At 38.2% G+C, this 60,948-nt stretch overlaps 1 protein-coding gene across 2 annotated transcripts; it reads left to right on the top strand.

Annotated features, from left to right (window-relative positions):
- Positions 1 to 874: 874 nt before the first annotated feature.
- Positions 875 to 41,973, top strand: WASHC3 (WASH complex subunit 3). Of its 2 annotated transcripts, none has more exons than XM_037068076.1 (7): positions 875 to 1,040; positions 1,587 to 1,685; positions 8,319 to 8,384; positions 10,142 to 10,249; positions 13,965 to 14,072; positions 33,910 to 33,974; positions 40,632 to 41,973. In XM_037068076.1, exons 1-7 carry the CDS (start codon positions 990 to 992, stop codon positions 40,714 to 40,716), a joined length of 582 nt encoding a protein of 193 aa, XP_036923971.1. In that variant the 5' UTR covers positions 875 to 989; the 3' UTR covers positions 40,717 to 41,973. The 2 variants fall into 2 exon arrangements, with proteins under 2 accessions (XP_036923971.1, XP_036923970.1); XM_037068075.1 differs by having other exon boundaries at positions 13,962 to 14,072; positions 40,632 to 40,880.
- The last annotated feature ends 18,975 nt before the right edge of the window (positions 41,974 to 60,948 follow it).

The raw sequence follows: 60,948 nt of genomic DNA, 5'->3' as shown, positions 1-60,948 counted from the left end.
ATCCCAGGGCCTGCTGAAAAGCTACCTTCTCCGGTTCTCTCATCAGATTTAGGAGCACCTTTTATCTACACTGCCAGTGCACCTTGCATCTCTGTGGGTGTGCACTCACATTTGTACGCATGCGCACACCTTTCTCGGTATTATTTGCACATCTTCCTAGATGGGGCACTTACAGGCTGTACGTCTGCCCTGGACTATAAACTTCCTGAAGACAGAGACTATTTTCTTCATCTTTTCAGGACTAAGCATCTTCCTTGGTACCTGGTAGAAGTTCAGCTTTTGGTTTGGTGACTTGTCCTACATCAAATAGCTGGTAGATGGCACAGTCAAAATCTACCAAGATGTTCAAATTCCAGATGCAAAGTTCTTTCCAGGTGTGCGTTGCGCCTTTTTCATGATCTAAGTGGATATCATTTCCATCAGTTTTCTGCCTCCCAAGTAGCATTTGACATTTTATTTCATGTTTTAAAGACTTTTGGAAACAAGTCTTATTTGCTTCTTGAGGACATAAAGCACGGAAGTTTTAATGAGAGTCAATCTTTGTGTTCCCCACGGGCCTAGCAGAGTATCTGGTATTTAGCAATAGGAAAATATATATTTCATTAACAAATGACCTATCTGATTAACGCATGAATTACTTATACAACAGACAGCTAACCAAGGATAACCACAAACGGACCACAATTTGCTACTTTTCCTTTTTGCTACATTTGAAAGATTTTACTGCTAGAACTGCAGCATCACTCCACCTTGAGCCCCTTCGTCGGACCTTACGATCTGAACCTAGAACTACCAATCCCAGAATGCTGTGCGATGGGAGGGGCTCTCCGATAACCGCCGCCTGATTGGTTAGCAGAGGCGTTTCCTTCCGGTGGGAAGGGCCCAAGAGGCGGGGACTTGGGGAGACATCAAACGTTAATACGGAGTTGGATGGGACCCATTGGGAAGGGGTTTGTGGGTGATCCTTGGGTACCCCGCCCGCTGAGGAGATGGATGAGGACGGGCTTCCTCTCATGGGGTCAGGCATAGACCTGACCAAGGTTTGTAAACGAAGGACTAGGACTTCCGGTGAAATGGGAGGAGGATGGTGAAGGGACGCAGGTTTCCAGGGAGACCCGGTCTCCCCATCCCCTGCCCTATCTCTGACCCGGGGCTTCTCTTCTGCCGGCCGCGGGTGGGAGAGCCTCAATAGTTCCCCGTGAAAAGGGGACTCTCCAGAGCTGTTTAAAGGCTCAGTGTGCCTCTCTGAGCCTTCGCTTCCCGTGTCACGAGTCTGCCTGCTCAAGGGTGACTCACTGGCGACTGGGACTGGTAGCTCCCTCTAGCACTACCTCCTTTATTGGGCCCGGAAGTTTTTTTGTGTGTTTATGTGTGTTGTGTTTCCCGGCAGTTCTTACTTGTGAATCTAGAGCCCGTTCTGGAATCATCTTTAGACCCCCCACCCCCACCGTTTAGGAAAACAAGTGCTCTTCAAAGTACATCAGTGGGACTCATCACACAGCAAAACGCCCATTGTTACTAATATCAAAGGGATTGTACACTGTAAGTTCCTCCTGTACGAATTACGTATTTCTTTTACATAACAGGTGCCAGCTATTCAACAGAAAAGAACGGTGGCATTTCTAAACCAGTTTGTGGTGCACACTATACAGTTCCTCAACCGCTTTTCTACAGTTTGTGAGGAGGTAGGTTCTGTGACAGTGATTTAATGAGCAGCCTAGAAATCACTTTGCACTTTTGAAGGCAGCAAATGAGTAAAACAAGAATTACACAGTCCATTCCCGTAACCATGACCTTGTCCCTCAGTTATTATGTTAACAAACTTTAAATCCTCCTTGATTCTGTTCCATCAATCCTGTACCCTACCTCTGCTGAATTTTCCAGAGGACTTTGTGAAATATTTCAGGAAGTCTTACTGAAATTAAAGAAAAGAAGGAATTCCAAAATATCACAGTTGAAAGCATTTTTTATTTTCAAATCGGCTGTTTCTCTTACCCCAAAGATTTACATTTTTAGGTACACACTGTTTTAGTTTATATTAAAATTATGCATTCCTTGATCAGAAAAATGTTAAAGAAGGTAGCCTAGAAACAACATTGGCATCAAATATCATTATGAAAATAAAAATACTGTCTGCAAAAAATGACTTGTGAAGGGAGGATTAAGTAGCCAATTAAAGATTAAGTGCCAGATCCAGGGATCTCCGTCTTTAAAAAAATAAAGGCAAAGAGAAAGTGGGGAGAAAAATGGGTTGAAATTGGGCTTAAGAAAGGAGAAAGAGGTAAGATTAGATAATTCACAGGTGAGCAAATTAAATAAACACTATCCTGTTTGTTCTGCATCATGTTTAGTATAACTATAGCCTTAGCAAGTAGATTTTTTGTTAGATGTGTTACCATTATTGTGTGGAGACAAGAAAACTGTTTTTACTTGTAGATTCCCGCTGCTGTTTTTGACTAGTTATGAAATCTCTTCTGTCTTCCAAGCATAAAGGAAGTGAAATGATGGAGTAAGATACTCAAGTCAGCATATTTTATCTAACAGGCCCGGAGACTAGGAGCTTGCTTCCCTGGGTTTTGTCTTGCTATGCTGCCTCTCTGAGTGGGATACGGCATTGACTGACTAAAAAGCAGTTAGCCAAGGATTTACTCCTTCATTTTTTATGTCAGGGTAAGGTGGAGAAGTATCTGGAGAGAGGCTATTCCAGGATTGTCAACATAGAGGAGCAAATACTCCATCCATGTACTTCTCATCACCAGTTAAAAAATAAAACCAAAAACAACCAGCAAACACACCTAAGAAAGCAACCTGATTGAGCTGCTCTGGGCCAGTGATAGTCCCTCACCTCTAGTGGTGCCTGACAATTTTCACTTCTTGAGGAGTGAGTGCTATTTACAATAATCATCTCTTATCTAATGACTGGTTATGAATTATCAGAGCCTCATGATTCATTCTTTTCTCCCTTTCTGTTCCTCTTCAACTTCCCCTCAACTGTTTTGACTATTTCACTATTCCCTAGTTCTTCCTTGAACTCTAGACACAAAACTGGAACAAAAAGTCATGAACTTTAAATGCTTATTGCCTTTTTCTTCCTAATGATAATCTAGTTTGACTGTAACTCATTTTTTACAATCCATATTTCAGCAGTTTGGATGTAGTTGTGGGATATTTGGTGTAATGACAAAAACTAATATTTATTTTGTGCTTATTCTGTGCTAGGCATTGTTGTAAATGCTTTATATGTATTTAATCATCACGGCCCAGCATTTTGGTAGAGGTTCAGATTCCTCTTTTTTAGAAATATACCAACCAAGATGTAGAGAGCTTTAAATCGTTTGCTTAGTCATCCATTCACTCATTCAACATGTATCTGAGTGCATAGTATTTATAGCTGTAGTAGCTGCTCTCATTTTCCCATACACAGCCAGAAGTAGCAGCGCTGGGATTCCAACTCTGATCTATTAACTGGAAAAAGCAAATATGTCTCACTATTCTGTTATATTTAACTGGAAGTGAACTGGGGTAGGGGAAGGACTGGTTCTTTTTTTTTTTTATTGTTGTTGTTTTTGTTTATCACATAACCTGGTTTGAACTAAACTGAAACTGTAGCAACTTCAGTGACTGCTAAACCAAACCTAACATTAAATTTCAAATAAATTGTTCGGGGCACTCATCATCACTAAACTGGTTTTTAGACTTCTCTCAAGAGTACTCTAAATAACAAAGAGAAAAGTAAAGATTAACTTGACTTTTTAAAAGCTTTCTGGGTACCAGGCTGCTTTTTAACTTTAATGACTGGAACCAGAAGAGGAGAGAAGTTAGAACACAGAAAGGAAAGTAGTTGAATCAGACCCAACTTACAGAGTTCCTTAGGGTCATCTCTTCTTCCTTCATAAATCCCCAGTAAGCATTTCTATTCTGGCCCTAATCAGCAAAATGTTACAGAGACTGCAAATTTAAATGGGAGAGGGGGGCACAGTGCAGTTCTATGCATATTGCAGAAAAAACTCAGCAGAAATTGAGCCTTATAGTGAATTGTAAAGTCAGAGGTACACTATTAACAGGGCAGTCAGGTGTGTTATTCTTACACCTAGAATACTGGGTTTTTAATCATTTAAAAAATACTTTAAAATCTTAAGTACAGGCAAAAGTGCTTAGAATTTGCACATAATCTAAAAAACTTTACAGTGCTTATCTTCTGCATTCAATTTTTAAGCCTGTCATTGGGTTTAATCTTCAAATAATGTTGTGCTTCAAATCCTTTTTACTACCATATGTTTACAGCTGCGTTTACAGTGGCTGGGCTTACATGTCAGATGAAGCTTAATGAAACAAGCAGTACCTTCCCTTCTGGATTCTAGGTCCATCCCTATTGTCACACATGACAATATTTCTTCTGTTTTTATGGCTGAGTAGTATTCCACTGTGTGTGTGTGTGTGTGTGTGTGTGTGTGTGTGTGCGCGCGCACACCGTATCTTCTTTATCCACTCATCCACTGATGGACTCTTAGGTTGTTTCCATGTCTTGAATGTTGTAAATAATACTGCAGTTAACATAGGGATGCATATATCTTTTCGAATTAATGCTTTTATATTCTTTGGATAAGTACCCAGAAGTGGAGTTGCTGGACCATATGGGTAGTTCTAGTCTTAATTTTTTAGGGAACCTCCCTATTGTTTTTCGTAGTTGCACCAGTTTACATTCTCACCATCAGTGGATGAGGGATCCCTTTTCTCCCCCTTCCCCCCAACACTTGCTATTTGTCTTTTGGATGATGGCCATTCTCACAGGTATGAAGTGATATCTTATTGTGGTTTTGATTTTAATTTCCCTAATGAGTGATGTTGAACATTTTTATGAGAAATTATAGATTTTTTACTAAATTACATGTTTGCAGATTTGTTTTTTCAGATTTGTTCCCCCCTTATCTATAGGGGATACCTTCTAAGACCCCAGTGGGTACCTGAAACTGTGGATAATACTGAACCCTACTGTGTTTTCCCTGCACATACATAGTTTTGCACTTACAGGAGGCCATTCATGGCTTCTTGGCGTGCAAATTGCCAACATCACTACTCTTGTCCTTCGGAGCCATTTTAACTAGAATAAGGATGACTTGGGCACAAGCACTGAGATACCATGACAGTCAGTATGATAAGCGAGACAGCCACTAACTGGCGAGCCGTCAGGTCGCATAGCCAGCGTGGACACGCCAGGCAGAGGGATGATTCGCATCCTGGGAAGGACAGCACAAGGTTTCCTCACGCTGCTTAGCATGGTGTGCAATTGAAAACTTGGGAATTGTTTGTTTCTGGAATTTTCCCTTTAATGTTTCAGACCATGGTTCACCATGGGTGACTAAAACTACAGATAAGGGGGACAACTGTACTTCACAATTATGGTTATTAGATTAGGTATCAAGGATGCTCAGATACGTTACTATAAATTAAAATATATTGATGTTTATCAGTGTCTTCCATGTCTTGATGAATAAATTATATAATCTTGTTTTATTTTTTTAAAAAAGGTCATATCATTTTGGTGACTTTTTAATAAAGTAGATGGAAGTAGGTAAAATGACTGCCAAAGCCAAAGATTGACATACTACACGAATCTGCATCCAAAAAAACAATGAGAGTTATTGCTTCAGAAAATATAGTCATCCCTCAGTATCCACAGAGGATCTGTTTAGGACCTGCACAGACACCAGTATCTGGGGAGCCTTGAGTCCCTTATGTAAAATGGTGTTGTATTTGCAAATAACCTACACACATCCTCCTTTATACTTTAAATTATCTCTAGATTACTTAAACTACCTAATGCAAGGTAAATGCTCTGTAAATAGTGGTTATACTGTATTGTTTAGGCAATAATGACAAGAACAAAAGTTGGTGCATATTTAGTACAGACACAAGCATTGTAGTCCTAACTAATACTTAGTGAATGTCAGCAACGGCAGGACTTTTTTCTTCCTTAATAATTCTGGTTGTTGGTTGTTTGAGTCTGAGGATGCAGAAGCTGCAGACATGGAGGGCTAACTCTGTAACCGTTCTGCCCAAGCCTCTTTGATCTTCCTTATCAACAAATAATTTTCCAAATGAACATTTTCATTCTTATTTCCTACTTACTAAGATTTGTATTTCAATCCTTAGCCTACCCTGTATGATTCACTGAGTACTCATTGAAGGAAGGGCTATTTAGTTTTATGATCTAAGCCTAAAAAAATGTAATACCAATTTTTAAATATGAATCATTGACAACTCATTGAAGAACAGTATAGTTTTATGATCTAACCCTGAAAAGAATTGAATGCCAATTTTTAAATAATTCCAGCTAAACAGAAGATGTTTTAGGAAAACATTTGATCAGAAAAATTTAATTCCCCGTGTTTAGCGCAGAATCATCTTCATCATAGTAAGAAATGATTACTGTGGTCATTGATTAGCTTTGAATACCAAAAATTTTGTCTATGAAATACTTGGGAATTTCCATCTTTTTTCATTAGTAAGCTTTGTTTTTTAGAGCAGTCTTAGGTAGCAACACTGAGCAGAAAGTACTGAGTTGCCATACGTTCCCTGACCCCTGGCCTCCCCGTGCACAAACCTTCCTACTGTCGGTGCCCCCGTCAGTGGGTACGGTTGTTAACGTTCATTTTTGCCAGTCCACGTGAACACATCATCAACTATGGCATCACATTTTAACAGTGCAAAGTTCTTTCAAAAATAGTATCTGGAGTTGCAGTATTTGAGTTCAGAATATTCTACTGGTTTGAAGACTTAGTTTTCTCAGCTTGAAAGTTGTCATAATAATAGTTCCTACTTTATACATTTGGTGTGAGATTTCAAATGGTATATAAGTAAGTGCTCAAATGTTTACAATGGTGATAATGGCTTAGAATACATACTTATATAAAATATGTTAAAACATAAAGATTAATTTTTAATTCATCTTTTTGTTTCTTTGTTGTGTTCATTTACTGTCATAAAACCAATGTATGAATTTTAAAATAACTTAGAAATTACATTCAGTTTACAAATTAATTCAGTGTAGGATTTCTGCAATTAATAAGCTTCTCTAGTGAAATGAAAGATTGACTCAGCTGGCCAAACTTTAATTTTCATGATTTTCAGGAAAACACCTATAATTTGGAGAGGAACCTATCTGTATGATGTTTTATAAACCTGTATTACACTTACATAAAAGCCTTCTATGAACAAATCCTAGAAATCAAATCCTAGACTTAGCTTTGAGTGCTATGATAATTTATTTCCAAATTACAACTTTGTAGATACCAAGACGCTCATCTTAAAAATAGTGTTTTGTGAAGAAGCACTAACTACTTTGTGCTGGCTTTCTGGGTTTTTTTTCTCTTTCTAAATGTGGGCAAAATGACCATTTCTTGGCATGTTAAAATCTGCTTATGATTTGGGATCTTGATAATATCCCAGAAAGCAGTCAAAATGCAGCATATCTGCTAGTTGTGAATTGGCCAACTGACACAGTAGACACTGTGTCACTAACTATAATAGTGTTTAGAATTAGGGAGCTTTAAATGAATGTTCTCATGGATTGTGTTTTGTGATGTTACTTTACTGTGGCAATGATAGATGATAGATAGGTAGATAGATAGATAGATAGATAATTGTACAAAGTAACTGGAGCGTAGTAAGCCTTTGGTCTAGTTTATCTGAGATTTTGATGGTAGATTGCATCCTTTTGCTTTTTTAGAACTCTGATTTTTTTTGTTTGTTTTAATTCTCACCAACATGAACTGCTCACTTTTCAACTTCATCTCCTTTTACTTTTCAAACTTGAAAAGTTTAAATTTAGGACTAATGGTATATATTTACCTGTTTAAGTAACTTATAAAGGCAGATACTGTTCCAGGCTACCTTGTGTTAATTTTTATTCTTGTTTTCTGTGAGGAATTTCTTCATTCATCAACAAATAATTATTAGGCTCCTATTAAGTATCAAGTACTGTTCTGGGCACTGGGGTTGCGGCAGTGAACAGAAACTCTGTCCTAGGATAAGTTTTCATTCTGATCCCCAGTATTGATTATGGCTCTGATAATGAGTTTGATAAGGCTAGAAATGTACTTCTTATCTGTGAGTACAGTTTTATAAAAAATGTGAAGCATGCTGATGAAAATAATAGAATGCTTGAGTTCCTATTCCCATTCATGTAAATAAGAAAGTAGTATAGTAGAAAATGAGAAATACTTAAACCATAGTTTTTATTATTTTCAATTCTACCCTATTTATTCTAATAGTCTATTTTAATCAGAATTTATTCTTTTGTTTCCAATGTTTTCCAGAAACTGGCAGACCTTTCCCTTCGTATCCAACAAATTGAAACAACACTCAATATTTTAGATGCAAAGGTTTGTATCTTAAGTAATTTAGAATATCAACTTTGCTGTATACTTATCAATCAACTGTCTCAGTTACACTTAACTTTCATTGCATTTGGGAATGGAATAAACTCGGCTCCTGTATCCTGAGGTAATAAAGTGTTTTTTACTTGTTTTTTTAAATTCATTATAATTTAAAAAAGGAAAGACACTCATGAACTTGAGTCTGTTTAAAAATACTCATGGGATGAGATTTCTTTCATTAGCCTAGTCAGAAGCATAATATGAGTAACATGTTAACAAATCGAGCTGTTACATGGTTTACTTCATTTGATGGAAAATTATCAGTTATGTTAATAATAATTATTTGATAACACAGTAAAAATTATATAACTTGAGATGTCCCCAGAGCAGAATTTGGAGTTAATACCAGCCATTTTGTATTTGCAAATATATTAAATACTAATAAAATATATGCATTTTGATGTCAGAAATTACAAAAGATAACTAGTAAAAATTCAATGTTTTGATTTGAAAGCTTGCAGATTTGGGGTTTTTTCTTCTGTCTGTAGAGTAATAAAGACACTAGTGTATTTTTGTGACTTTGTCCTTTTATCAAAAAAATTAACCTGAAAAAATACTAAGTATTTATGAGGAAGTAAAATGACTGATATCTTTAGTGTAAGGATCAGGATGTCTAGTTTGTACTTTTTTGTCTTCTTGTAGACTTCAGTCACTATATTTCTCTCAGAACAGTTCTATGACTTAGAAAATTTAGGATACCTGGCCTTGAACATGTTCAAGAAACTCTAGCTGCCATACCCACTCAAAACTGCTTGGGCCCTCGCCACTGTGCTGAGTACTGTCCTCAGTCAACAGTTCCCAATGAAAATCACTGCTTCAGCTCTCATTACCAGTGGTCTTTTCATTATTCTTTATTATGATTATGTGTCTTTTTTTCATGTTTGGGGAATTCTTGAGTCAGAGCCCAAGGTCACAAGTAAAGTTCCTATATGGACAAGTTAACCTTAATTATTTCCATGGTCAGAGTTAATCTCCAAAATTAACCAAACATTTGACAAATGTTTATCATTGATACCAAGAGGAAATCAGAAAAGAGGGTTTGCATGGATCTCATGCCTCCGGCATGAAATGCTTGACAGCTGACAGCATGCCTGTTTTTTTGTGCATGAAAAATAACACCTTATCGTAACATTGAAAGATAAATGTTTAAAGAAAGAAAAGAGTCAGCTGTGTCAGACATTAAAAGGTGAAGACGAAAGTTTTGTCATTTCTCAAATAATTGAAAATTGAAATGTGCTACCGAGTACTTTTTAAACAATGTTTAGTAATGATCTTTGTACAGCTTCTTTGTGAGGTAAGGATTTTTTATCCCCACTCTACAAGTGAGAACATCCAGGCATAACGGAGATTTATACAAGGTCACGTGGCTTATGACCTAACCCAGGCACTGACTCCAAAGCCTACGCTCTCATTCCTTACACTAGGATTTCTTATATTTTCAAAGTAATTCCTGGTTTAAAAAAAAGTTATAAGCTAAATTAGACTTGTGAAAATTGTTCAAGAATACTTTATTTATTAATGACTTTCCCTTTTTAAGTGGTTGGTGGCATGGAGAATTTCACGCACCCAAAATGAGATTTTATAAACTTGTTTCTACAGGCTTAAAAACATAAGAGAACTATTTAAAACACACACCTGGAAACTTAGAGTGTTGAAGTACCTAATATTATCCTCATATACCGAAGTGAATTTTCTTTTCTCAGTTATCATCTATCCCAGGCCTAGATGATGTCACATGTGAAGTATGCCCCATAAGTGTCACCAGTATCACAAATGAATCGCGTGCTGAAGCCACTTCAGAGCAGTCGCAGGTAAGTGTTTGAGTTCCAAGAACCAGGAGCAGATCTTCTGGTTGCAGCGGACAGGCCTGTGCAGCCTGTTGGGTGGAAGAAGTTAAATAAAGTATACAACTTTGCATAGTAACGTTTTAAAACCTTAAGGTAGGAAATGAAGTTTGAAAGAAATTACCTGGGTTTTTTTAGTATTTTGAAGGGGTTCCCAAAGTTAATATTTTCTTTGCCTGTGACAAAGCAACTTGATTTATACAGGACTAGAAAAAATCTTGAATATAATTATTTCCTTCAAGTCCACTATGGAAATTTTTTCTAAGTTCTTATAAGAAATGTTCTTTTTAAATGTTTAAAAACTTTCAAACATAAACAATAATAAAATAGTACAAGGAATGTCCAGGTACCCATTACCCAGAGTCCCCAGTTAAGATCCTGTGGCCATTGCCTTCATCTCTATTTTATCACCTGCTATAGTGAACCCCAGGCATCATGTCATTTCATCCCTGTGTAATTGATGGCGCATCTGAAATGTTCTGACATTTTCTTGCATAAGCTCAATGCCTTTGTCATACACAATATAATTGACAAGTAATTCCATGGCATCATGTAACTTCTTGTTACTCAACCTTTGCTCCAAGGACCAGCAGCACAATCATCACCTGGGGGCTGATTAGAAATATCAGGCTCCACCCCAGACTTGCTGGACCAGAATCTACATTTTAACAAGTTCCCTAGGTGATTAGTAGGCTCTTGAAATTGGAGAGATACTGATCAAAGAAATACCAGCTATCTGTGTTTTGGATTATACATTTGGGTCTCAAGCCTTAATGTCCATTTGTTCTCTCTATAAGTTTAAATTATGTATTTTTATTTCAAGAAATTAAAATTGAGAATAATTTCTAGTGCATTTTACTAGAGACTATTAAACTTGGTGTTTCATTATTTAGAGGTATTAAAATTCAAAATAAAATCATCCCAAACTTGGTGTTCTACCAGTACTGAACAAGTAGACTTCCTGTCTGTATGGAATTCTGCATTTGCACCTGGAGGTACTTTTCACATGATATTTTTTAGGTCATTGTTGCATTGACCATGGTGATAACAACTAACATATAAAGGGTGCTTATGTGAACCAGGCATACTTCTAAATGCTTTCCATAAATTGACTCATTTAATCCTCACAACAGCCCTACAAAGTAAATTCTGTCATCGTTTCTGCTTTACAGATGTGTCAGTTAAGGTACACAGAGGATAAGGTACACAGAGGATGTTTGCTATGGGTCAAACAGTGAGTGTGAGAGCTAGAATTTTACCTCGGGCAATCTGGTGCCAAACGTCGTAGCTCTTACCTGCGGCACTATCACCACCTCTGTCACCTCTCCTGAATTCGTTACGTGTGTCGCACCCATGTGGTATGAGGCACTGTAGGACGAGCCATATATTTGGGTAGATCAGAGATTTTTGTAATGAATTAGATGACCATTTACTTAACAATGAGATACTAGAAAATATAACATCCATTTCATTAATATAGGACATTCTATTGTGAGGGCCATTGGAATATGTATAATGTGCAAGAGGAAATCCAGATGTTGTTGGCTTTATAGGCCCTTTCCATTAAATATGGACTACCCTTTTTCTAAAACAAGATATATATAAATTTAAGAAGTGTCTGCACTCTACCTAGAAGAGTGGATACTAGCTGACATGTTTCTATAAAGTTTTAAGTGTATTTGTGTAACTTGGAATATTAATTTTTCCAGGTAGTGTTATTATGAATGCCATCTATAATATGCCTTTTAAAACTAATGCAGTTGTATTTGTCCTGCCTATGTAAGGTCTCAAAAAAATTATTATGAGTGATCACAGCTAAATTTTCTAAAATTCAGAATAACCCGATATATCTCTGGCAATTTTATTTTAAAATTGTACATTAATTCATTTGGAGGATTTATGAAGTTCTCTTGGCTTCCTGAGTTTTAAAATGTGGTAAAGTTGTATATTGATTAGTTTAATAAAATAACTGTTTATCATGTTCTTAATATCAAATCAACCTATTTCTTCTCCATCGTTACTAATTGGTATATTTTTGTAAAATACTTTGAAATGGACTTAAGTATTGCTTAATACAGCATTTCCATTGGCATTACAGTCAACTTATCAGATAAAGGATAATAATGCACTTTTTCTTAATCATCCATTCATTGTGATTTCTATATATGAGTCAAAGATCCAAGCTTTGCATACTGGTTTTTCTGCAACTTTAATTTCATGGTTTACATTTCATCATTACTTACAATAGAACATCCAGTTGTGCAGATGCAAATAAAAGGAAGGACAGTTGAGAGATACGATAGAGGATTTATTGGGTCATTCAAATAGCAAAGGTGTAAGACCTGACATAATTAAACCTTGTTGAGGTCTTGATTATCAGGCAAAAGTGAATGGCTACATTTTGAGATCCAGAGAGCCTGCATGTAATTATCATTAGTCCGGTGTACTTTTGTATGAGCTTATTATTCATAACTTTTTTTGAAAAACATATTTGGGTCTTGTCTGCATTTTTTTTAGTGCATTTTTTATTTAATTAAATGTTTGGGGCTTTTTGTATTTATTTTACAGGTGAATACATACACACATACACGCACATACTCCTTTTTGTGCGCTTAATGTGACAGTAGGATCCTGAAGAATTTGTGGATGTTTCATTTGCTTCAGAGTGTTTGACAGATTTAATTTATATTTGAATTATCTGAGGGAAAACTGTAATATATAATTCACATTTACATTTTTAAAACTGAATATTTAAAGATAATTCTTGATTTGTCTACATTTCAGCATAGATATGTGGACATGAATTGATTTCATCCTGTTGAAATTAATATTAATATACAAATAATGAGTGAGGACTCACAGAAGTAAACATATTCTAAATGTTTAGTGTGATAGCAAAGTCAAGAGCTGGGTAGACAGTCCTAGCTTTGCACTTCGGGCAGGGCTGCGGTGTGGACAGGTTCCGGTTAGCACAGCTCCCTGAGAGCCGTCTGCACGAGGAAGGCATTTCTCTCCGAGAGACCGTTCCCCAGTATCCTTCACTGTAGTAGTAGTCAGTATTTCCTCTTAACCACTCTGTGGAGAACGTTACCGTTGATAATTCCATCAGTGGCTGAAATACACAAAACCAGATCATTTTGTTTGAAAAATGAGGTTTTTCTTCCTCATTTTTCTAAGCATTGTTTTCTAAGATGTTAGAGTGGCCATATCAATTTAGAAAAAGATTATTTTGTAAATGAGGACTTCAATGGTGTAGATGATAGACACTTAGAAAATCGATTCATTGTGCATTAGAGTCAAATAGTAGACAAATTGAATAGTTTTATTAGCTTTATTAGAAGTTTTATTAAAATAATATGTCCACTGATAATTCATCTTTTTTTATAAGCTCCCTTGGGAAAGTAAAGCAGAATTCTTATATTTTTTAATTCCATAAATATATTTGCATTTTTAAGGAACATAATAGTGTTATTAAGTGTAGCTTCCTCTAATTATATTTAAATATTTATAAATATTTTGAATCATACATCTTATAATTAAACTGTTGGTATTTAAATTGAGAAATATGATTTTTTTCTGATACTGATTGCTTTAGAATTATTTTAAAAATCCCTTTAAAGTAACATGATGGACCCCTTTTGTGAATTGTCTAAAGATTTACACAAAATACTCTCTACAGCAGAACAGTTTACAAGACTCTGGACCACAGGAAAGTGAAGTAACAGCAGAAAATATCTTAACTGTAGCCAAGGATCCAAGATATGCCAGATATCTCAAAATGGTTCAAGTGGTAAGCGGATTTGGTCTGTCTTCTCTGTCAAGCAGCCTTGTTTGAAATTCTGAACCCTGGAGGTTTCGTTGTTATTTTTCAACCTGAAGAACTGCTAAACTGAGCGACCAATTTTGTACTCTCTTACTTCTTTCCTATGTTCAATTCATGCCCTGGAAAAAAGTAACCAAAAGTCAGACCTTTCTAATTAAAGTTGTTCTCACACTTCAAACTAGAAGTTTAATAGAGATTTACATAAAGTTTCTTGCTTTATACAGTTATCATTACAAATCTAGGATGTAGCAATGGAGGAATGAAAGTGGATTCTTCATATGGCTTTAGCTTAATTCCCATATGCTAGCACAAAAAATTTTTTGTATATTTTTATTCTGAGTTTTATCTATCAAAGGTTCGGTTCTTTGAAAACAGCATAAATCATCCTTTATGTCTGGTGTGGCTCAGTTGGTTGGAGCATGGTCCCATAAACTGAAAAGTCATAGGTTCGATCCCTGGTCAAGACATATACAAGAGGCAACTGATTGATGCCTGATTGATGTTTCTCTTGTGTCATTATTTCTCTCCCTCCATCTCTTCCTTCCTTCTCCTCTCTCCAAAATCAATAAGCATGTCTAAAAGCATAAACATGCTTTTAGCCATATAACATAATGATTTTAGTTTATTATGTGATTTTAGAATTTACATTTTTTGTAGGAAATTATCACATGGTATGATGCCATGGTATGATCTGCAGCTGTATATAACAGCAGAAGCTAGTTTCTTTCTATTCCTGTAAAGGTCCTATTGCAGTGGGTGAAGGAGCTAGCAGCCCATTGTTTTTCTGTTCATTAAAAAAGTGATGTTTTTGTACCATTCCACTATCAGGCAAAGGAAGTGCTGATACTAAACAAGTTCTCTTTTTCCATCGATGCATTCTTTACCAGCAAAATAATTTAAACAAATAGTATATGGCAACCAGAAAGAGTAGCTTGGCTCCTTTAGAAGCTGCAGTGTTGACAGTGGGAGGAGAGTGTCAAAGCAGTGGGCGCGTTGCTTCCAGAATTCTGCTTCCAGAATTCTTCATTATCAGTCAAAACCCAGAACTCTGTCTAGTCTGTAGAAAAAACTGAACCAGACTTTGGGACAAGAATGTACAAAGTTCTTTTATTGTAATAATAAAGCAGAGCTAGTTTGGTATGAATCATGATAAATAAGTTTTTAAAGCTAGAACCCAGGAAAGCTTGAGCTGAGCTTAAAATATAGGCTGTTAAAAACTGTGTTTGACTCTTTCAAACAAAAGAGGAAAGGTTTCAGAGTGACTCTGGGAGCCTTTTTATTTAGTCTCTTCTTGTATAATATATGTAAAATATGAAATAGGAACATCAACTTCTATACAAATGCCCAGACATCTTTGATAAAAGACTATATCTTAGGGTAACTGTTAGATTCTTAATGCATTTATTACTTCTGATTTTACAAGAATTTTTAAAACTCTTATTTTTTTCTGTATAAATCCACTGTTCATTTATTCCACAAATATTTATTAAACACTTACTTTGAGGTGCTATAGTAGGTATCATCTATATCTATTTAGACAACTAAGGTTTCCAGACACCACTTAAAATTATTTTTATTCATTATTTAGGCTGATTCCATTGTATTTCAGAATTACATTTATTATATGTATGTGTGTGTGTTTATTTATTTATTTATTTATTTATTTAAACTACTCCCTAAATATTCATTCTTCTGTTCGTATGGCCTTCTATCTCACTAGGAGTAAAAACCAAATTCCTTCACAGGCCCATGAAATCCCGTACAGTTTAGCTCTCCCCTGCTACCTTTTTGATCTTTTAATCTTTGCTTATTCAGCTCAGCCCTGCTAGCCTTCTTGGTGTCCCTGGAGTAAATAAATGGACAGTGTCCTCTCCCAAGGCCTTTGTGTGAGCTGTTCTCTCTGCCTCAAACACTTCCCAGGGATCTGCATGGTGCACTCCTTCACTTCCTTCGAATCTTTACTCGTGTATCACCTTTTCTCTGGCCTCATTCCTTTTACCCCTCACCTGCTTCATTTTTCTTCATATAACCTCCCAATAATATGTGAAATGCTACTAGTCTTACACACTGTGTTTGCATGTCTCCCTCAACTGGAATATAAACTCTGTGATGGTGGAGGGTTATTCAGGGGCTGCACCATTCCCAGTTCCTGGAACAATACCTGACACGTAAGTGTTTACCAGTGAATGAACATGCCTGTTTTTCACTACACCATTTTTCTCTACACCTTTTGCTGGGTTTGGGTGACAAATTTCTGTTTTTTACACTAACCCAGTGGTTTTTTTGTCAAATACAAGTTCCTAGTCCCTACTCTACTAAATTAAAATCTCTGATGTTGGGACTTCAAGCAAGAGCACACATATTTTTTTTTAAAGTCCTTCTGATTAGGAAGTGCTTAAAATATTTCAACCTATGTTAAACATCATTAAAAAGTTTTATTTAGAAACATTTAAGAAAGAAATAATTATTAATTTTTAAAGAAATCCTATAGAAGTACTTCAGCTTCAGCCCATTCTTTTTGCTTGGTATCACTGAGTATGAGTAGGGACTTAGTTTCTTCTGCCTCAGGCTTTTCTTGTTTTTAGCCCAATTTTCCTGTTTTCAGTCCTTTACCTCCCCTCTGCCTTCGTTACGGGTACTTCTAATTCCTCAGTGTCTCCAGGGTTCTGGAGGTGCCGCCACTTGTGGTGTGTCCCTCTTTAGGCACAGAGACTTGGATTGTCTGTGCTAAGTCATCAGTCATTCTTTTATCTGCTTTTAATTTCCATGTTATTGTGGTTCGTATATGCCTCTTAGTCATTAAAATTGGAGTTTGGGCCTCACTGTTTGGAGGTAGTTTGAAGGGGAGCACTTGACACTGCCATCTTAAAACTGCAAGTTCATCCAAGTTAAATTTAACTTTACTGTTTTTAGTTTATTGTGCCAGCCTGGATCCCAGAATCTTATTACCCAACGTTTGTTTCCTACTGCTCCCTGCCCTGAATTCCGTTCTTCATACCAAACCACAAGTTCTTCCCGATACAAGCTCCATGCTTGTCCACCTCTGAATCTGAATTCCCTTTCTCTTATTACTGTGTGCCCAGATTCTACTCCTCTAACGTGTTCCTGTGAACACTTCCTCCAAATCATCACGAATTCTGAACCCACCATGACATAAAACTAAGGTAATATCTCCTATCATTGACCTTTCTAACCATGTTATCTATATTTTTTATGAAACATATAGCTTCATACCCTATTCAATGATTGTTTACACATATTTTGTCTCCTCTATTCGATTTCCCCAAAGGAAGTCATGAGGGGAAAAACTATATCTTGATTCATCTTTGTATTCACTTTGATACGTGCCCATAAAGGTACTCAATCAGTATTTACTGAATAAACTATTTTAGCCTGAATTTAACTCTCCTTCCTAGCTTTGTGTCACCTGAAAATAGATAGAAATGCTCCAGTTTCTTCTAGTTACTGATGTAAAATGTTTTGTAGAACCAAACCAAGAATAGACCAAGTAGTGGACTTTCTCATGATTGACGTGAGTCAGCCAGTCATTACTGTGATTGAGACCTCTATAAATCCAACATATCTCCTGTTTCCTATGGATATTGTGAGTGACTGAAAATGTCCAACCACTGGTGTGGGCTACATGTTTGACAGTGTCCTTGTCTTTCCTGGGCATGGTCACTGCCATAGTTCCTGTCACTTCTGAGTCATCATGCAGTTCTCTGTTCAAATATAAGTATGAAATAAATATAAATCAGTTAAAATTAAATATAATCAAATAAATATATTAAAAAATATATTAATAAATATATTTAATTTGATTATAAATAAATATAATCAAATTAAATATATTAAATCAGTTCCCCTCAGTGCTGCCTTTATCTGTTGAAAGGTACAATTTTCAGCATATTTTCAGGAATTTATCTGATGCTCTGATTTGGGAAAAATTAAGCTGCCGTTACATCATGTTTGTATTTTAATCCTTGCACTTGTTTGCAACATGTTACAGAAAACTCATCTGGATCCTGCATCTGGTCAGGTCGCCAAAAAGAATGCTTCATCTGATACAACAATTGCCCTTTTTTTAAATTTATCTTTAGAGGGGAAGGGAAGGAGAGAGGAGAGAAACATCGATGTGTGGTTGCCTCTCATGCGTCCCATGCTGGGAACTGGCCTGCAACCCAGGCATGTGCCCTGACTGGGAATTGAACCTCGATACTCTGGTTCGCAGGCCCGCACTCAATCCACTGAGCTACACCAGCCAGGGCCCGATTGCCTTTTTTTTTTTAGCTTCCCTTAGGGGTTCCTTTATTCCACATTCAAGAATTTCCATATATCTGGATATGTACTGATTTGTTAAGTATCTTTCTCCTTCCATAGTAAAACATTGTAAGACATGCCTTTCAAATGCCAGTTCCCACTCATTGATTTCTTCCAAGTGTTAATGATTCCTGAGATTTACTTACTTTGAAATTTCATGTTTGCTCCATACAAATACACACACATACACTTTTATTTTAGGCCACTGGACTTGTTCTCTCTCTTTTTTTTTTATATCTCTCTTAATTTCCTGCTAATTCTTTCACTGATGGTTTTTTCTCTTGTCATTGAGGACTTTTAAAATTAATTTTTTTGAGGTAACATTGGGTAATAACATTATATGTTTCAAGTATACAACATTATCATTCAGTATCTATACTCTATTTTGTGCTTGTCCCCAAAGTCTAGTCTCCATCCTTTTACCATATGTTCTTTTCCCTTCCCCCGCAGCCCTTGCCTCTGATATCACCTTTCTTTTGTCTGTATCTATGGGTTTGTTTATGTTATGTTAGTTCATCTCACTTTTTTGTTATGTATTCCACATGTAAAAGAAATCATACGGTTTTTGTTCTTTTCCATCTAATTTATGTCACTTGGCATAATACCCTCAAGATCTTTCCATGTTGTCACAAATGACAGTATTTTCTTTTATGGCTGAGTAGTATTTCATTGTATATGTACCACATCTTTATTTAGTCATCCGTTGATAGACTCTTAGTTTGTTTCTGTGTTGGCTATTGTAAGTAATGCTGCATTAAACATAGGAGAACATATATGTTTTCAAATTTGTGTTTTCATATTCTTCTGGATAAGTACCCAGAAAAGGAATTCTAGTTCATATTCTTAATTTTTTGCAGAACTTCCATACTGTTTTCTGTAGTGGATGTACCAGTTTACAGTCTCACCAACAATGTATGAGGGTCCCTTTCTCAGCGTCTTCTCCAACATTTCAGTCTTGTCTTTTTGATAATAATCATTTAACAGCTGTGAGGTCATCATTGTCTTTATATTTTTTATTTGCATTTCCCTAATAATTAGTGATATTGAACATATTTTCATGTGCCTATTGGTCATATGTCTATCTTCCTTGGAAAAATGTATTCAGATTTTATGCCCCAAGGACTTTTTCTACCCTTTGATTTCAGTTAAAAGCCCCCAATCATACCTGTGGGTTCTGCTAAACATAATCTCTCAGTTCTTCTGAACCATTTAGCACTTTTCCAGGAGTATAATCATTTTAGCATCGTAAGTCATCACCAAAAGTACTGTTCTTCGGCAGCATCTACATAGCTGGTAGCGTTTCCTGTATCCACATCTTCTTCCTGTATCCCTATCTCCTGTATCCAGGGAACGGTAGCGCTAACTGGAAGGACTGACAAGAGTATCACCCTGTTTTAGAAAATGCCTCACAGAAGAGTCATTAGAGACCCATTACAGTCTGTATCATTGAATCCCTCGATTTCTGCCATTGATGAGGGAAGAATCTAGGTAGTTTTGTATCTCTGTGCTTCAGGGTGGTGACGTGCCTTCCTGTTTTCTGTATTAGTCTTCTAGTCTGATGTTCATGCTGCTAAGGCGGCTCTGTTCCTTGAGTGTGACTGAGAACAGTGTTCAAAGGGATATAGAAGGAAAGAAAAACAAATATGAACACTTCCTGTGAGGATGAACCTAATCCCAGTTAATTCTAGAGGGTAGCTTCATTACAAATTGCCTTTGCAATGCAGAAAAAGTGTTTCATTTTCCCAATAAGATACAGATTTGTATTAAAATACCCATTTTTTTTTACCTCAGAAGATGGCTAAAGTTTTTGTAGCTTACTCACTACTCAAAATTTAGTTTTAGTTATTAATATAAAGACCAGTATCAGCATAAGTCATCAAATTAGTTGTACTTCTTTTATTGATATGGTCTTGAGTAGTTGATCACTCATTGTACACGTTACTACTTGTTACCAAAGCTGAATTCTTGGAGCCTACATTCTAGATAGGGGATTGCTTTTATTAGCAAAAAGGAAGCTAGCATGTTCTTACAAACAAATTAATAAAAAACTCTTTCTGAAAAAAATCACTATATACCAACAGTATAAAAATCTATTCTAACATCCCCCAAAATATTTCTATACCTTCAAAAGAGAATTAACAGTGTCAGAGGTCCTGCTAGCTCTAAAGATAATAATAGGATTTCTTTCATTTTTTCATTGCCTTTATATTTTTATCATATGAAAATGAGTTGTTGTTCCATAACCAGATTCTGACATCTGTAATTCCACTTAAGCTGAGTTTATCTTTTTCCAAAATGTAATATTCTTTCCTTCAGCATCTTAATATTTACTAGGCCCTCAACTCTCTTGCGATCACTGCTCATGCTTCCTTTCTGAATTATTGTTTAGAACCCATCTTATTCTCTCTAGTAAAATCGAGAGTAGACAAATGTTTCTCAAGCCATTTTAGTGTTTCTGTTAACCTAAGTTCGCTGACCACCCATGTAGCGATCACTCACTTCAGATAGGAAAACATATAGGAGATCCTACAAATTACAAATACAGATTTTTAAAAAACTTTCAGGCGTCCTAAGTATCAATGAACTATAATCTTTTGGGGTTTTTTTCCCTAAATTGCCACAAAAACTGCCTTTTCTTGGACCTAGCTGTTCCCTGCCATGTACTGCTTTTATATTTGCTTTGCTTCACTGTCACGTAACCTGCAAATCAGTTTTAGAACCTCGGTACTTAAAACTGCTTAAAATATAAACTCCTTTGAACATAAGCCAGCAGAACTTTTCAAATGTCACAAGTACCAGTTCGCAGAGAAATAAGCAGCGCCTTGTTATTTGGTCTCCATACCTTTTCCTGTCTGCTCCGGGATTACTACCCTCAGGGAGACAGAAGAATGATTACCGTTCCAGAAAGGAGCTGTTTCTGGAAGACATCTGAATGCCTGAGAGCGCACCCAGATCTTTCCTCTGTATTTCTGGGATGCAACGTGATACAGTTTCTAAGCTTTGTCATACTATCCTGTGTGACCATGTTCGGGTCATGTCACCTTTTAAGGCTTCAGTTTCGTCACACTAAAACGAAGTCTGAAGTTCTCTCTAGATTTATGATCTATTTAATTGATCCCCAGATTTGGATCTCATTATTAATGAATGTTCCTGGAACACCTGCTGGCATTTTCTGATTTTTTTTTCCTTTTTAAGCAATTTTACACAAGATTTTTCAGTGAGTAATACTGTTGTGTTCCAAATGTGGCAGATAATTGATTCTGATTTAATGTTTGTTGTCACAGTAGTGCAGCACAAGCCTTTACTAAATCACATATTGCTTTTATAACTTAACTGGAATTGTGTACGTAGATCACTTTTCCAACAAGTCCCCCCCTTTTACTGGCAGAGCTTGGTGAATCCTCTGCCAGTAATAAATTGTGCGTTGGGAAAGTCCGACTTCTACATTAAGAAGCTAATGACTTGGATTTTTTGTGACCGAATTTGCCAAAACAGTCTCTTCGGACACTCGGACTTTTTTAAAGCTCTGTTTTCTTTGGCCATTTTGCAGTGTGAACTGAATGCTCCCCTTGGTTCTGGTGCTTCTGCTGCCTCTGTCGCCAGCAGTGGATATTGGCCTGGGAATGTGACTTCCATTTCCTAAGGACAGAGAGTCTCCAGCTGATTGAACATCTTTAATAAGATGTTCACCAAAAAGTTGTATACCTTGGACCTTGTAAAACTAATCAAGCATGAAGTAGAGTGCACTCTAGAGAAGGTGTAGTTTTTGTAAAAGTAATAAAGCACATAAAACCTTATTTGAGATAGGACCTCAGTGTGACTGTAGTCTGGAGGGCCCCAGAGTAAGTTCCTTATCACTGATGAATAGTGTGGTCAAAAGTGATTCACTTATGCTCATAGTGGTGGCAAACACTGCTATGGATTTAGTTTGACAACTATATGTCATTTCTTTTTGAATTGCTTTTTAAAAATTCCATAGATATAATAATATATGTTGTGTTTCCTTTATAATACCACAGATTTACTAATCAATACCAAAGTCAGTATTGTTTGAGTACACATAGGTTTGGGTGTAGCGGACGACATTTTTGGTATTTCACAATGAAGATAAAGCCATGTATAAAATGATTGCTTTCCCACACATAGGAATGCAGATAAAGAAAAGATGCAAATGAACACTGTTTAATTAATTGCATGATTTAGCCAACTCTGCAAGTTGAAAACAAAATGTTTCCTTCTTCCTATCAACTAAATGGTCAGCCAGGTGCATTTGATCACAGCTGAATGAAAGCAGCAAAGCTTAGCATGATGACACACTATGAGTAGTACCTGAGTTGGGTTAAGTGGAATTCAAGTGACCACAGTTAACCTCTTTTTTTAACGTTCTGTCGTATATCACATGCACGGAAGGTTAGAGAGGAGAGATTTCTCCTATGGCAGAAAACTGTGACACTTGGCCACCGCTTGGGAGCTACCTATGTTTAGCTGTGGCCTGAGTGTCTAGAGAAGAATCTAGAAACTGGGGACTTTTCTAGTATTCTTGGCAGAGAATTACCCAAATTACTTATCTCTCCTAAAGATAGTGAACTAGCTTTTAAGGAAACCATGTGTGAAGGATTATGACAGTTGTACAGGTTGTGATTTTTCAATATTCTGGTTGCCTTTTGAATTCCCAAGTTGCCTGTGACTTAGGGAGCTCAGAAGCAGTCATACTGTGTACACATTCAATGTTGACGAGCATTGCTCCCAAGTGATGTACTTGCCCTTCTGTTTATTCTTTGCTGTTTTATTTTTCTTACGTTTGTTAGTTAGAGCCAGTAAATAGTGATACTGCTAAGTTCGGTTTTAATTCCTGATTATGGTGAAGTTAGTACACTGAAGGGGAAACATGTGGTAGGCGGGTACTATTATGTTGAGATGGTTGTCAGTATCCATTTGGTAGTAATGTGTGTACCTGCCTTGAGACTTCTCTATTCCTACCACTGTTACCATAATCATACAGCTCAGAATATTTCATACTGATAGCATATTTTTCATTGTAGTTATCCGCAGGTGGCAGTCAATTACCAAGAAAGGTTTGATTTGTGAATAATCTGTTTCCAGGAACTAATTATTCAACCATAACCTATTTATTTATGGTGCTTATGGTGTCTGGGAAAATATATTTTGAACTGTGAACTTGACTAAGGAGGGTTTGGAATTCTCAATCTTAGTTGAAGAATTGTCACTTACCCATGATACTGTACATTGAGAACCCTAAAGATTCTACCGAAAAACTACTAGAAGTGATAAATAAAGTAGCAGGATACAAAATAAATACCCAGAAACCCGTTGTACTTTTATACATCAATAATAAACTATCAGAAAGAGAAACTAAGAAAAATATTCAATTCACAGTTACTTCAAAAAGAATAAAACACCTAGGAATAAATTCAAGCAAAGATGTGAAAGACCTTGTACTCAAAAAATTATAAGACACTGGAGAAAGAAATTGAGGAAGATAAAATAAGTGGAAGCATATACCATGTTCATGGATAGGAAGAATTAACATTAAAATGTCCATACCACCTAAGGCAATCTATAGATTCTGTGTAATTCCTATCAAGATAACAGTGACATATTTCACAGAACTAGAACAAATATTCCAAAAATGTATATGGAACCACAGAAGGCCCCAAATAACAATAGCAATCTTGAAAAAGAACAAGGTTGGCACAATCATGCTACCTGATGCTAAACTACACTGCAAAGCCATAGTAATCAAAACAGCATGGTACCAGCATAAAAACTTGACATATAGATGAATGGAACAAAATAGGGAGCCCAGAAATAAATCCACACCCTTAAAGTTTATTTACATTTGACAAAAGATACAAAAACATGTGTAAAACTAGTCTATTCAGTAAATGGTGTTGAGAATATTGGACAAGTTGTGTCCAAACAAATGAAATTAGACTACCTTCCTACACCATGCATGCGAATACACTCAAAATGGATAAAGACTTAAATATTATACTTGAAACTATAAAAATCCCAGAAGAAAACATAGGCAGTAAAATCTTGGACATTTCCCATAGAAATATTTTTTCTGGTATATCTCCTCACGCAAGGGAAACAAAAAAATTAACAAATGGGGCTACATCAAACTAAGAAGTTTTTGCGCAGCAAAGGAAAACATCAACAAAATGAAAAGACAACCTGCTGAATTAGAGAACATATTTGCTGATACATCTGATAAGGGCTTAATATCCAAAATTTACAAAGAACTTATAAAACTCAACATAAAAAAAATCCCCCAAACAATTCAATTAAACAATGGACCAAGGACCTCAATAGACACTTTTCCAAAGAGGACATACAGTTGGCCAATAGACATATGAAATGATGCTCAATGAGATATCAATGAGCTAACACCTTACACCTGTCAAAATGGCTATCATCATAAATCAGCAAACAAGTATTGGCAAGGAATGTGGAAAAAAGGGAACTCTTGTGCACTGTTGGTGGGAATGCAGATTGGTGCAGCCACTATGGAAAGCAGCATGGAGTTACCTCAAAAAGCTAAAAATGGAACTGCCTTATGACCCAGTGTTTCCACTTCTGGGAATTTATCCAAAGAAACCCAACACACTGATTTGAAAAAATATATGCACCCCTATGTTCATTGCAGTGTTAGTTATACTAGCCAAGATTTGAAGCAGTCCAAGTGTCCATCAGTAGATGAGTGGATAAAAAAGCTGTGGTACATTTACACAGTGGAATACTGCTCATCTGTAAAGAAAGGAAGTCTTACCCTTTGTGACAGCATGGATGGGCCTGGATAGTATTATGCTAAATGAAATAAGCCAGTCAGAGAAAGACAAGTACTATGTGATTTCACTCATATGTGAATCTAGTGAACAAAATAAACTAACAAACAAAATAGAGACTCTATATACATAGAGTACAGACTGATAGCTGTCAAAGGGGAGTTTGGGGTGCAGGTCTGGGTGAAAAGGTGAAAAGATTAAGCAGAAAACAACAGAACATAAAAAATATCTTCATAGACAGAGACAACAGCATGGTGGTTACCAGAGGGAGAAATGGTGTAGGTGGTAGAAGAGGGTATAGCGAGGATCGGTGGTCATGGAAGGAGACTTTACTTGGGGTGGTGAACACAACACAGTATAAAAGAGGAGACCCCAAAAAACAAAATTTATGTATTAAAAATTGTGTATTTATTTATTCTTGTGTTTAAACTTTAATCACCTTCAGAGTACTCTCCATTTGATGCAATATACCTATTAAGACTTTTGTCCACTGCTCAGAACAGGTTTTGAACTCACTGATTTTGATGCTTCTGACTTTTTTTGTTTCACCTCTTCCACATCAGCAAAACATTTCCCTTTGAGGACTTTTTTCGCTCTGGGAAACAACAAAACAAAATCACTTGGGGTGGATCAAGATCTGGTGAATAGGAAGGGTGAAGCCATGGGGGTCGTGCTATTTTTGGTCAAAAACTACTGACTTGCACTTGTAAATCACCTTCATGAAATGGGCAAACACGTTGGAAGAGTCTTCAAATTAACTGAAGCCAAACGCAGCCTCTCACAACAACGCCAGCTGGTACACTGATACAGATGGGTTCTTAGAACACTCACCTACCAGGGGTAGCCTGTACTTCATGGGGCTCACCCTGCAGAGATAATTATCTTTGGGGGGACCCCCTTGTACAGATGATGTATTACAGAATTGTATAACTGAAAGCTATATAATTTTATTAACCAATGTCATCCCAATAAATTCAATAAAAAAGAAAAAAAAGAACTGTCACGTGCCAACAAAATGGTGTACACACAAATGTCAAGTCTTCATTTGAGTTGTAGGAGGATATTTGGTTCCTGTGCACTTGAATTGTATGTTTTTAAATAATGTCAGGTAATTAAAGTTACTTTAAATTTGAATATAATTTTTTGCCCTTATGTTTGAAGAGAATGCATTTCTTCAGGAATATATTCTCTATGTCACATTTTTATGTCATTGACATCATTAAAATAGTAGAGATAATGTGTGACAGCTTCTCTGAAACAGACCTTTCAAGCAAAACATGTAGTTCTTTATTTTAGTTTATTTATTTTGCTAAATATCTGTAACATTTACTTCATCTGCTTTAAATTCGTGGTGACACTATACCTCTGTTCATTTTTCCCCACAAAAGAAAGAAAAGGAAGGAATATAAATAAGCAGGCAAACACAGAAGAAGGAACTGTTAGAGGGTGAGCTTAAGGTAGTTTTAAATTTCATAGGAATTTCCTTTAAATTCTATATAAAATGGGAAACAACAAAAACGGGCATTTAGCAGAAAAATATATTTGATTCTGGACTTGAGTTTTTCATTCCAACTCCTTTAAAGAACTTCTCAGCCCTTAGAAGTTGTGACAAATGGAACCTTACTATTAAGGTTCATAAGGAAGCTTTTGAAGATATACACTAACAATGAGAGTTTTATACTTTGCTGAAATGTGTGGTATAAATCTTTTAGTCTTCTCCATTTATAATGTTTTAGATACCCAACTTTGATTTCTCAGTGCCATTCTTTCTTTCCTACTGACCACCTCTGCCTCATTTATATAAGGCACGTCACATAGAAGTTTTCCAAATTGGTGAGGAAATAACAGTAATTTAAATTAAATAGTTGCTTACTTACATTTACTCCTTTCAGAAGTATTGTGAGTCTCCTCTTGAATATAAATTTGTCTAAGATTTGTGATTAATAAATGGAAGAAAATGTAAAGACCGGAGTTGCAAATGAGCTATTTTAAGGAAGTGGACCCACTTCAGGTGGGAAAGACGTGTCTTAGGGGTTTTAGACCCCTCAGCTGGAGGAGGGCCGTCTGGCACCGACTTTGGACAAGGGTCTCGGCTAGTGTAAGCATTCAGTGTGGGGCGGACACTTGGTGCCTTGAACTGACCACAGCCATGCGAGATGGCAACAACACACTTCATTTGTAGGTCAATTTTTTGGTTATTTTACAATTTGGAGAAAATACTAATATGTTTACTGTATGTTTTTAAAAGAAAATGGGTTTTAAAATATTTTTTTGATAAAACTGAATGAAAATTATATATTCCTCTACCTGAAGATACCTACATATTTTGTGTTTATCTTAATACTGCAATTGAAATAAATATTTCCAGACGTAAGTACAGCTCACCAGAGCTTTCATAATATGCTAATACAGCATCTCAACTTTCCTTACTCTTTTCCTAGTCCAAGTTCACAAATGACTTTTATTGAGGTAGTTGGGTAGACAGTATGCTGATGACCCATTAATACCAGATTCAGGGCCCTTCACTGTGGTTCTGTCGCCGCACGGAATGCCTGATTCTGGCCGTCTCTCCTGGAATATGTACCTGTGGATCTAAGGACATTTATGAGTGATTCATAATGCCTCAGTCCACACACATTACCACCTTTGAAAAATTAGTTTGAAAGCGAATATTTATTGGTTTCAGTTACAATTATTTTTATAATTACTAAGAATTCCATTCTTTTATTGCTGTATTTTGAGATATTTCTGTAAATCCTCTTGAATAGGTACATAGAGTAATGAGTTTCCAAAACCTTGATTAAGAGACAGTCTGAACTTATACACTTTTAAGCCAAATAGTGGCTTCCAAAACAATTTACTGTAAAAATTCTTTTAAAATTTTTACTCCTTAAAATAAATGTACAATTAAATTTAGAAAATGCTAAACAATGCATGTTTTTAAGAAGAAATATCATTTGAGTGAAATGAGACTTAGCAAAGCTACAATGCAGCTGAAGTTCTCATACTGGAGTTAGAGCATAACTTGGACTATCAAAGCAAGTCTTTAAATTTTAGATGTTGTTTTATATTATAGGGGAGGGAGATGGGTCTTCCAAAGCACCTGATTACTCTGAGACTTAAAAACAAACTTGAGTAGCTACAAAATGCAAAGAACACACCGTGCACTCTTCGTCATTGACTTATTTTGAGTTATTTTGACTTCGTTGTTGGCCAAGAGTGTACATTTATCATGTTACAAGAATATTCAGGGGGAAAAAACAATCACATGGGGAAATTGATGCAGCCATATTTTAAGTCTCATAACAATAGATCCCTAACTTTTCGAAGTAATTTTTAAAGGTTTTCTTGATAGGCATTTAGGTTAACCTCCTTAGTTACCATGCCAAAAAGGCACCGGTGCAACTGCTAACATGTATTCATTTTATGAATAAGTAACAGTCACTGCCTTACCAAGCTCTTGGGGGCTCTGGTCCTGGCTGGTATAATTTTATCCATTTTATCACATGATTTGTTCCCTGGTCTTTAGAGATACCTGATACACAGTCAGTGAGGAATACTTTCTCCCTATGAAACTGATCTATTGAAACAGTCATTGAAAAAAGAATAATTTGCTGTAGCTCCATAGAAACCACTGTGAAATAGTACCTGTCAAGACTTGTGAGCTTTTTTCGGGCCCACAGATATGACTACAAGTTAATGGCCCTTGGAGGCAACAGTATCATTTCAGAGCCTTTTATCTTCTAAATCTGTAGTAGTTAGAAATAAAGTTCCTTTATTTTTTTTAATTTTTAAGATTTTATTTATTTATCCTTAGAAGGGAAGGGAAGGAGAGAGGGAGATAAATATCAATGTATGGTTGCCTCTTGTGAGTCCCCTGCAGGGAACTGGCCTGCAACCCAGGCATGTGCCCTGACTGGGAATCGAACCACGATCGTGTGGTTCGCAGGCCTGCGCTCAATCCACTGAGCTACACCAGCCAGGACAAAGTTCCTTTTTTTAGATGGCCATATTCATTCCACAGTAATGAAGAGATTTATTTAAATTAATTTTGTAGCCCTTCACAGAAAGCTTCTATAAGGAGAAAAGATTATTAAACATACACTTGCTTTTGTGTCATGGTTTGTTCGATAAACGTGTATTATCTGTTGTATAGAATATTTTATCTGAAAAATTTTCCTATACATAACACCCTGCTAATCTATTTTATAAAATGCAGTATAAATATTTTAAAGTGAGCATTATTGACTATCAGAAGGCAAAGACATGATTGGATCCACTTCACTAAGTTAAAATTTAAGTAAAAAGGGCTGTTAGAGAGCTGCCTGCCTTTTTTTCAACCCATGGCATATTTTCAGCTCCTCCGCATTCCATCTCCCTGAACATAGAAAAGGTATACTGGCCTCCTGTCAACTCAGCAGGTATTTATGTTGACCTAGTAGGGAAAAAACTTTATAAGCTTCCTATTTTCCATCTTTCAGAACTGAGCTGATGTGATTCAAGCTCATAAACTAAGAGGAAAAACTCAAATAGGAGTTTTTGTTATTTTTAAAAAGGAAAACCGTCTCTATTAGATTAAGAGGGGTTTTCCTCCTTCTAATTTAAAACTGTAGGAAAATTTCAACATGGTTTATAAAGGAATTTAGTAGCTTGCATTTCATTAACACAATAACAAATAAATGTAAATATTGGCAGTCCTATATAACCTTCCGTTTTTGTGATGTGAGACCCAGTATTTAACTATCAGTGTTGTCATCATACTTTCATTTCTGTAGCTTCTTTCCACACATTCTCCAGTGATGCACGTACAGACGTGATTTTTTGGAACATCAGACTTACGGCTGCCTTCTCTCTTCTTCATTACTTATGTTGGACAAACTTGCGTTTCACTCGCCAAAAATAACCCCACAGTTCGGTAGGCTTCAGTTCTCAGGTCTCTCGTGTCCTCCTTAGGCCATCAGTAGCCTCGTTTCTTGGAGATCAGAAATCGGACACTTCTTTTTGATGTTTAACAAACCAGAGTGTTCCTTAACCTCTGAGGATGGACACAGCAAAACAACAAATGTTCTGAGCACCGTCACCAGAAACAGCAAATCCATTTGGAATGCATCCTTTGTAACAGGCCAAGTGATTTTTGTATCAAACTTTATATTTGTGTTAAGCTGATAAAAGTCAAGTCTCTAATGGGTTAAGTAAGATATTATAAATTATGTGTATTTCCTTTTATCTGTATCTGTACAAAAATGACTGAAGACTTTTTAAGTCTTTGTTTTTAAACACCTATGCCATCTTCAAGACTCACCTCAGGGAATCCTTTATTGGGTCTAACATTGCCCGTCATGCAAGCTTCTGTTATATGTTTCATGGTTGTATGGTGATCCCATGTTTAACCCATCTGTCAGACTGGACTCCCTGAGGCCAGGGGCTGATCATATCTGTATTTTCTCAGCATAAAGCACTGTGCTGCCATAGTGGTGTTAAACATTGAGGTGTGCGGGATTTTTGTATCTGAGTTCTACTGCTAGCCACAGTGAATCGACTCCTAACCACCCTGTCAGACCCTGAGACAGAAAAGTAACATTCTTCAGACCAAGGGATGGACAACTGCAAAAGAAAGCAGGGGAACCTTAACTGGGCTGATGCCCAGAAAATGCACGGTAGGCCTCTGAGAAATTGGACGGGGGTATCAGAGCTCCTGAGGGGCCTCTTCTGTACCTCAGGGTCAAACCTGAGTGTCACAGGTCTAGCTAGTGCTGTGGGAGCACCATGCAACAGCAACGGACAGAGCATGCGACATCAGTAGGGAGGTGACTGAGTTTTTTACCACGTAATCCTTGGCTCAGCTCACCCCTTCTACCACGTGGAGTAAAGAGATAAGAGGAGAGGGTCCCAGCGGTGTGTGCAACCCTTTAAAGCAGAGTGACCCACCCTGACTGGTGTGGCTCAGTGGATTGAGCACTGGCTGGTCAATCGAAAGGTCACTGGTTCGATTCCTGGTCAGGGCACATGCCCTGGTTGTAGGCCAGGTCCCCAGTTGGGGGTGTGTGAGAGGCAATAGATTAATGTTTCTCTCACATATAAATGGTTCTCTCTCTTTCCCTCTCCCTTACCCCTCTCTAAAAATAAATGAAAATAAAATCTTTAAAAAATACATAGCACAGTGACCTGACTCACTTTTGAAAGTGATATAATCAAAGTCCTCAAATACAACTCATCACATTAGTGTTTCCCCATCTTTTGAGATGATGTAAAGAGGAGGCATTGGCAAGTACACGTGATCACTTCTCCCTTTGGAACTTTTTAAGTGAATTTTCAATAAATGTTTATCAAATCAGTTCTCTTTTCAAGTAAATTTGTATTTATTTCTGACATAGCCTTTCTCATTGTTTTGATGTTATCCTAAACTTTGAAATTCACATAATCTCAATGTTTTTATCACTATGCACTTCTAAAATTATCATTACTCGGTGTTGGTATCAATGTAGGGAAGACATATAATATAGTCTTGGCATTTTTTAAATTCTATTTGACCTTTGTGCATGGAATTAGACAATTTGCTTATAAAAAGAACATTGATGTAGCTATACTTCAGAGTAGAAAGCTCTGAAACCTTTATTTGAAAAGAAGTTTATTAAGTGTTGTTTAAGTTATCCGTATTTTCTTTAGGTGGTGGAAGAGTAAGAATGTGATACCTGGCTGCTTCTATACAGTACAATTACCATATTTTGCATGTATAATGCACACTTTTCTGCCCAAATTTTTGAGGGAAAAATAGCGATGTGCATTATACATGGGTATCATGATGCATACCATGGGCACAATCCATGTGTAATGCACATGTAAATGTGGGTGCACATTATACACAGCAAAATATGGTAGTAATAGATAAGTGCAAATATTTGATTTGGACTTGATAACATTGATTCCATTAAAATCGGTTAAGATGTGCACCACGTTAGATTATTGAAGTGCTAATGCACATACTACTATAAAAACAAAATAAGAGCTCTTTTCAGTAATAAGCCCTCTGAAAGGTCTTGTTTTAGGTGCTGTGTGGAGACATAAAGGAGGTGGTTTTTAGCATCCATTTCTTAATTTTTTTTCTAGTTTCATTGAGAAGTAAATGAAATGTATCACTGTACAAGTTTAAGGTGTACAGCATGATGGTTTGATTTACACGTGCTATGAAATGAGTAGGTCTAGTTAACATTTATCATCTCTTATAGATAAAATAAAAAGAAAAAGATGTATCCTTGTGGTGAGAATGCTTAGGGTCTACTTTCCTATATTTCAAAAGCAATGTTAAATACAGTCCTCATGTTGTATGTTACATCTCTAGTACTTACGGTATGATTTTTGTGAGTGGAAGTTCTTACCATTTGACAACTTTCCTCCAATTTCCATACCACCTCCAATAACCACGAATCTATGAGTTTGATATGATTTGTTTTGTTTCAATTTCATGTGTAAGTTAGATGATACTGTATTTGTCTTATTTTGACTTATTTTCCTTAGCATAAATGCCTTCAAGACCTATCCATATTGTTGCAAATGATGGGATTTTCTCATTTTTAATGGCTGAATAATATATCTATATCTATATAGATATGAATATCTATAAATTTATATATCTATAAATATATACATATGCCATCTTTATCCACTCATTCATCAAGGGACACTTAGATTGTCTCCATGTCTTGGCTATTATACATAACGCTGCTATGAACATGGGGGTGCAGATAGCTGTTCAAGTTAGTGTTTTCATTTCTTTTCTCAGAAGTGGAATTAGTGGATCATATGATAGTTCTATTTTTAATTTTTTGAGGACTTACATACTGTTTCCCGTAGTGGCTACACCAATTTATGATTTCACCAGCAGTACACAGGCTTCCCTTTTCTCCACATCTGCTCCAGCATTTGTTATGTCCTGTCTTTCTGTTGGTGGCCATTCTGAAAGGTGCTAGATGATGCCTCGTTGTGGTTTCAGTTTGTATTTCCCTGATGACTGGTGAGGACGAGCATCTTTCGTCTAACTGTTGACCATTTAACTGTCTTCTTTGGAAAAATGTCTGTCAGATCCTTAGCCCATTTTTAAATTGGATTATTTGTTTTCTTGTTATTGAGCTATACGGGTTCCTTCTACAATATATTTTGGATGTTAACCCCTTATCAGATTTATGGTTTGCAGATATTTTTTCCACCCTGTAAGGTTGTCTTTTACTTTGTCGATGGCTTCTTTTGCTGTGCAGAACCTTTTAAGATTAATGTCATCCCACCTGTTTGTTTTTTATTCTGTTGCTTGTGCTTTAGCTGTGATTTCTATAAAATCATTACCAAGATACATGTCAAGAGGCTTTTTCCTGTGTTTTCTCTAGGAGTTTCATGGTTCATGTCTTACATTTTAGTCTTTAATCCATTTCAAGGTAGTGTTTGTGAGTGATGAAAGATGAGATCTAGTTTCCTTCTTTTACATGTGAAGAGTCAAAACTTTCCCATCACTATTTATTGAAGAGTCTTTATTGAATAGTCTTGGCTCCTTTGTCAAGTATTAGTCAACTGTGTATGCTTGGGTTTTATTTTTGGGCTCTCAGTTCTGTTCCACCGATCTATTTTTCTCTTTTTATGGAGACATTTTTAATAATTGATTCATTATATTGTGTTTTTTGCTTTAGGGTGTTCCATTGATGGCAATAAGAAACAAAATGATATCAGAAGGACTAGACCCAAATCTTCTTGAGTAAGTAATCTGTCAAGATGTTAAATTTATCAATTATAATAAAAAGATTTCAAAACTCTATTTTTCCTGTATAGTGTTTTAAAGATGAGTGAATCACCTTCATAAATAGTGTCTCTGCTATGTTACAAAAATGAAACAAAAAAACACTAAAATCTGTCCTAAACTACAAAAACCAGCCTTTGCACATTTAAGGGAAGGTACAATAGACCAGTGATGAATAAATCCAAAAGAGATTGAATATTTTCAACTTTATGTTTATTGTTGACACCATTGCAGTTGTCCCCATTCTCCCCCCTTTGCCCAGTGCTCCTAGCCCTCAGGCCATAAAAGATGAAATTTGATGGCAGTTTTGTTGCGCAGCAGTAGTGTCCTCAAAAAGCAGGGGGTTTTTTCTCTTTCTTTTTTTAAAATTATCTACCAGATTGTTGTTTAATACCTAGTGTACAGGAAATGTGCTCCACCAAGGTCAAAGCTGAGCTAGAATAAAAAGTAAATAGGTCACAGTCACTCTAAGTCTCCATTAATGGTTATTACGGACCTCAATATCAGTTTTTATGAGCTTTACAAAATATTTTTTTAGAAATGTTGAAAACTTACGGCTCAGAAATTTGACAGTAATTTATTCCATCCAAGCAAACCTGCCTGCAAAGCTCGTCTTGGATAAATATGTATCGTAACAGACCATTCAGAACTCGTCTGTTTTGCGAGTATCTACATACTTGTAAGAGTCTTCCTGCTCTGGGATTTTAGTTCCCCCCAGTGCATTGAGCCGTGTTACCCAGGCGTTCACGTTCTACTAGCAGCGTACTACTTCGGGATTTTTCTTGGCTCTCAGCCCTTCAAGGAAATGTGTGCATTTTAGAGGCAAAACACCATAAAACAGTCTTTTTCTCATATTTTACCTTCCAAGATATGAAATCTAAGAATTTTTTAAAAGCCTGCAGGAACACATTTCCAGCATGTAACTACATTTAGTATTGGAGGTATAATATCCTAGGAGCAAACGGTCAAAGCGCAGTGGCGCAGGTTGGTGATTTAAACTAAAGCGTCTCCAGGATGTTAGGCATTTGTTCTGTGAATTCCTTCTGACACAAAACTTCAAACGCAGATGGACTGTGACATGTAGTTTAATGTGAATTGAATATGTGGGTCCAATCCATTTTGTTACTCATTGTAATAATATATGTTACAAATATATTTAACATTGACCATGACCTCTTTTTTGCTTCTGGAAATACACAGGAGACTTCTATAGTAACAAGCTAAAAGGTCCTTTAAAATGCTCCCTTTTTTTCTCTAGAGAAAAAGTAACAAGGGGAAAACTAGCAGTCCTATAAGAATCAGCATATTCTGGATATACAATCCCTTTGCCACCTTTTGGCTTCATTTCATCCCTTGCCAAACTAAACCTACTTCATAATCCTTTACTTAACCAGCTACCCACACTGGCAACTTGAAAGTCATCCTTGATTGTGTCCTCTTCCCTACCCCCTACTACATCATTGTCTTATTTTTAAAATCCTTTATATCTGACCCCATGCCTCCATGCTCATTGTTGTTTAGTTCAAACTCTCACCTCTTCTCACCTGAATTATTATAATAGCTCCTGATTGGTTTCCTCTTCTCTTTTACTGGGTCACTAAAACCTGAGTATTTCTGTTCATACTTCATTCTTGCTTCACATCTTTTTGACTCTTCGCTACCTTCAACGTGTAGTCTGACATACTAGAATTGCATAGAAGTGCTTTTCTCATCAAGACCAGATTCTCAAGCTTCTTTTCTTGCCACTCTCCCATACCTCTCTTGTGCAGCTTAGCAAGCTGGGGTGCTTCTCTGAGTGTATCATTTTCCTATACCCTTCTGGTCCCTTTGAATGTTTTCTTTCTTCTGCATGGAACTTCCTTCCCCCATCTTACTGGCTTGGCTAATTTGATATTCTTCAAGACTTCATTTAGGTGCCACTACCCTAAGAAGTCCATGGTTGACTTCCGAGGAGACCCCAGACCCCCCCATCCTTCCTTGATGTATCTCACTTAGCAAGTTGGAGGGTATGTCATTGTCTGTAAATGTTAAGAAACATTTGGTTCCAAGGCGGTGCCAAGTTTTAGGGTAGAATTCCAGTAACAGCAAAAACATTGTCTTACACGAACACTGCTCCTCAACCACAGCCTGGAGCCGGAATTCTGACCCATTACATTACCTCATAAGCACAGGCCATTGGTCACAAGGGGCACTGGTTGGAGTTGGGGTGACTCACCGTAACCAATCAGCACTGCTACTAGCAGACCAGCTCCAACTACGTTTAGCTAGATATGATGAGTGGAATTGACTGCCTTGTTAAAGAGGAATTCTGGCACTTCAGGGACCGTGTTTACTTAAAAGTTAAGGAGCTGCACTTTGAAAGAAGGGTCTCAGCTGATGAAGGAGAAGAAAATGTGCCACCCAAGCAAAGAGTGTACTTTTATTTAGAATCTTAGGTACATGTTAAGCCTCAGCCAAGAACTTTCAGTAAAAGATTGTTCTGTTTTCTTTTAAAGTATAAACTACTTTTTTATTAGTCTTAGATACCAAGACAGACTCATAACTGTTAGAAAAAATAGTCTAAATCTGTCTGCGCTGAGCAAAGAGCAAAGCAGAGGTTAATGTAGAAATAAATATTGATCAGAAAATACATTGTAATTTGATTATATAAAATGTTAGTAGGTAAGAGTATACAGTTTTAAACTAAAACAGTTTACATACTAAAGAAGAAGAGAGCCTGGCTCTTTTCCTTAAAAAAAAAAAAGACTGTCATTGAATTTTAGGAAGTCTGTGAAATTAAAGAAAATGCTTAATAATTACCAAATAAATAGTATTTGTTTGCTGCTTCTAAGTAATTACTTTTTTAAATCCAAGTTTTTTAAATAGTTCTATATAACCAAGAATTACTTCTGTTTAGCTTGTAAAAATTAGTTTTCAATTCCACTGAAATAAAAAAATATATGATATGTGAAAGAGTACCTTTGTAACCATTATACTCAAAAAAGTTTAAAGGAAAAGAAAATGGAAAATTTTAATCTGTTACTTTTGTATTCAGAAATACAAAAGAAGTGAATTGCACCTTTTAAATTCTATCAATCAATGCCTAGATTTTCTTATCAGGGGAAAGAAAAAAAGTTTTTTTCATCCTTTTCTGTACTTAGATTTACATCCCAGAACTAAGATTACTATGATTACATAGTAATTAATATTTTTGCTATAGGATGTAGAGATTAGCCTTTGGGCCTCCCCTTTAGCAAGAGATGAAATCCATAATGGTTAAGGCACAGGCTAAGTCCTATTTTAGAAATGGTCAGCTTGCTTGGGTTCAGATTCTGCCCTGTGACTTTCTAGCTAAATGACCTTGGATTAATTACCTAATTTCTCTCTGCATCAGTTTCCTCATCAGTAAAATGGAAATAGAAGAGTTCACCCACCATAGAATTGTTCAGATTAAGAAAAAAATAATGTAAGCACTTAGCACAGCTCTGGACAAGCAGTAAATGTTAGTAGTGCTTTACGAATGGTTTAATGGAAGAAGATACAGCAAGTTCTACACAGTTGGGTTTACCAGGCTTTTGGATCACAGCTGGTTTATGATCCTGTGGTTGTAGGTAACCATTGTGTTTTCAACAAAGACATATTTAACATACACAGAGTAGTTATCCCTCTGAATTATATTGTTTTCTCAAACTGAAAAAAATCTGTATTTTAAATGTTATAGTAAAGAATAGACTTTTGAGCCCTGGCTGGTATAGCTCAGTGGATTGAGCGCGGGCCTGCGAACCACACGATCACGGTTCGATTCCCAGTCAGGGCACATGCCTGGGTTGCAGGCCAGTTCCCGGCAGGGGGCGCACAAGAGTCAACCATACATTGATATTTCTCTCCCTCTCTCCTTCCCTTCCCCTCTACAGATAAACAAATAAAATCTTTTAAAAAAAGAATAGACTTTTGAAATTGAAATTCAACCAGTCATATCCAATATTAATAGAAGGGTAGTTTGCAGCATATTGATTTGGCTAAAGAAAGCATGTAATTGAGTTCAAGTTACTATGCAGACTGATCAGAACCAGCTCAGTTGGCATTTGTCCTGGAGGTATCTATTCAAAAGCTTTATTCCTTTCCCCCAGACTGTGGAATGACCAGTCTTACGATTTTCAGAAATGAAGGTAACCACCTCAGCCTACTTATTACCAGAGGAGTTCATTAGTGTTAACTAAAAGGGTAATGGAAAGCCAGAAAACTTTCTGTTAATCATACTCAAGGCCCGTCCAACAGACTTCCCTTCTCTGCAAGGGAATTCCTTATCTGCCGCTGATCTCTGTCCTCCTCCTGCCGGCAGCCACACAGGGGATCAAAGGTTGGGTTTTGGCTGACTGAGGTTAAAATAAGCCTCAGTTCCCCAACTGGACAATTCTAAAGGTAGGTTTTATGTCAGTCCCATCCTTTTTTCAGTTCTTACTGAGCTGAGTTCCCATTCAATTTCGTTGCCAATCCTTAACCACTGGCAGGCATACTTGCTAAAAAGGAGAGTACAGGAAAAAAGTCAGAAACTTGTGACTGGTTCAGTGTTGAAGACCTTGATCTCAAGAGAGAGAGACAAAAATATCAAAAGGGGTGTTAAAAAGCAGTTGTGGTCTGCCAATGGCTAAACTTCAGCTGTAAAACAAATCATGGGAATGGAGTGTATAGCATGGCGATTACAGTTAATAATACTCTAGGGTATAGTTGAAGGTTGCTAAGAGAGGTAGTTCTTAAAAATTCTCATAACAAGGAAAAATCTTTTGAAGCTATATATGGTGATGGATATCAATTAGACTTATTGCGTGATCATTTTGCAATATATACAAATAAAACATGTTCTATGTCTAAAACTAATACAATATTATATCAGTTATATCTCAAATTTAAAAAATGAATAAAGATAGACAATAACAAGTATTGGCAAGGATATGAAGAAACTGGAACACTTGTGTATGTGTGTAAGTGATATAGCCACTATGGGAAACCTCAAAAAGTTCATCCTAGGGCTACCAGCTAATTCCCCACGTCTGCTTCCGGGCATGTACCATACAAAGTGAGAGCCAGGACTTGGGCATGTACAGGTGGGGGGCAGGTAAAAGTGGGTTTGCAATTGTGAGTATGCAAAACATGGAATTTATTTTTGCATTATTATTGATTAATTTTTGTATTATTTCCCATATGAACAACTATAAGCCTACTTTTGGGGCACCCTGTATTTGTACAGTCTTGTTCATGGCAGCGTTATTCACAGTGGCCCAAAGGTGGAAACAACCCAGATGCCCATCCACTGATGAATGATTAAACAAAATATAACATGCACACAGTGGAACATTATTCAGCATTAAAAAGGGAGGAAATTCTGGTGCCTGCTGTATAACATGGATGAACTTTGAGGGCCATCATTATAAGAAGTGAAATAAACCAGTCACAAAATGACAAGTGCTACATGATTCCACTTACAATAGTCGAATTCAAAGACAGAAAGTAGAATGTTGGTCGCCAGAGGCTGGAGAGAAAGGGAGGGCGGAGAGTTATTGTTTAATGGGTATAGAGTTTCAGTTTCGCAAGATGGAAAGAGTTCTGGAGATGGTGGTGGTGATTACATCACAACGTAAATGTGAAATAAATGACTGCTTAAGGATGCCAAACTTAGTTGTGCAATTTCAGTGAACACTTGTATTTTGTATCACTTTTCCCCATCCTTCACGTGCTACTCCTGCCAAAGGTGACCCCGTCGCGTCTACTCCCCTGCCCCGTGCACGTCACGCTCTAGAGTTCCCCGGCGTGCAGCATCACACCACTCCCATCCGGCCTCCTTTCCCTGGTATCCCACCCCCACTCATTCCCACGTTTGTAGTTTCTAGCGAACTCCTACTCACATCCCAAACCCCTTCACAAGTGTCCATCTACTTGCCTGTTCTAATGACTGTATTAACATTTTATTTTGGTTTATTATAGCACAGCCATGCAAAGTTGACATTTAACCACTCTCCAATTTCCTTATGGTGCCTAATGAATCTTTGAGACACTGTTTTTACCAGCTCATACTTTTTATATTTATTCTCTGAAGATAAAACATATAAGTGAAAATATTCAACAAATATGAACAACCTTCACCTGCACAAAATTTCTATATTGCCTGTGTTTCTTAATAACCATTCTTGAACATGGTTCCATTTAAAAAATTTCTCCCTGCATCTTTCCTGAACATGAAGATTTTCCTCTTCTTTCCATTGCTAGCTTTCCTTTCTCTGCAGTTCGGGACACTTGGAGGCTGCATGGGTTTAGCCCTGGTCACGCCAGCCTCCCCAGATCGCATCTCTGTCTGTAGCTGGGTCTCCATGGTGATGAGAACCATAAAGTGCTGAAGCAGCACACCGTGTAAGGACTGGCAGGGGAGGCAGTGCCGCGGCCTGTACAGGAACGGCACTTAATCCCCGTGGTGCCGGAGACGCCCGAGAGACGCAGGCTGTGGTGGAGCATGGGAGTCTCTCAGTTCAGGGTGTAGACTTGGCAGATTTATTAGAAGCAATATTCTAGGATGAACCTAATTTATAGTTAGTAAGTGCTTTTTTCAACTGGAAAAACCTTTAAAATTTTTTTTCCTTTCAGGAGACCAGATGCTCCAGTGCCTAATGGAGAAGGTGAAAAAAATACAGAAGAAAGTTCAGATAGTGAATCTTCTTTCAGTGACTAAGTTTAATTTTGATAACAATTACATATACACATAAAGGCATAAATTTATTCTGTTGGAAACAACCTGAACTGGAACTCTTCTTCACAGAAACAACAAATGGCCAAATAGTCACCACCAAGCTTTCTCTGTGTTAAAGTAATAATAATTAACCACTTACAACCTCACAATATGTCTCGTTACTAAAATAAAGATCCCTGAACTGAAAAATAAAGTAGCCTTAAAAAGTTCAATTAATGCTACAAATACTAAGGATAGAAAATTGCAGGGATGCAATGAGCATTTAATATAAAGTCAATGTGAGGTTAGTGATAAAAAAACTGACTAGATGAAAAAAAGTGAACTTGGCTAAGACAGTTACTCAGTTTTCAATGAATATTTTAGCAAGAAAAGTATGTGCATTTGTATCTACAACTTGTTAAATTTCTGGCAGAAAACAATATTGGATTGAAGTTTTCCATGGCAACTTAAAGTTTGTATATCATATAAGTAAGGCTATGAAACTTACTGGTAGTATTTATTAGCTTATAGAGCTTTTCCCCACTTGGCCATTAGCTCTTATACTATCAAAGTTAGACATTCTTATTTTTTATCAGATAGAAATTGAACAGAAGGTAATTTCATTGTAGTTTAGAGTGAGAACCATCATTGTCATCAGCTTTTTTATTGCCTAAACAGGAAAAAATATATTCAGTCTGCACAGGTTTAAAATGTTCTCACCTCACCTTGTAAATAATTCTTAGTGAATAATTAATTTGCACACAGTCTAGAAAATCTCTAAAATACAGTTGACCCTCAGCATCCCTGGGGGGTTGGCTTCCTGGAGGTACCAGAATCTATGGATGCTCAAGTCCTTCATATAACGTGACATACTACTTGCCAGTAACCTACATACTTTCCATAAACTTTGAATCGTCTCAGGATTACTTAATAATACCAAATAAAATGTAAATGCTAGGTGAGTAGTATTTATGTTGTTCAGGAAATAATGACAAGACAAAAGTCTTCATGCTCGGTACAGACCCATCTGTCGTAACCCTAACTACATGGTACACCTCAGCAACAGTGTAAATTAAATATATACTTTTTCAGTCCACTGTTGGTTGAATTCACAAATGCTGAATCTGCAGATATAGAGAGCCAACTGTACTTACATGGAAAGATATATAAAATGCACTTGATTAATGGTTCTTATTTTAGTATAGGCTACCTGAAAGCAGACCCTGAGAAAAGGACTTGGATGTATGTAGGTCACTTGTGTGGCAATCTCAAGAAGCAAAAGTAGAGAACAGAGAGATAAGGAGGGGGCTGGAAATCCACGCAAAGGTTTGTTATCAAGTTTGCTGTTTGGGGCTGATGTTCCAAGCCCCGCTGAGAAGCTTGAAGAATGCTTCCTACATTGTCCTCCCAACACAGATGGGATTGTTTATTGACCAGTTTCCATGCCCCATTAGTTGAGAGTGACCTCCAGAAACATTAACTACCCCTGCACTTCCGGACTCTGCTTTTGTATGAGAAAGTGGAGGCTTCCCCAGTGTTGAAAAAGGACTTGGAACAGAAAGCAGAAAGATGTATGGCCCACACCTATGGGATTTCACCAGCAAAAGAAGGAAAAATCTGAGCTCAGAACTGTCTAGTGCAGCTGTGGCTAATCTCACAAGTCGACAAGGGATGTGATGTGGAGCCAGAGGTATTTGCTGCTGTTTACCCTTGCCTGTTCAGAACTGCTTGAGTCCCATGTTAAGTCCACTCCATCACCAAGTCCGTAAGGTGATGGCCAGCCAGTGTATAAAACTACACAGGAGGATTAGTGAGACAAACTACATTTCCTGTTGCTACAGCTGAACCCAAAGCCAAAACTCACATTCATCATCGCCGCCGCCACCCATTGGAAATTTTCCTTGCTCTCTGCCAGAAATTCTAGTTTGATTGCCTGGTGTAGTGACCCAGACCTCCATCCCTTCAGGGATATGGGACCTTGGTGACTTGGCCCTTTTTAGCCTATGATTGTCACAATTGTCTCTGCTGTCCTCACCGAGCTTGGAAGCATCAGATGTGCCCAAACAAATTACCTGGATTCCAGATGTATCCTCCATTTTGTAGTCACAATTCTAGCTCATGGTAGCCAACATATTAACTCTTTTTTTGCCTGTTGTCCCATAGAGCAGCCCAATGGGACCATTTGGCAGCGTTAGCCTTTTGGTTACTGGGCACATGGATTCTAGTAGCTGGGGACATGGCATGATATGGTGGCCTTTGGCATGGGGCATGTATCACATCCTGGAAAACAGCACCCCAACCCTGTAAGATGTCTCTGAGCTGGGACCTAAGGTGACTCTGTAACAGGACGATTCATTATTCTATTAGACTGAGTGCTTCTGGACAATAGTGTGTATGGTGGGACCATGGATCCAATCATTTATGTCATTCTTCACTTGCTACAAAACAGTTCCTTGATCTGAGACAATGTAATCCCAGATACCATGTTAGTAATAGACATTCCGTAGACTATCAGATAGTAATGATTGCCGAGTACTAGGGCAAGCCCACAGAAGAGTACGTATTAGTTACAAAGGAAAGAATTGCTTTTTCCTCTGAGGTGGAAGGAAAGTAATACCAACAACTTGCTGCCAAGTGGCTGGTTAATCTGAAGGAATGGAACCAAACCCTTGGTCTCTGCTGCTGATCATGTGTTTGACAGGGTGGTAACTAGATGACTTCTACTGCGAGAAAGCCCAAGGTGCTGGGCCCACAATTAGCCTACATGTCTGCCACCACCATTGCTCCATTCGTGGGCATGTTGTTTAGCCCGGAGTGGTCAGGGACAGGCTGGCTGAAACCTGAAGGGATCACTCTGACCTCCTAATCTTTGCCTCTTCGGGGGAGTGCTCTCGTATTGAGAGGCCATGATACGAAAGTTGGTACACTTTGCCATGATAAGATTGTGTGTATTCTTAACTCAAGCTATCTCTTTCTCCATCATTGTTCACTCATCAAGTGCACCATTTGAGGCTCTGTCCATCAGCAAGATTTTTCTTTCACTGCCAATCCTTAGGTCTGCCTCTGAGAGAGGCTATAATGTATAAGCCACCCATGTCTGGCCCACACCAACATATTCAGCATAGCAGGCTGGTTCATCCAATTAACAAGGACCACGTTTTCCTTCTCTGTCATCCAGTATGATAATATTGCAAACATAGATTCAGATCTTCACTTCTCCCTGCCTTCCATGCCCTGTGCCATAAAATTGTGCCTTGCCTTCTCATCCTGGGTGCAACATCCTGCCTCGCCTTTTGACTCTGAACTTAGCCAAGTGATTTCCCCTGGGTCAACAGAAAGTCAACAAATCTGGCTCAAGCAGAGGCTTGAAAAATGCTTGGGCGATTGATCTTGCCGTCTCTGCCACTGACGTAGAACCCGATCGGAATAGTCTGGTGGAGAATGAGAGAAGTGGTGTTTCGGCCACTCAGCAACCAATCCCAAGCCATGAGCAGGTCCAGTCAAGATCAGAAAATCTGTCTAGTGAATTTCCAGCTTGCCCTAGGTGTGTGAGTAATAAATGCTCATTGTTGATTCTCCTAAAGATCTGGTTTTTTATTGTATAGTGTTAGCGTATGGATAAGTAACTGAAGCAACTAACCATAGGGAGTCCCCCCATGAAGTCCTAGAAGTAGTTGACTAAGATGCACGAGTGCAAAAGAGGCAAGTGATTTGGAATCTAGGCCATCTGTCCTTTAAACTTACCTGGACTTCCTCAGGCTGGACTTACCAAGTCTGGATTTACTCAGGCTTGATCCCAATGTATCACTTCCAACGGATGATGGATTGCTACTGTGACCTTTTGATTTGGTGAAACTGATAACACCCCACTCACGATGGGCAACTCCAGTTAATCATTTGATGTCACATATGGTCAGATTTTCAGTTTCTGCTGGGCACAAAGCTGTGCTGTGGCGGAAGAGATAGTGGTCTCTTTATATACTGCCGGCGTAGCCTTTTGGCTTTCGGCGTACCCTAAGATGATTGTTGGCTGATCTGAGTCAGTTATTTTTTCAAGTCCTTTAAGGCAATCAACAGATGCTAGCTAATCCTATAACCCCAAATAATTCTAGTGGCACAGCTTCTAGATAACCCATTGCCTCCCCCAGGGGATTGTTAGGAACTGTAATACACATCGGAGACGACCACCATCCTGCTCATCCTAGCAATAAATAGGAAGTGATCCAGTTCCAGGACCCTATCCTAGGGGTCTGCTTACCAGGGACATTCTCATACCAAAGTTCTTTGTTATGTTCCTCCTAAAAAAAACAAAACCTTGAGACAAATACTTGGAAGCAAGTAGTTTATTTATGACTTAATTCCAGGAAGCAGGAGTGAGAGAACAGGAAGAATGACATAGGGAAGAAAATACAGCATAAGGGTATATGATCAAGATTGCCACTGGCGAGCTTGGGACTTGATTCCAGGACCAGGCACCACCTCAGAAATGAGCAAGTCCTTCCCAGAGTTGTCTACCAGATGGACCAGAGGCTGAATCATCTGTCCACTGGGCATGGACCCACTGGTCAACGGTGTTACTCCTCTACATTTATGCGACATACTTGTATATAGACCCAAGGGGCTCCCATAGCCTTGGAAATGACACTTTGTCACAAAGTGGAGAAATGGGGCCCTTACTTGAGATGGATTGCTGTCACCAGAAGGTGAATCTGAGATGGAGTGGAGTTCTCAGCTATGGCTGAAATCCAAGGTGGGCCGGAGGATATTTTGTAGGTGCCATGGCAACAGCTACAGACATGGCTGCCTCTAAAATACCAAAATATCCCGGACTTACTTTGATTTAAAATGTATAATTTTCTTCTTGGATATGAAGACAAATTGGATGGTAAGCCACACTCAAGATTTCCAGAACTTTTTCCTTAAACTTTTTAGTTTTTAAAATCTTCCAAAAATGACCCAAGGATAAACAATGACTAAATCTATATCTTTATAGTCTGTTGCAATTATAATACAATTTTAAATGTTTCCTTTTACACATACCCCGCAAAGCTTTTCTGTGAAACTTTTATATCTGAACCAGAGCATGGCTCCTGGAAGAGAATAAATTGTGTCCATGTGCGCTCGAAGAGTGCCCAGACAGCATAACATTTAGTGAAACTTTTGTTTCTGATCAAGTGCTTCTCGAAAACAAGCTTGAGTTCCAGGATCCATGAAGAACTTCAATTCCCACAATTTAATTCTTTAACAGCTGCTTCAGCAGTGCCAGAATGTCTTTTCAAAAACATTCCCTCTTACCTTTCTTGTTGATAAGATTAATAAACAAAAGGATGGCCACTAAAGCCACCTACGTGTTAGCTAGTTTCTAAAATCCTTCCAGGGACTAAGCTATCTCTTCCCAAATCAAGGACAATATTTTCTGTCCGCTGAAACTTGTCATTAGTTATCCTGCTTAAGGCCATTGTTAATATAACAGGAACATTTTGCGAGACTCCTGTGTAACCTGGCAGCCAAGGAAAGTGGACTGGAAGAGCATATTTGAGCAATGACAACCTTGCTGCACTAGTAAACAGGGGCAGTAGATGCCAGTTGAGTGAGCACATGTACTGTGTGGCTGTCACATTCAAAATGACTGAGCAAGTAGAGCAATGAGTATGCTTCAAATTTTGTGTTAAGTGTGAACATTCCTCCATGGAAACTATTTGGATGATTCAGAAGGCCGCGGCCATGGGCAACTGGTGGTTGGCAACTTCGTCACAACAACGCACCTGCTCATGCATCATGTCTCATGCAGGATTTTTGATGAAACATTGTATCACCCAGGTCACTCAGCCCCTCTACAGCCCAGATTTGGTGCCCTGTGATGTCTGGCTTTTCCCCAAACTAAAACCGCCTTTGAAAAGGAAGAATTTCAAATGATGAGGCTCAGGAAATTAGGATGGGGCAGCTAATGGTGATTGGAAGAACTGTGTGATGTCCCAAGTTGCCTAACTTGAAGGGAACTGAGGTGTCGTTGTCCTATATACAATTTTTCTTGTATCTTGTATTTTCTTTAATAAATGTCTCTATTTTTCATATGACTTGGCTGGATACCTTCTGGACAGACCTCATATATTGTGAAGGCATGCTCTATACCTAGCTTAGAAGTAAATCTAGAACAGCTAATATCAAGACATTTTATTAAGCTGCTTGGACAACAAGAAAAAAATCCTTTGAGCATCTAATCAAAAAGGAAAAAAAACAAGTCATTTCTAAATGAAGTGACATTAGATTGTCATCAAATTTTTGATAGCAATAGTTTATACTGAAAGACAATGGCATAACATAGTTAAAATATTTTTTAAAAGAAAATGCATGCTAAATATTTTACATCCAGCCAAACTAAACTTCATAATCGATTATAAATATATAATGAAACCAGTAATCCTAGAACTCAACAAAACAACTAATGCAATTTTAAAATGGGCACTGTGGTGATAGATGGAGATTTGACTTGGGGTAGTGAACTCACAATACAATATCCAGATTGTAATAATACAGATTATTTATTATTATAGAATTGTACACCTAAAACATATAATTTTATTAGCCAAGGTGATCTCAATAAGTTCGATAAAAAATGGGCACGGGACTTGAATGGGTATTTTCCCAAAGAAGACATATGAATGGCCAATAAGCACATGAAAAGATACCCAACATCTCAATCATTAGTGAAATGGAAATCACAACCACAATTAGGTATCACCTCACATTCATTAGGATGGCTATTATAAAACAAAACAAAGGATGCGGAGAAACTGGAGCCCTTGAACATTGCTGGTGGGAGTGTAAAAGTGTGTGGCTGCTGCGGAACTAGTACAGCAGTTCTGAAAATAAATTAAGCACAGAATTGCCACGTGGTCCAGCAGATCCACTTCTGGGTATAGACCCAAAAGAGTGAAAGTAGAGTCTCAAACAGCATAGTTCCCAAAAGCCCAAGGGTAGAAACAACTCAAATGCCCGTCCATGGGTGAATGGATAAGCAAAGTGTAATACATACATACAATGGAGTGTTAAGCCTTAAAATGGAAGGAAATTCTGATAACGTTACAACAGGGATGAACCCTTGAAGATATTATGAGAGGCCAGACACAAAAGGACAAATATTGTATCATTCTTCTTGTATGAGATCTTGTATCTAGTGTAGTCAAATTTATAGACACAGAAAGGGTAATGGTAGTTACCACAGTCTGGGAGGGGAGGGGAATAAAGAATTAGTGTTCGGTGGGTACTGAGTTTCAGCTGAGGGCCATGAAAAAGGTCTGGAGAAGGATAGTGGTGGTGATTGCACACCAATGTGAATGTACCTAAAGCCACTGAACCACACACTTAAAAATGGTTAAACTGTTCAATGTTATGTATATTTTACCACAATTAACAAAATGATTAAAATCATGCCAGGACCTAAGAACCTAAGAACCTAATTAAGGAACGTGTTACCATAAAATCTTCCCTTGAAAATGGGACAAATGAATAAACAAGGTTGCAGCCGAGTTTAACAACAGCTACCATGTGCTAGGTTGCTAGATTGCCAAGGACAAAGATTTATGTGTTTATATAACTAGTGACTATTAAGTGCTAACTATGCATCACGTGCTGTTATAGGTGTCCAGGATACTGCAATGCATAAAACAGACCAAAGTCTCCACCTTCAAGTAGCTTGCATTGTTATTGGGATAGAGAAACCGACGAATAAGTAAAATATATTGTACGCCAGGTAGTGATGAGTACCTGAAGAAAAATTAAGCAAGGAAGGAGGATAGAATAGAGAGCGTTGGGAGGTATTCACAATCTGGTGATGGGAAAAACAAATACTTTTTAGAAATCAAGATGAATGCTTCATAAGAACACATGTGGAATATTTTACGGATGTACCGAGGAGGGACACCTAATCTCAGTTTAGAGAAGCTGACTGTCAGGGAAGCAGCGTCAGATCTGAGCACTACAGGATGCCACGAGGAGTCATCAGCAGGAGGGGGCAAGATCCGGGAGAAGCATGTGCCAATACCGTGATGGATGAGATGCCAGAGGTCATCGGGAGAACCAAGAAATTCAGTATGGAAAGAGAGGTGAGTCTGGTAGAATAAGGCATTGTGGTGCATGAGAGGGAGATTGAGTTTTATCTAAAAGTCTATGCAGAACTATCAAAAGGCAAACAGAAAGTAACATAATTGGATCGTACTTCAGAAAGATCACCTTTTTTGCTATGTGGACCTGATTGAAAAAAATTAAGAACAGAATCAGGGAGATATGACTAATGAATCCAAAAGAGAAATGATAGAATTGAATTAAACCATGGACTATTGGGATAACAAGGGGACCTGCTTGAGAAATGCAGAGGAGCAAATCGACAAGATTTGGTGACCAGCAAGATGTGCGGTTTGAAGGAGAGAGACATCAAGGATGATGCCCAGATTTAAGGCAATGATGACTGCATACCATTGACTAAATTGGGTGCAGAAGAGAGCAGGTTTAGGGTAAATTATTTCATTTGAGACTGTTTACTTTGGAGCACTTGGGAACATCCAAGTGAGGCTGTTCAGTAGGTAATGCAAGTCTGAAATTAAGGGGAAAAAATCTGGGCTGAAGATATAGATTTGGAACTATCAGCCCATAGTACATAAATGAAACCGTGGACACAAATGAGCTCATGAAGGAAACTTGAGATATAGATTGGGAAGAAGGCCAAGGAAATAACCAGGAGGAAACACACGCAACTCCTGGCACAGGTGGAGGAAGAACAGGCCAGTACTAAGGGTGTTAAGACATGGTCAGAATTAAAAGGAGAACAGGACCTAAAAAAGGATGGTGCTGCCCTGGCTAGTGTAGCTCAGTGGATTGAGCATGGGCCTACGAAGCAAAGGATCACGGTTCGATTCCCAGTCAGGGCACATGCCTGGGTTGCACGCCAGTTCCCAGCAAGGGGCACACGAAAGGCAACCATACATTGATATTCCTCTCCTTTTCTTCCTCTCTAAAGATAAATTAAAAATCTTAAAAAAAAAAAGAAAGAAAGGATGGTGCCATGGAAACCAACATTAAAGAGTGGCTCAAGTGGGAGGTAGTGGCCACCATCAGCATGGGCCAGGTAGCATTTATCACACTGCTTACATACCTGTTTGGCTTTCTGGCCAGACCTGAGCTCTGGGGGTAGCATTTGTAACTCTCACCATCTGACATCCAGCTCCAGGTACACTGCAGATACTTCGTATATATTTTGTTGAATAAATAAAAATTTCAGCCATTGTTTTTTTCAATATGTTTTTCTATGTCAACTTGCCTCTCCTCACCTCCCGGAATTCCCATTGCACATATGTTAGGCTGCTGGGTGTTGTCCTACAGCTCACTATTTATTTTTGTATTTCTTTTTGGATAGTTTCTATTGAAGTCTTCAAATTCACTCATCTTTTCTTCTTGCTATGTCTAATCTGCTGCAAATCCCAGGCCATTTCAGTTCACTTCTAAACCATAGAGGTTTGACTGGAGTCTGTTTAGGTATGTTCCATTTCTCTCCTTGTCACACTCTTGCTTTCCTCTAACTCCTAGAACATACGGGATATATTTAAAACAGCTGTTTTAATGTCTTTGTCTACTAACTTCATCATCTATGTCATTTCTGAGCCTATTTCTACAGATTTTCTTCTCATTTTGTATCTTATGTTCCTGCTTCTTTGCATACCTAGTAACATACAGGGGCCAGCAGAAGTACCGCCATTGAGTGTGGTTGGTGGGGTACGTGAATGAATGTCTTGCACGAGATGAACAGCAATTTGAACATTTCACCTAAAATGTCATATGATGTGCTTAAGTGTGATAGTGTTATGTTACCAAATTACATGCTTAGAATTCAGTAATAAAAGATTTTTGTGTAATAAACAAGGGTCATTATTTGTGCTGCACCCTGTAATTTTTTTAAATTTTATCTTCCCATTACTATTTACATTCAACATTATTTGTCTTAGTTTCAGTGGTAATTTTTTATTTACTGTCAAACATTGTAAGTTTAATATTTGGGGAGGTCCTGGATGTGTTAGTAATGTTTTCAACATTCAGGGTTTTGCAATAGGATATAGTTAAATCACTTGGAAATAGTTTGCTGTTTTCGAGGTTTGCTCTTAAACTTCTTTTGGTGGGTGCAAAACAGCCTTTAATATAGGGCTAATTTGACCCAACTATTGAAGCAACACTTTCCTGAAGGCTCTCCACAGTTCCTGATGTGTTAAGAAGTCTTTCTGCTCTGGCTAGGATGAATATAAACTATTCCCAGCCCTTTGTGTGTTCCAATGATTGATCCACTGCTTCTTTCCAGTGGCTTCTTTGGCCTTGATAGTTTCTGCAAACCCATGCATTAGCTATTATTCAGCTAAAAACTTCAGGGGACTTTCCCTGGCTGGTGTGGCTCTGTGGATTGAATACCAGCCTGTGAACCCAAAAGTTGCCGGTTGGATTCCCAGTCAGGGCACATGCCTGGACTATGGGCCAAGTCCTCAGTTGGGGGCATGGGGGGGGCAATCTATCAATGTATCTCTCGCACACCAATGTTTCTCTGATTCTCTTTCTCCCTCCCTTCCCCTCCCTATAAAAATAAATACGTAAAATCTTTTTAAAAAATAAAATAAATAAATAAACACTTCAGGGGACCCTCCGTGGATATCTGGAGCTCTCGCTGGTTACAGTTTTCTTTTCTCCAGTGCTCTGCCCCACGAAGTCTAGCTGCCTTGGCCTCTCTGTACTCTGAACTCTGTCTCCTCAACTCAAGAAGATCACCACACTCTGCTGGGTTTCCCTTCCCTGTGTAGTGGCCTAGAATCTCACCAGGCAGCAGACTAGGGCGATCTTCAGGCTCACATGGTTGGGTTGTTCCCCAACCTTTTTTTCAGAGCTCTCATCCTCCACTGCCTGTCTTCCAATGTCTGAAAAGCTTCAGAGATTTGGACCTGGGTTTTAGTTGTTTGAGGAGGGAGGGCAAATCTGGTCCCTGTTACTTCTTCATGACCCTAAGTGAAACTTCAGTGCTTCAACTTGAGAGCTTTTCATTTAATTAAAAGGTATGCTCCTGGGAATTAAGGTAGCACATAGAACAGAGCATGGCGGAGAGTAAACATTCAATAAATGTTTTTGAATCAATGAGGTCCTCTTTTCTCTCAGCATTGCCCTCAATACAGTATTTCTCTTTCAATTCTAATCATTTCCCCAACATGCCAAGAACATTATCAATTCTCTCCAGTTCTCAAAATACAACTATTCTCTTCTACATCCATCTTGGTGTGGTTAACATTCACCCATAATATTTCTAAAATGTTTAGGGGGAAAAAATCTTTAGAGATGACCTACATAAATTGAAGGTGCCTCTGGTTGACTAAATCTACCGATAACTTCAGGAGCCGAAGCTTCAATCAGTTGTGTTACCCATTAAACAGTGATCTAATCCTCTAAATTTTCCTTAGAGGAGACACGTCATATGCCTCATCAGCCTAAATAATTTAACCTGCCCCCCGATCTAGCTCTATCATTTATGGCCTGAAGACTAGAAAGAATAAGAAATTGCTAGTATTGGAATTAATTTTGTCACTGCCAGGCTTCGGGGCTCAGCGCTCAAAATGTCTTGAGTGAAATCATCTCCTAAATCGGCTCCCATTTTATTTTTTTAAAGATTGTATTTATTTCGTTTTAGAGGGGAAGGGAGCAGGGAGAGAAACATTGATGTGAGAGAAAAACACTGATTGGTTGCCTCTCATATGTGCCCTGACTAGGAACTGAACCCAGGCCTGTTCCCAGACGGAGAACCGAACAGTGACCCTTCACTTTGCAGGATGACGCCCAACCCACTGAGCCACAGTGGCCAGAGCCAGATCCCATTGTAGAAGGAGAAATACATTTCAAAAGTAAATACATTTCAGAGCTAGTAACTATACTAGCCCATAGAGGACATTTGGGATTCTCCTACCAACCCTACAGTGGGTTCTTTCATCCCAATTAGCACATTTGCCTTTTGAAAAATGGAATGGCATGACGAGAGCGGAACTACATCGTTTATCAGCACTAAGAGGCAAAAACTTCCTATTCACTGTTTCCAAATCAGTTGGGGGATTAAATGGAAACCCTCTTTGAAGCGAAACTGATTTGCCGAGGTAACGTATTCTCCCCAGTTAAAGTGGAATATGATGTCGGATAAGAGTGTCACCTGCCAAACCCCAGCAAAGTGGCTTATTACTACTGCTTTTAATTCATGTTTTATTTTTCATTGAATGTATTGGGGTAACATGTGTTTGCAAAACCATACCGGTTTCAAGGGCACAACTCAATAAAACGTCCTCTGCATACTGCCTACCACCCCAAAGTCCCTCTCTGTCCCCTTCCCACCCCCTCTGCACGCCACTTTGCCCACCTCGCTTATGCCCGCCCTCCTTCCCAGGCCAGCACCACACTGCCGTCTGGGTCTATGAGTTATGTATATGTGCATCTCGTTTAATCCCTTCACCTTCTTTCACCCACTCACCCTCTCGCCCTTTGACAGCTGTCAGTCTGGCCCATGTGTCCATGCCACTGTTTCTATTTTGCTCATCAATTTATTTTGTTTGCTGTAACTACTGCTCAGAGAGGGAGCTTTCCCCCCACTTACTGTCATAATTCTACTTCTATTTTTCACTTTGGAATAATGAGTCTGGATCTCTAAGTCCTAGAAGAAGTAGTATCATTTAAACAACTTTGCTGACAGCCCCCAGATTCCTAGGGCTTATTACTAGCAAGACAGATAAGACTTGGGAGAATTCTATGTTCAGAAAGATCTGGAGATATTTCTTTTCAGATTTTGATGGACAAGGATTAAAGGGTCTGCCTATTTGACTCTGAGTCAACGTTAAGACACAAAATCCATTTTCTGTATAATATGTTGATATTTGAAATTTTTTTCTTTTTCTTTTGTTTTGTTATGTTGTTCAAGTAGTTTTCTGCCTTTTCCCCCACCCCTGAAAATTTTCTTCTAGATGAAATATTCAAGTCACAGTGTGTTTCTCATGTACACTGGACTCATAATACCCATACCTTTCTAGAAGTGCGTGACTTTCTTCCACCTCTCCCTTCAGACAATTAAAACTGAATGGGAAAGAAAGGGATCTCAGAGTTTCTTTTCTTTGAGTAGAAGCATTTGTCTTAATCTTTATGAAATACACTACCGAAACAGGAAAATAAACAGTGATAGTTAGTTGTCACAAAACAGAACCCTGTAAAGTTAATTTATTAAACAGAACTTCAGTTTGATTTTGTGGATGAAAAAGTGCTGAAACATGTTGGCCACAGAACTTCTGAGGTGCAGAAGGGGATGCAACATGGGGGTAAGAGGGCTGAGTTTAATTTATTTCTCCCTCCTTTTATTTGTATGAATAATTTTAGGGCAGAGTTTTTCAGCATCGGCTGTAAGTGTTAGGCCAAGAGATTTTAGTTGTCAGAGGGTTGCAACATTCACTACACAGGAAAAATGGGACAAATGAAAGTCAAAAATAAGTTTCTCCTCCTGGAACTATTAGACAAGTGGGAACAGCTTGTTCACTAATTGCACAGATGAAGTCATTTTTGTTGTACGGATATTAAAGGCTTGACAGGAGAATCTTTCAGGTCCATCTTGCTCCGCAATATAATGCTGGTGACAGGTATTTAGGAACTGCCTGTTCTGTCCCAAAGGTTCGCTGTCTGCGGGGCACTACAGGCTGTCTGCACACGGAGTTAAGCTTTTGCCAACTGCTTTGAGGCACAGTAGACCCTCCGTGTGGCAGGCACGCCTCAGGTTGCAATTCTCCCCTTTGGATTTCGTAGTCATCCTCTAACTTTTGGGGAATTTTTTTTTTTGCTTACTTACACTTCAAAGTTTAAGAAAATTTTGCTTTCTTTTTCTTTTTAAGAGACCACTTCTTTTTTAAAAAGAAAAATTACTTGCTTTCAAATGCAAAGAGCCTTGCAAAACATAGTAAAATGCTTGGTTTCTCAGATCCTGCCTAAGTTTTATTTTCATTTGCACAGTCAGTTCCATTTGGTGGGGAGACCTCGGGGCTCTTTCACATTCTGATAAATACGATCACACCAAATATGTAGTCATAGGGGGTTGTTGGTGCGAAGCAGGAAGGCTCTGCAAAATTAGAGCAAATTAATCTAAAGATCAGTTAGTAGGATTTGATGTTACAGTGAGTTTCCACTAGCACACAAGGAAAAAACAAAAAGGAAGCCCTGTAGGTGAATTCAGGAATGTCTTTTCTGAGCAGCTACCTGCTGTTCACCAGTGGGAAAGCAAAATTATCCTTCAAGTACTTTGGTTTTTTAGAATTTTCAATTGCTAATCAATGTTCTAATAGAGATTTGGCTCCAAGCTCTTTGTAGAAGGGGAGTGTTTTGCAATAACCTCTTCTTTAGAAAGGCCGAGTCTATTTAAATATGTCAGAGTACCACTTGCCCTGACATGAAGGTAATTAATATGAGAACTTTTGCCTTTCCATCTTGCTTATCTTTTAATGGCCCCCAATAATAGACCATTTAAATTTTTTTATTTAAATAATTTCTATAATATGCCTACTGGGCAGAACGAGGCTGCAGTTGCACTAATCTCCATGGAAACATCCAAAGACAGATAAATAATTCTGGACAGTAAACAAGAATGCATTAACCTGCTTATTGTATTTTGACTTTGTTCTTAGTGCACATGTTGGCAACTTCTCCACAGGGAAAAGGTAGAATAAATCAGAAGAAATAAAACAATTTTAGTTACGCCAAAAAAAAAAACAAACACTAAACTTTTTCACAGTAGTTTTGTCCAACAAAATAATAATATAAGCTACATAGATTATTTTAAATTTTCCAGTAGCCAAATTTTTAAAGTGAGTTTATTTTAACAATACATTTGATTGAGTTCAATAAATCTAAACTGTTATCATTTTAATATATAACCAGCACAACAGGTATTACTGAGATGTTTTACATTCTTTTACTTACTAAGGCTTTGAAATATTGTGTGTATTTTATACTCATGAAAAATCTAAGTTTACTAGTCACACTTCAAATGCTCAATAGCCACATGTGGCTAGTGTCTACCATGGTGGACAGAGCAATCCTGGAGAGTAGTACATATTTACTATATCTCTAAAAAAGAAGCAATACAGTCTCTCCAATAGAGAATTCTTACAGGTTTCCCTTGGACTTTTAGAAACTACATTGGCTTCCCAGGACCTGACTTGTTTCTTTCCAAAATTATGCCTCAGGTGCTCTGTACTCTTTAAGGAAGCAGGTCCACCAAACTGGCGGGTATTTTGCTTCCCTGTGTCTATTGTATTAGCATTGTGCCCCAAGCCAAAACTGAATCTTCTGACTATAGTATTCATCTTCTAGAGCCCTTTCCACTTCAGGGCCTGTGGCCCTGCAACCTACTGCAAAAGCTGATTTGAATCCAAGAGGAAGTTTGTTCAGTTCTCATGGGCCCAAACCTACGTCAACCCGAACAGCCTATCAATCAGCACACATTCAGTGCCTGGTCTGGGCTAAGCACTGCCTTAGTCATAACCTCATTTGTTCGGGTCCTCATTTGCTTTCAGCAGCACAGGAGTGGCATCCTCAGCTCCGCCTCTGATCTACTGCCTGTGTCCCTGCTTAAACACACCTGGCTGACCTGCTTTCCTGAAGGATCTCTGAGACGGCCTTCGCTGCTAGTAAAGTCTAAACCCTTCAGTGTTGTATATATGAGGCCCTTCCCACCTGACTCCACCCCATCTTCAAACTGCACCTCCCCAAACTCTCTCCACTAATGCTCCAGCCAAGGGGTTTCTTGCCATATCACTCTTTCATGCCGCGGTTATAGACTCAGTTTCCTTTTCCTAGAATACACAGTTTTCTCTTCTTTGCATCTCAAAAGCCTACTCATCCACTCTATAAAATCCAAGTTCGAATCCTGGCTTCCCTCCTTATTCTATGGAGGAGCCTGCTAATTTAAAAACATCTATGTTTCTGATGTTAAAAGTTGAGATCTGTCTTTTGTTGGGGGGGGGACGTTTTCCTACTTTGTTCATTTTTTTGCTCACTTGCTGTTCTGTTTTGGAGGGACCACCATTATTGAGCAACTCCAATAATGCTCAACCTTCATATAGTGTCAGTGCCCATCTTCTTCAGAGCACCCTCTCGGGGAAACCAAGTCAGAGCCTTTTTTTTCAGTTGCCCTTGAAAGCTGTTTGAAAATCAGACTGAACAATATTCATGTCAAGAAGGGACTAAAAGTAAGATGTGGGCCTTTTAACTCCTTTTTGTGGCTGAGTCCATGTAAGCACTCATTTTGTTTTTGTTTATCTCTTTTGGTGTTTTTCAGGGCAGTTTCCCATCCATGCTTTTGATAGCCGAGCTGTCAACAATTCACTCTCACACTTCAGCCCGTCCCCAGTCAAACAACTCATCATCTCTTTAAACCTCTTCTTCTGGACTCTCTCATCACTTGGAGTTACACGCAAAGTGTTCTTCTCTGTCACTCCTAGCAACAAGTAAGTTGCCAAATCCTCTTATTCTATCTCTGCAGCATCTCTGACAATCATTCCCTCTCTGCTACCCTCACTGCCAACATTCTAGTTCCGGCCCATGTTGCCTTCCACCCATATCCTCGGAATCACCTCCAGCCCTGTTTCCCTTCAACTCTTAAATTCCATCATCTACCAAGATTTCTAAAATGCAGGTCTAAGCATGTCACCCCCCCAGCTCAAAAACCCTCAGTTCCTTCCCATCACCTGATGAAGTCCAAATTCTTTTTTGTAAGATTTTATTTACTTATTTTTAAACAGAGGGGAGGGGAAGGAGAAAGGGAGAGAAACATCAGTGTGTGGTTGCCTCTCACGTATGCCCTACTGGGGACCTGGCCAGCAACCCAGGCATGTGCCCTGACTGGGAATCAACTGGCGACCCTTTGGTCCACAGGCTGGCACTCAATCCACTGAGCTACACCAGCCAGGGCTGAAGTCCAAATTCTTTAGCCTGACATTCAAGGCTCTGAAAACAATATAATGTTATAATGTGATTTCCTCCTACTTTGCTTCATGTACTCCAGCCAAGATGTACTCATTGCCTCCCAAATACACCCTGCCCCTTGTAGCATCTGGCCCTTGTCTGTGTTATTCCTCTCTGTTCATACTTTCATAACTTTTTGCTGATAGAAATACAACCCAATCCTTCAAGTCCTAGTCAAAACTATTACCTCTTCCATGAAGTCCTTCTGGATTTTCCAACAGAAACAATCTTTGTTCCTTGTACGTCCTTTACTTCTGTTATGACCCTTACTACAGTTTACACTGTAAGCCTATTTGGGTATGGGTGTGTGTCCATACTATGCTCAGATTATAAACTTCATTTCACTGATTCAACACATGTTTATTGAGTACCCACCATGTGCTAGGGCAATACTGAAAATAGTGAACAACCTAGGCACAGCGCATCCACCCTTTTGAGGGCCGTCCTGCAGCACCTAGCATGTGTCTTGCACTTTGTGGGCACTCAGTGATTATTTGCACAATACAGGACTGAATTCCTAACTCATCTGAAAAAAATATTTCCAGAAATTTTTATTTTTCAGTCCCAAGGAGTAAGAATTTAAGTCAATTAAAAAGTCTTCAGCCCTGGCTGGTGTAGCTCAGTGGATTGAGTGCGGGCCTGCGAACCACACGATCGCGGTTCGATTCCCAGTCAGGGCACATGCCTGGGTTGCAGGCCAGTTCCCAGCAGGGGACTCACGAGAGGCAACCATACATTGATGTTTCTCTCTTTCTCTCCTTCCCTTCCTCTCTAAAGATAAATAAAAATAAAATCTTTTTTAAAAAAGGCTTCAGAGCAGCTGATATGGGGGCTCACAACATATAATATGTGTGTGCCTCTTGCATATTTGAGCCATGGAGACCCTGGAAAGCCCTCAGACATAGCCCTTTGTTCTCGGTTTACACACATCTAACAATAACAGTCACAACAACAACCATGTGAGCTTGGGCTTTCGATTTCCAAACACATTTGGAGGAGAAGCAGAAAATTAGGAGCAGAAAGTAGAAATGGCAGAGTCAGTTCCACAGGCAACCGTGAGACTGAGGGTCCAACAGCAAGGGAGGAATGAAAAAAGCTGAAAAGCAAAATAAAATAAAACAACTCTAAAAACACAACAATGTGCAGCCCTTTAGAACGGGGGCAAACAGTTCTGCATACTTCTCAGTGTTAGAGCACGAGGCTACTTTTAATGACGACCCCCAGCCATCAAGCCAGGCTAGGTTTGCATTGCACTGTTTTAGAGGGCAGGGACAATTAATGTATGGGGAATGTTTCCATCCCAGGTAATTAAAACTCTTGGTGTTTGAGGGATAAATCCTCAGTTATCTATTAAACTCACTTACCTAGAACAACTCCCTCTACCCCAACCCACAGGCTCTGCAGCCAGAGTTTGGTTGGACTTCCTTACATGACTTGATTCATTGCCTCAGAACTTTGCTGGCTCTCAGGGTCTTACTTTGATTTTCACTCATGAAGTTTTATTCCCGCCTCATCTGTACAATACTGTGAAAGGACTGATGGAGGACACAAAAGATTTGAATAATCTATACCCTAGGCTTATAAAGGTCTAGTTGAGGAGATATGACCTACATCCTTGAACCAACTGAAGGACACAGTAGAGTGAGATGTACATTAGGGTATAGTAAAACCAACTTTGCAAGGAAGAAATTTTTTTTGGAAACAGACAGGGAACTAATCACAGAAGATTTCTTAGAGATGAGACACAGCCAGAAGTGGAAGATTTGGGAAGGGCATTTTGGGTAAAGCAAATAGTACAAATTGGAATGCATATTAGGCGCAGGAAAGAGCAAATTGTGTAAAGGCAATGGTAAAGAGCCAGCCTGGCCACATGGGGCTGAGGGGCCCTGTTTGGGAATAATAAGAGATAAGTTTTTATACAAATTTCCACAGTTTTATACAAATCTCTGACATTTCTCTAAGGTCATGGCTTAGTCTGCTCAGGCTGCCATAAACCACCATAGACCGGGTGCTTTAAACAACAGAAATTTATTCTCATGGTTCTGGAGTCTGGAAGTCCAAGATCAAGATAGCAGTTGATTCAGTTTCTTGTGAGAGACTGCTCCCTGTCTTAAAGATGGCCACCTTCTTACTGGGTCTTCACATGGGGGAGAGACAGCAAACTCTTTAGTGTTCTTATCAAGACACTAATACTATTATAAAGACTGGTCCTCATGACTTCTTCTGACCCTAATCACCTCCCAAGACTTCATCTTGAAATGCCATCACACTGGGGTTCCCAGGGGTATGCAAACCACAGCCTAGGATAGCTATGAATGCAGCCCAGCACAGAATTGCAAAATTCACCTAAAACCTTTTTTTTTTGCTCATCAGTTTTTGCTAGTGTTTGTGTATTTAACGTGTAGCCCAAGACAACTCTTCTTCTTCCAGTGTGGCCCAGAGACACCAAAAGGTTGGACAACCCTCCAACACAAATTTGGTGAGGGTAAGGGGGATTGAAGGTAGGGACACCAATATTCAGACCCTAGCAGGTCATGTGAATTTAAATCTCGGTGTGTTTTGAAAAGCCAAAGAAATCAAGTTGGATGTACAGATTGGTACACTCTCTTCAATCATGTCATTTTTTTAACCTAGAGACTTTGTGCAATACCTAGTTGCAACCTACGAAGTTGACTTGATTTCATTTTACACATAAAATCATAAGAAATGCGAAGTGTTCCTTTGGATGGAATCTCTGGACAATCCTACTTCTAGAAGATATCATCCCATGCTGCGGGTGCATCTGAAGCTGTGGGTGATTGTTGACAGATTCATGAGTAATTGGGTATGAACGCAAATAATGACCTTACTTTCTACAGCTTGTTAACTGGTAAAGGCTGGAGATTTATCAGTCTGTGAAAATGAGGTTTTAATAACTGTGTTTTTACCTTTCTCACTAGACTGTAAAGTCTGGGAAGTTGGGGTAAGTGTTTTCCCCGGAGTCTACACCATCACCTACCACAGAAATGGGACTTAGCATTAAATGAACAACTGAAGAAATGATTGAAGGCAAGACAAATTAATTTAACATTTGACTAAAGCGAAATCATTTATTTCTCAAAATTAACTTAGCCTGAATTGGCTGAGATTCTTGTAACTGGTGGATCATGCCTTTTTAACAAATTAAAAACAAAC

The sequence above is a fragment of the Sturnira hondurensis genome, unplaced genomic scaffold, assembly GCF_014824575.4.
Source record: "Sturnira hondurensis isolate 20B ecotype Veracruz unplaced genomic scaffold, ASM1482457v3 Scaffold0017436, whole genome shotgun sequence".
NCBI lineage: Eukaryota > Metazoa > Chordata > Mammalia > Chiroptera > Phyllostomidae > Sturnira > Sturnira hondurensis.
The sequence above is the reverse complement of the archived record's forward strand: the minus strand, read 5'-3'. Positions and strand labels throughout refer to the sequence as shown.

Excerpts from the sequence above, each read along its gene's own strand:
- WASHC3 (XM_037068075.1), top strand. The coding sequence starts at position 990 with ATGGATGAGGACGGGCTTCCTCTCATGGGGTCAGGCATAGACCTGACC. Across the intron at positions 10,250-13,961 it reads CCACTTCAGAGCAGTCGCAG|CAGAACAGTTTACAAGACTC; the intron begins GTAAGTGTTTGA and ends TACTCTCTACAG. Across the intron at positions 33,975-40,631 it reads CTAGACCCAAATCTTCTTGA|GAGACCAGATGCTCCAGTGC; the intron begins GTAAGTAATCTG and ends TTTTCCTTTCAG.